The 72,089-nt window shown below is 45.9% G+C and overlaps 2 protein-coding genes across 2 annotated transcripts; both read right to left on the bottom strand.

Annotated features, from left to right (window-relative positions):
• Nucleotides 1-426: 426 nt before the first annotated feature.
• On the bottom strand, nt 427-2,891 carry LOC141021456 (protein RAFTIN 1B-like). Its single transcript, XM_073497321.1, has 3 exons — nt 2,747-2,891; nt 1,992-2,097; nt 427-1,856 (listed from the first exon to the last, which is right to left on the bottom strand). The coding sequence occupies exons 1-3, from the start codon at nt 2,795-2,797 to the stop codon at nt 919-921; spliced, it is 1,095 nt and encodes a 364-aa protein (XP_073353422.1). The 5' UTR covers nt 2,798-2,891; the 3' UTR covers nt 427-918.
• Nucleotides 2,892-48,806: 45,915 nt separating this feature from the next.
• Nucleotides 48,807-51,074, bottom strand: LOC109768340 (protein RAFTIN 1B). The gene is made up of 3 exons (XM_020327069.4): nt 50,854-51,074; nt 50,100-50,205; nt 48,807-49,964 (listed from the first exon to the last, which is right to left on the bottom strand). Exons 1-3 carry the CDS (start codon nt 50,902-50,904, stop codon nt 49,027-49,029), a joined length of 1,095 nt encoding a protein of 364 aa, XP_020182658.1. The 5' UTR covers nt 50,905-51,074; the 3' UTR covers nt 48,807-49,026.
• Nucleotides 51,075-72,089: the final 21,015 nt, after the last annotated feature.

Below are 72,089 nucleotides of genomic sequence, written 5' to 3'. Positions count from 1 at the left end.
GATGAGACCACTATGAATTGGCGAAAAAACACCACGACTACCACTTCCACTGCTTACTCTGCTCACTTGCGAGGATGACGCTACAAGTGGAAATTGCATGAGCAGATCGGCTAGATTGTACTTATCAGCGTCTAATTTCACAGTGTACATGGAGGCACGTAGGATTATACTTATAGTTAACTACTTCGGTGTAATTTAGAAACACATATTGCATACATTATGGTTGTCATTGAATTGATATAAGAGTTTATATTAGTATGTATAAGCATACTCAGATTCAGGGATATTTTGCTTTGTTTTATATAATGATAAAGGTGGTTAATCTAGATACAACTTGGAGTATTCGTTAGTGACTAGGGTTCACATGCTAATTTAGAGATTACATTTGCATTACCTTTCGTAATGACATGTGTGGGCAAATTAGATAGAAATTTATGGATTAATTTAAATAATCCAACAAAACAATCCTAAAAATTTATGGAATTTCTCGTAGCAGAATCCTTAACAGTATAAGCATTTATGGACCTGCTCCCAACTCCCCTGTTGGTTCCCTTTACGAACTCTACTCCAGATATCAGTGTCCTAACTGATGATAGCGTGTTCTTGATAATGAAAATGGGTACAAGTAACATCAATTATATGGTTAAATGAAAACAAGCACAAGCTGCCCTTATTACATATGGACCGTACTCTGATATGATGGCAAGGCCTTGCAGGAAGTATATAGGAGTACAATCTACATCAGTGGGCCGGTATATATGAAAAGCAACATGGCATGTGGATGCAAATTAAAGATGACTGGTAGATAGGCTCACACACAACATAGAACAATCTACGTATCACACGGATGTGAAGATTGCAACATAGACGCACACACAACATAGACCAATCTTGGTACGGACGGCAGAGCGCAGTTTCTTAGGACGATGACGAGCGATTTGCCTCCTTCTTGACCCACACGTTGTGCCCATACGGCAGATAGTGGCAGATTGGTCCGTCACCAGGCTTGGTGCCGAGGACCTTGAAGGAGAAATGCTCCGCGTCCCAGTGGGACGTGTCAGTGTGGCAAATAGCGGCGACAGTGACGGCAAGGCCACTATGGGCACCCTCCATCTCCACCATGTACGCCCTCGTTGCGGGTGTGTTATGGCACATGTAGACAGTGTAGGGATAGTTATGGTCGTGGCATGACACGAAGCTCGATCCGTCCACCGGGTGCACAGCTCGGACGGCGTACGGTTGCTTAGGTGCCCCTGAGCGGGGTAGGTCGGAGGCCATCGGCCGGACGTTGCGGGTGCCGAGCGCCGCCATGGTTCCCTCGACCAGGGCTTCCAGTGACGTAGCGCAGAATTTGGCCTCGCCTGCTTTTGGCGGCAGGTCACACATGTATAGCGTCTCCTCCATGTTGGCTGCCTGCACGGAGTTATTAGCGACGCCAAGCCGCGCGAGGGCGGTCGGCAGCGAGGACGCCGAGAATGGAATTGAGTCCGCCACATGACGCGGCAACAGCCCTAGCGGTGCACTGGCTGCCAAAGGGAAGTATAAGGTCATGGTCTTGCCTACTTGGACTGCCTCCTCATGGAAGAAGAGCCCTCGGGCCAGATACTCGTCGGCGCTGTGGTCACGGTCGTGAGATGGCCCGGGAGACGAGTGCTTCTTCGGTCCGGAGAGAGAGCGGAGCCCCCACATTAACCATGTCAGGGAGTACGCTTCAGCAACCGTTTCATCCTTTGATGATGGCCTGGGAGACGAGTGCTTGGTCGGCCCAGAGCGCGAGCGAAGCCCCCACATTAACCATGTCAGGGAGTACGCTTCAGCAACCGTATCATCCTTTGGTTTCTTCACAGAGCTGGTCTCTGCACCGTAAAGTATGTAGACCAGCCGTGAGCATTAGCCATATGTAATCATGATTTTTCCTACGACCTTCTTTCGTATTATAATAATCATAATTATGAGATATTAATAATTAATAAAGCGAGTAATGGACTGACCAGGATGGAGGAGCTTGAGGATGGGGTCCGGGAGCGGAGAATCGGGCAGGACGGTGCGCCAGTACACTTCAGCCTCCGTCGGGACTGCATTGCTACACTGTCCAACCTGGACGTAACACGACAGATTAAAATTGGTGGCTTTATCTATATACCTATACCTAATACTAAAGATCAAAATTCTATCCATTGTTTTTCGTCCACCTCGTCGTCCGAACAACTCCTAGGGTGCATTTTTTCTCTAGATAGATTTATGATGTATACATATGAGACAACGTGGTGTATGTAGACGGAGCATATGATCATATTGGACCATCTAGGATAGTATATATAAAAAGTATGCAAGTATATATACAATATATGATTATACTTATTTTATACACAATTATAATAGTATTATAATAATGTATTACAAAATATGGGCTCTTCTGAAAAAAAAATCAGATACTAAGATTTGAAGTATATTAAAATGAGTATACAAACATAATCAAAACTGATAAATGATTATACACACAATCCACAATATGGTTTATTAAAGATGGGATTAGCTACTCCCGAGAATAGGAAAAATGCACCCTAACATATATATACAATATCAAATAAATGTATTGTCAAAACATATACTCTTTATAGTTCATGCCACAGACAGTTATTTATGGATATTTCTATAAACTTAACCAAAGCTTTATAAGGAAGTTAGATTTAGCACGAAACTGTAAAGACATAATTATTTTGGAATGTCACGAGTAAACGATTACCGCAAGCAGAACGAAGGTGGCGATTATAGCAGAGTGGAGGCGTCGCGCCATGGAAAGCAACTGAGATATTCTGATGAATCAGTCAAGCCCCAGATGTTCCGACTAAGCCGGCCAGGGTATGCTGATACTTATAGTAGAACTTTAGAAGGTGTCAAGCTGGTACCGCATGTGATAGTCTAATTACCTATCATGTTCTCTCCTAGAAGATGTAATATACAAAGGCTGCCAATAAGGGAATCATATATTAATGAATGGCTCCTAATCTTAATGACTTATGGATGCTAAGGACTACTTAATAAATGGCTGCTAAGCCAATCTTAATGGTGCATGGCTGCTAAGCCAATCTTAATATAGAATGGCTTGCAGGGGCGCCACATCTTCCGGGAAACTGTGGCCATCGTAGATAGGCAATGTAGGAAGCACTTCCTTGAGCTCTACTCTAGCAAGGCAAAGTAACTACCAAAATAGTGGAGTTCACCTAGTGTTTCTAATGTTTTTAAGTAGTAATAAAACACTACCTCTGGTCATACCACTAGGAGGCATTTGGTAGACAAATTTTATACTAAATTTTGAATACTAAAGTATTAGGAGAACCCCACATCACTACAAGAAATGGGAAATTCTGGTTGTGACAAACTCTGAAGCCAAACACACCCAACAATAAGCAGAAAGCTGGCCCGCGCTTTCAAGCTGGATACAACCACGACGATCTGACTCAGTGTGTGTGCACGGCTGACTTTGGCAAATGCATAGGATGTGTTGAGTCACGTTCCACATGGCATTGCCTTCCACACGAAGAATCCAAGGAAACTCCATGTAGTAAATGATGTCAACTACCTAAAATAATGACAAATTGCTGCTAAGGACTTCTTAATGAATGGCTGCTAAGCCAATCATAGTGGTGCATGGCTGCTAAGGCAATATTAATATAGAATGGCTTGCAGGGGCACCGCACCTTTTGGGAAACTGTGGCCATCGTAGATAGGTACTACAGGAAGCAATGTGTTGAGCTCTACTCTAGCAAGGCCAAGTAACTATCAAAATAGTGGAGTTCACCTAGTGTTTTTTAAAGTTTTTAAGTAGTAATAAAACACTACCTCTAGTCATACCACTAGGAGGCATTTGGTAGAGAAATTTATACTAAATTTTGAATACTAAAGTATTAGGAGAACCCCACATCACTACAAGAAATGGGAAATTCTAGTTGTGACAAACTCTGAAGCCAAATACACCCAACAATAAGCAAAAAGCCAGCCTGCGCTTTTAACCTGGACACATCCACGACGATCCGACTCAGTGTGTGTGCACAGTTGACTTTGGGAAATGCATATGATATGTTGAGTCACGTGCAACATGGCCTTGCCTTCCACACGAAGAATCAGGAAACTCCATGTAGTAAATGATATCGACTGCCTAAAGTAATGATGAATGGCTGCTAAGGACTTCTTAATGAATGGCTCCTAAGCCAATTTTAATGGCGCATGGCTGCTAAGGCAATCCTAATATAGAATGGCTTGCAGGGGCGCTGACGGAGAAGATTTCCGTCAGACCCTCGGCGGGGTTCATGACAAGACTGGAAGTACCAGAACGGAGTCTGCACGCACAATTTACCTAGGTTTGGGCCTCCGAAGAGTAATACCCTACATCATGCTTCGTCTTGGTATTCATAGTGAGGGGATACCTCGTGCGGAGAATTACCATGGTGTTTGAGATGCCTACCGAGAGTTGAGTTTTCTAGATTAGATCACTAACTAAGCCCTAGGCCTCCCTTTATATAGGCATGAGAAGTCTAGGGTTTTCCCTCCCGGGGAGATCGAATCTATTTGGCCACCGCCCTGCACCTTGGGGAACACGCTCGTCGCCTTTTGCCTCCTTAGGGTTCCTTGACTCCCGTGGGCTTTGGCAGGCCCATGATGAGGTTGAGGTTGGGCCCCCTCGCATTAGGCACCCTGGGATTGGGACTCCGTCAGTAGCCCCCGAGCGAGGGCGTTCGGGCTCGAGGTCTCCGTTGGGCTCTTCTCTTCATGCGTCCGGCCTCTTGAGTCATCATAGGGGGGGTTCTTCTCCTCCCGCTTGCCAGTGAAGTTGTCGATTCTTCCGGGTCACAAGACCTTTAAGCTTCATGGGCCGGCCCAATCAGTCGCACTGGTACCGTCTTGATAAAGTCTAGCTTGCCTCTGTTTATTAAAAAAAATAGGGGAGCTATATCGCGAGCTATTGATCTACAACATAGTTATGCAAAAACTTTTAAGACTAAGTTCATGATAAATTTACGTTCAATAATCAAATTACTAATAGACATCCCTCAAGTCATCTAAGTGATATGTGATCCAAATCAACTAACCCATGTCCGATCATTACGTGAGATGGGGTAGTCATCAATGGTGAACATCTCTATGTTGATCATATCTACTATATGGCTCACGTTCGACCTTTCGGTCTCCAGTGTTCCGAGACCATGTCTATACATGCTAGGCTCGTCAAGTTTAACCCAAGTATTCTGCATGTGCAAAACTATCTTACACCTGTTGTATGTGAACTGTAGCAACGGTGCATACTCAGAGAGAACACTTTTATCTTGAAATTAAGTGAAGGGATCATCCTATAATGCTACCGCCATTCTAAGCAAAATAAGATGCATAAAAGATAAACATCACATGCAATCAAAATATGTGACATGATATGGTCATCATCATTTTGTGCTTTTGATCTCCATCTCCAAAGCAACATAATGATCTCCATCGTCACCGGCTTGACACCTTGATCTCCATCGTAGCGTCGTTGCGATGCGTTTGTCACGCCAACTATTGCTTCTACAGCTATCGCTAACGCATAGTGATAAAGTAAAGCAATTACATGGTGCTTGCACTTCATACAATAAAGAGACAACCCTAAGGCTCCTGCCGGTTGTCGATATTACAAAACATGATCATCTCATACATCAACATATATCACATCATATCTTGACCATATCACATCACAACATGCCCTGCAAAAACAAGTTAGACGTCCTCTGCTTTGTTGTTGCAAGTTTTACGTGGCTGCTACGGGCTTCTAGCAAGAACTGTTCTTACCTACGCATAAAACCATAACGGAGATTCATCAAGTTTGTTGTTTTAACCTTCTTCAAGGACTGGCCATAGTCAAATTCGATTCAACTAAAGTAGGAGAAACAGACACCCGCCAGCCACCTTTTATGCAAAACTAGTTGCATGTCAGTCGATGGAATCGGTCTCATGTGCGTGGACATGTAAGTTTGGTCTGGGCCGCTTCATCCCACGATACCGCCGAATCAAAATAAGACATTGGTGGTAAGCAGTATGAACATCACCGCCCACAACTCTTTGTGTTCTACTCGTGCATATCATCTACGCATAGACCTGGCTCTGATGCAAATGTTGGGAATCGTTGCGTGGAAAAAAATTCTACGCACACACAATGATCTATCCATGGAGATGCACAGCAACGAGAGGGGAGAGTGTGTCTACGTACCCTCGTAGACCATAAGCGGAAGCGTTTAACAATGCGGTTGATGTAGTCGAACTTCTTCACGCTCCAACCGATCAAGTACCGAACGTACGGCACCTCCGCGTTCTGCACACGTTCAGCTCGGTGACGTCCTCCGCCTTCTTGATCCAGCAAGACGGCGAGGTAGTTGATGAGTTTCGGCAACACGACGGAGTGGTGATGGTGATGGTGAAGTAATCTCCACAAGGCTTCTCCTAAGCACTACGAAAATATGACCGGGGGTGTAAACGGTGGAGGGGGGCGCCGCACACGGCTAGGCAATTGTCTGTTGTGTGCTAGGCGCCCCCCTCCCACATATATATAGGTGGGAGGGAGGGAGGAGCAGCCAAAGTAGGCGCCCAAGTAGGAGGAATCCTACTTGGGGTCCCTCCCAAGCCGCCCCCTTTCCTTATTTGGAGTGCGGGGAAAGGCAGGAGAGGCGCCCCCCCCTTCCTTTCGCCCATGAGAGGAAAAGGCAGGAGGGGCTAGCCCTCCCCCTTTTCCTTCCCTAGGGCTAGCCAAACAAGGGAGGGGGCGCACCAGCCGCCTTGTGGGCTGGTCTGTCCCCTCCTTTGGCCCGTAAGGCCCATAACTTGCCGGGGGGGTGCCTGGAACACCTTCCAGTGACCCGATTCCTCCCCGGTACGTCCCGAAACACTTCCGGTGTCCAAATACCATCGTCCTATATATCAATCTTTACCTCTCGACCATTTCGAGACTCCTTTTCATGTCCGTGATCTCATCCGGGACTCCGAACAACATTCGGTCACCAAAACATATAACTCATATAACATTATATTGTCAATGAACGTTAAGTGTGCGGACCCTATGGGTTCGAGAACTATGTAGACATGACCGAGACACCTCTCCGGTCAATAACCAATAGAGGAACCTGGATGCCCATATTGGCTCCTACATTCTACGAAGATCTTTATCGGTCGAACCGTTATGACAACATACGTAATTCCCTTTGTCCATCGGTATGTTACTTGCCCGAGATTCGATCATCGGTATCTTCATACCTGGTTCAATCTTGTTACCGGCAAGTCTATTTACTCGTTCCATAATACATCACCTTGTGACTAACTTCCTTAGTCATTTGCTTGCAAGCTTATGATGTGTATTACCGAAAGGGCCCAGAGATACCTCTCCGATACTTGGAGTGACAAATCCTAATCTCAATCTATGCGAACTCAACAAACACCTCCAGAGATACCCGTAGAGCATCTTTATGATCACCCGGTTACGTTGTGACGTTTGATAGCACACAAGGTATTCCTCCGGTATCCAGGAGTTGCATAATCTCATAGTCGAAGGAATATGTATTTGACATGAAGAAAGCAATAGCAATAAACTGAACGATCATTATGCTAAGCTAACGGATGGGTCTTGTCCATCACATCATTCTCCTAATGATGTGATCCCGTTATCAAATGGCAACACATGTCTATGGTTGGGAAACCTTAACCATCTTTGATCAACGAGCTAGTCTAGTAAAGGCTTACTAGGGACACGATATTTGTTTATGTATTCGCACATGTATTTCAGTTTCCGATCAATACAATTCTAGCATGAATAATAAACCTTTATCATGAATAAGGAAATATAATTTAAAATAACAACTTTATTATTGCCTCTAGGGCATATTTCTTCAGAAACCATATCTTCTGTGGAAGCATGCATGTAAAGAGTTAGTAGCGTGAGAAAAGGTGTCGCCATAATCTATGCTCATAGTAAGGCCTAAACATAAGTCACTCCAAGCATTATGTACCTTCAATCCTATAATCCGTTTAGAGCATGTCTACTTAAACCATTGATGGAAAAGAAATTTAGTTGTTGTCCATTGTTGTACTAACAACTTGTTTCCCTTTTGAGTGGACTGCACCAATTGCCATATGTGTGACTGGTTGTTTTAAGATGCATAAATGAACCAATATATGGTGCATTTTATAGATCCCCACAAGTTTTGCTAAGAGCAACACCATAACCTTGCAGAATGGTCATATATACAATTTATTTAGTAATGGTCCAGCATTAACTGAATTGTGGTAATGTGTTGCAAGTCAAATTATGTTTTATTTTCTTGATTTTGTAAGCATAGTTGTATTTTTGGTGAGTGAGAATTGTTCTGAACCTGCAATGATGGGCGTGAAGGTTTTGCAATTAAAGCGTTGAAAGAAGTTAAGAACCTATGGTCGTCCAAGTTGCATGTCATAAACTCGTATATTATGGTTTTGCTTCCCAGGAGTTAAATTGCAATCTCTCCATGCATTTCCAGGCCTATATGCCATACTTCTAGCTTCACCAAGATCGTGAAGAAGATTTCGGCCTGCCATTTGTTCTTGCGGATAAATGAGCTCGTCTAACCCTACCAAAAATCTTTATTCTGAGATAAGACTATCAATGAAAATTGTGGTTACGTCAGAATTTTTTTAGGGGTGTTCCCATAGTCCAAAGCACCGACGCTCATGGTAAAGTTGGACATTGAGATGGACGGTCAATATCGTTTCTTGGGAGATGCTACTGGAGGTCCTTGAGGCCAAGGGCTTTTGGCACTAGATGGAGGGACTAGATTTTGTCTTTGCCAGCAACCTTGACCACACAATTTTTGTTAGATGGTGAGCTAAAGGATTCTTTCCAGTGCCAACGAGGTTTGTGCTAGGGCGACTCCCTATAGCCAATGTTCTTCATCATCATCCTCAACTGACTGGTGGTCGTCCTCTCCTCCTTGGTGCCTGTAGACAACTAGTTTATGCCTTATAGGACATCGCTCTAAGCCAATGATGTGATCCTCTTCATAAACCCTGTGTAGTCAGTGTATCACCTCGTCTAGTGAATCCTCTCTTTCTATATGTCTTGCATTAGTAACATGCTATATTAAGTAGACATATTGAAACTTGATCACGCGGTTCAGTTATCATCCTCGCCTCGAACCATGACCCCAAAAGCTTGGGTGCCCGTTTCCCTCGGCATAGTCATGGCATTTGTTTTTTACTTGGTCTTCTGTGTGATGTTTGGTGAACTTGGTTATCGGATCATGGTTGACAACGGTTTCCCGATAAAATGTGACATGTGTTCATTTTTTAAAGAAACGTAATATAGAAATAGATGATTACATGCATGCATGCACACAAGTGTTGGGTATGCCCCTAGCTTTGCATCTAAAGAACAACATTGTCCATTTGGGCACACAACAGTTGTAGAATTAACGACACATCCAGCCGCGATTGTCGGTGTCAAAACCGGCGGATCTCGGGTAGGGGGTCCCGAACTGTGCGTCTAAGGTCGATGGTTGCAGGAGACGGGGGACACGATGTTTACCCAGGTTCGAGCCCTCTCTATGGAGGTAATACCCTACTTCCTGCTTGATTGATCTTGATGAATATGAGTGTTACAAGAGTTGATCTACCACGAGATCGTGATGGCTAAACCCTAGAAGTCTAACCTGTATGACTATAGTATTGAGTCTATCCTTTCCGGACTACGCCCTCTGGTTTATATAGACACCGGAGGGATCTAGGGTTACACAGAGTCGGTTACATAAGAAGGAATCTTCATAGTTTGGTCGCCAAGCTTGCCTTCCACGCCAAGGAGAGTCCAATCCGAACACGGGTATAGTCTTCGGCCTTCATGTCTTCACAGCCCACCAGTCCGGCCCATGGACAATAGGCCGGACGCCCGAGGACCCCTTAGTCCAGGACTCCCTCAGTAGCCCCTGAACCTGGCTTCAATGACGAGGAGTCCGGCGCACAGATTGTCTTCGGCATTGCAAGGCGGGTTCCCCTTTTTTCTGAACTCCAAGATAGTCTTCGGATGCGACGATAGTATCCGAACCTGTAACACGTACCACTCACAACCACAGAGAGAATATAATACTTGCACGAGTCCCATCCGCTGACAGCTTTTTACAACATGACATTACGTCAGCCCGGTCATAAGTTTGGACCGTTTTGTGTTCACCGCTCCACGTTTCGAGACGCGGTTGCCATTGGCACATCTTGTCAAAGCAGAGATCGTGTCTCTTTATTGCGGGATTCTCATCAATGCGGGTATGGGTAACCCAACCGTGCCGTTTATACAGCGCTTGGGAATAGGCGAATTCCAAGGCGAGTGGGGAGGTGTCTGATATTGACCGCCTTTATAAAGGGATAAGGGTTCTTCTCCCACGCCTTCCCTCTATCTCCGCCCTTCCAATCTCGAGCTCCAGCGCCCAAGTTCTCATCTCCTTTCCACTCGAGCTAGCACCCAACCATGTCAGGATCCGGAGGTCAGGGCAAGTGGATGGTCTCCTCCGTCAAGGAGGAGGACATTACCGAGCTTCGGGCGGCCGGATACTTGGCGAAGGAAATCGTCCACCGCCTGCCCGACGAGCGAGAGGCCGTCCCCACGCCGAAGCCCAACGAGAGGGTGGTATTCCTCCCTCATTTCTTCCGCGGACTAGGGTTCCCACTCCATCCTTTTGTTCGCGGGCAGATGTATTATTACGGGATAGATTTCCACGATCTGTCCCCAAACTCCTTCCTCAACATCTCGGCCTTTATCGTCGTGTGTGAGGCCTTCCTCCGCATCCAACCCCACTTCGGGCTATGACTGAAAGTCTTCAACGTGAAGCTGAAGGTGGTGGATGGCCAGCACGCGGAGTGCGGGGGAGCCATGGTGAGTAAGTTGTCCAACGTCTCCTGGCCGAAAGGCACTTTCGTGGAGACAGTAAAGGAGTGGCAAAAACATTGGTTCTACATCACAGAACCCCGCGACACCACTTGGGCCGCAGCCACCGAATTCCACTCCGGTGCTCCGATGCGACTCACGTCCTGGGTTGAGAAGAGTCTGAACTGGTGTTCCTCTGATGAGCTGATAGCGTTGCAGACGCGCGTCCAAACCATGATAGCCAAGGTCGTCAAGCTTGTTGATGTAATTCAGGTGATGCTAGTTCGCCGGATCCTCCCGTGCCAGCGCAGAAGTCACCCTCTATGGGAGTTTAATCCGAAGAAGCACCAAACCCTGGAGAGGCTCTTCGAAACTACTCACGAAGGTGCCTGGAAGTTGCTCTTTAAGGGCAACGAGAAACCACCGGCCACGGATTCAGACCGTGGTCACGATTGTAAACACCTCGCCAGCGAGGTATGTTATTTTTGACGTATCCCCAACTTAATTGTTTCGAGGATGGTGTCTGAGTTTTATCATTGCTTTTTCAGGACTGGATGGAGAGGGCTAAGCGGATCCAGTGTCCGGCTCCGCTGCTTGAAGAACCAGTCATCCCGTGTCTGGCGAAGATGCTGGTGCCGGCGCCATATAAGGCGCCGGAGAAGAAGTCCAAGGGGGCCAAAAGTGGCCCCCGTCGCAAGGGCACTTCAGACGTGACGTCCGAAGACGAGGAGGCCCATTCCTCCGTCCCTGAGGACAACGACGAGGAAGAGGAGGAGGAGAAGAAACCTCCCCCTAAGGAGAAGAAGAGGGGGGCCTCCACGAATCTGGAGGCGGGAACGCCTAAGAAGGGGAAGGGCGCCCCTGCGGTTGACACCGCGTGGGACGTCGACAGCAGTCCGGAGCGACGCCCCACACTAAACCCCAGACCGCATCGTAAGTACTACGACTCACATCTACCATATATCCGGCCTCTCCTCTTTATCGTCTTGACATGGTTAATTGTGCTATTGTAGTCCGGCCCGCGACAGCGTCCAGCGAACCTCATCTGGAGTTTCGTTGGATCCGGCGGAAATGGCCAGCGCGTCATGGCCAACCGCTCACTCCCTCGAGGCCCAGGATGACACCGAAGTGTTGTGCCGGAGGACCGCTCCGAGCCGGGGAGGAGCCCAGGATGCTGTCCGGGAGGCGCCGCAAGGCGAGACCTCCGCTGCCGGACACATGGGGGAGCAGATCCCCATGGAGACTGGCGAAGAGGGATGTATTCAATTCGGCCCTCAGCCGAATACGATCCCGGGGACCGATACGGCCCCGGAATCTGGCGCACGCCTTCCTTCAAAGGAGGGGGGTGCGCCAATTCCACCGATGGCCCCCGTCCAACCAGGGGCGCCAGATCACCTGATGGAGGCACTACGAGGCGCCTCCATCGTGGACTAGCATCGTATCCTTATGGGTACGGTGATCGAGAAAGTTCAGTCCGCCAAGAGCGGACTAAACGAGGATTGCCACAACTTGTTGACAGGTTTCGAGGTAAGTCATGTAAAAAAAGAGAACACCCCGTGCTGACAGTAGCCCCTGAGACACTGTCCGGTGTTCGGAAAGAAAGGCCAGACAGGGGATCAACCCTTGGTAGGAGACTAACTGGATATATATGAATGAGCAGGCATCGCTGTTGGTCGCGACCTCGCATGCTGCCGAAGTCTCTGAACTGAAGCAGAGGTTGGGGCGGGCCGAGAACGAGCTCGGCGAGGTGAAGATTCAGCTCCACAAGAAGCAAGGTGAGTAACGACTTGCTGTGTATTTGGAAAGAATAAGTGGTGAGTATTGACTGGAGTGTCATAATGTGTGTAGGGGCGGCGACCGAGGTCGAGGCCTTGAAAAATGCCCTGACCGAAGCCGAGGGGAAGGCTGTCCAGCAGCAAGCCGCCCGTAAGAAGCTCAAGGCCCGGGTCGACGAGATCCAGCAGGAGCTCCAGGACGCGGTGAAAAAGTGTGAGGCCTTGGAGCGCGAAGCGTCGGTTCGAGAAACCGAACTTACCAAGGCTCTCCAGAGCGCGGAGGCCGCACAGAATGAGGCCCGGGGCGCTCTCCAGGAGGTCCAGGAGGCCAAGAAGATCGCCGCGGGTAAGGCATTTAACATGCAAAGCAAGTATGCGGAGAGGAAGTACCTTTTACTAACCCAGATTCGAAGTTGCCCAGGGGCTTTTGCGGATCTAACACGCAGCATGTCCGATGCGGCGGAGTTCTTCCGAGCCAATGAAGGGAGCTCCACGGAGAAGCTGTTCTGGACGCAGTACGCTGTGCCAGAACATCCGGTGGCCTTTACCGATCAGCTGAAACAGCTGGTCGAGCTGCACAGGGTGGCCGAACTGGCCATGAAGGACTTAATAATCCGGCTGTGGCCAGCCGAGGCGATACCCAGCAGTTATTTTGGCCTCGTGAAGCGGGTGATGGAGGTGTGTCCGCGGCTAGACATCGTCAAGCGATCAATCTACATCGAAGGTGCCCGTATGGCCTTCGCTCGTTGCAAGACGTGGTGGGCGAAGATGGACGCTGTCGAGGTGGCCAGGGGGGCGCCGGAGGGCAAGGAGCACCGCACACCCGAGCGATATTTTGCGGATGTCCTGGAGGGATCTCGACTTGCAGCCGCGCAGTGCGGGCAGGACCTTATTTTCGAATGAAGACATTCATTTTTTTTGTCTTTGCCTTGTATGATGAAAACAAATCTGGTTTGTAATATAATGTTTGTTATGTTTTGATTGTTTCCTCCTGTGCGGTCGTGTTATATTAAATCTGAGGGTTAGCCAGTCGTCGGCTTCTGCCCTCACGTAGGTAGTACGGAGGTGTTCGGGATGGAATCTAAACAATCTTGATCCAATTATATGGTCCTTGAAGGAGTTGTTTAGCGCAACGAACCAGGCAATCAGACTATGCGGCTTAAACGCCCTCACTTAGCTATAGGAGTCTTATAATAAAACATAGGCGCAGCCCCTGGTATACAAATCAGGGTGCTGTCGGCGCCTGATCGGGCAATACCGATCCTTCGCGAAATGCGGAAAAAATCTCCAACGATTTGTGACCTCCGAACAGCTGACCGGCTCTCGCCGCATCATGACAGTCAGTTTTCGGCTTTCTCTACTTAGGTGCTCATCCAGTTTAGACCAGGGCACAATCGCAGTAGTTCTCCCTTTACTACCCTAGCCGATGTAGCGGAACGTAGGGTAGCAAGCACAGGAGCCGGGCGACACAACTATTGACCAAAGACATGATTCGGAGCCAATGCATATAATGCTAAATTCGGGGTGCCAAACTTATCTATAAGAAGTGTTCGGACTTTGTTGCCGTATTATGGGTCAATATGGAGCCCCTGGCGAATATGAAACGTACCAAAGTGCACGGGTGCGAGGATATAAGTAATTAATAGCAACAGGAAACAGAAAAAGAGCAGAGGTAGTATCTGGGGCCCCTTGACTTGGGCCGTAAACTGTTTCCATTATAGTTGGGTTAATGCGTCAAAGCGCATTTATACAAATAATGCGATAAGCAACCGGCTATTTAACATGCCAGAACCAGAGGAGAGCTGCATTTGGGTACTTGCAAAACAACTAGAGTAGTCGTTGGATCGTCCTCTAGGGCTTTCCCTGTATGCCTGTGCTCTGCGCCAATCTGGTGTACTTGTCCTTTGACAGGACCGGTAATCAGGCCCTCGAAGGAGGCCTGTGTAAAACCTGAAAAGGGGGAGGAAAATAGTGAAGGTATATGTGAATTCGGGATCGGTCTAGCCGAACTGTGGATCACAAGCTAGTTGTACCTCCATCGTGCCCATGGAATTTTGAGTGTGTAATTATGTACGCGTGGTATGAATGCCACTTCCTCATCGGGACGGGGACGAAGGCCAAATTGCTACTCGAGCTCCTGACGAGCCGAGCTGTCCTGTTGCAGTGTGGTCCGGACCCTCTTAATGATGTCCAGGGTCTTGGCAGCCGAATTATGGTTCTGCTTGAGAAGGTCGCTCTGTACCTCTGTTGCCAGGGCGGCAGTGTGATCTTCTGTATGGAGAGAGCGTTCCATGTTTCCATTTACTATTATGACGCCGCGTGACCGGGCATCTAGAGCTTTAGATAAGCATAATGGGGCACCGCGTTGAATCTAGCGAATGTAGTTCGTCCGAGCAGTGCGTGGTAGCCGCTGCGGAAGGGGACAATATCGAAGATTAAATCTTCGCTTCGGAAGTTGTCTGGAGAACCGAAGACCACCTCCAGCGTGATTGAGCTCGTACAACGGGCCTCGACGCCTGGTATGATTCCTTTAAAGGTAGTCTTTGTGGGTTTGATTCGTGAGGAATTAATGTCCATCTTCCGAACTATATCCTGGCAGAGCAGGTTGAGGCTGCTACCACCGTCCATTAGGACTCGTATTAGGTGGAATCCATCGATGATTGGGTCGAGGACCAGTGCGGCCGAACCGCCATGGCGGATACTAGTTGGGTGATCTCGACGATCGAAGGTGATCGGGAATGACGACCACGGATTAAATTTTGGGGCGACTGGCTCTACCGCGTAGACGTCCCTGAGTGCTCGCTTACGCTCCCTTTTGGGGATATGTGTAGCGTATATCATGTTCACCGTTTTGACTTGAGGGGGAAATTTCTTCTGCCCCCCAGTGTTCGGCTGCCGGGGCTCTTCGTCCTCGTCCTCACTTTGTGATCCCTTTTCTTTGCTCTCGGCATTTAACTTCCCGGCCTGTTTGAAAACCCAACAATATCTATTGGTATGATTGGCTTGTTTGTCTGGGGTGCCATATATCTGGCACGAACGGTCGACTATGCGGTCCAAGCTGGATGGTACCTCATTGTTCCTTTTGTAGGGTTTCTTCGGCTGGCCAGACATGGAGCCGCTGAATCTGGCGTTAACTGCAGTGTCATCGGTGTTATTGCCATTACTTCCCCGTTTGTGTTTATTGCGCCGAAGCTTGCCGGTGCTATTGTTGGCCTCAGAGGGGCCTGCCTCGTTGGCCGTGTTTGTACTACGAGCCAGCCAACTGTCCTCACCCTGCGCAAAAGCTGGTCATAAGCGCCATGAGGGCTGCCATGGATTTCGGCTTTTCTTGGCCGAGGTGGCGGGCGAGCCATTCATCGCGGATGCTGTGTTTGAAGGCTGCTAGGGCTTCGACATCCGGACAGTCAACGATCTCGTTCTTTTTGGTTAGGAACCTAGTCCAGAATTTTCTGGCTGATTCTCCAGGTTGTTGAACTATATGACTTAAGTCATCGGCGTCTAGTGGCCGGACATAAGTACCTTGGAAGTTGTCAAGAAAAGCTTCTTCCAAGTCCTCCTAGCTGTCGATAGAATTTTCAGGCAGGCTATTTAGCCAATGTCTAGCTGGCCCTTTTAATTTTAGTGGAAGGTATTTGATGGCGTGGAGGTCGTCTCCTCGGGCCATATGGATGTGGAGAATAAAATCTTCGATCCATACTGCGGGATCGGTTGTTCCGTCGTACGATTCAATATTAAAGGGCTTGAACCCCTCGGGGAATTCGTGATCCAGTACTTCATCCGTGAAGCAAATGTTGGGGAACGTAGAAATTTCGAAAAAATTCCTACGCACACACAAGATCATGGTGATGCATAGCAACGAGAGGGGAGAGTGTTGTCCACGTACCCTCGTAGACCGAAAGCGGAAGCATTAGCACAACGCGGTTGATGTAGTCGTACGTCTTCACGATCCGACCGATCAAGTACCGAACGCACGACACCTCTGAGTTCAGCACAAGTTCATCCCGATGACGTCCCTCGAACTCCGATCCAGCCAAGTGTTGAGGGAGAGTTTTGTCAGCACGATGGCGTGGTGACGATGATGATGTTCTACTAACGGAGGGCTTCGCCTAAGCACCGCTACAGTATTATCGAGGTGGACTGTTGATACGTCTCCGTCGTATCTACTTTTCCAAACACTTTTGCCCTTGTTTTGGACTCTAACTTGCATGATTTGAATGGAACTAACCCGGACTGACGCTGTTTTCAGCAGAGTTTCCATGGTGTTATTTATGTGCAGAAACAAAAGTTCTCGGAATGACCTGAAACACCACGGAACATCTATTTGGAAAATAAGAAAAATACTGGAAGAAAAATCCACGTCAGGGGGCCCACACCATGTCCACGAGGGTGGGGTGCGTCTGCCCCCCTGGGCACGCCCCCTACCTCGTCGGCCCCCTGACGCTCCACCGACCTCAACTCCAACTCCATATATTCACTTTCGGGGAGAAAATAATCAGAGAGAAGGATTCATCGCGTTTTACGATACGGAGCCGCCGCCAAGCCCTAAAACCTCTCGGGATGGCTGATCTGGAGTCCGTTCGGGGCTCCGGAGAGGGGGATTCGTCGCCATCGTCATCATCAACCATCCTCCATCACCAATTTCATCATGCTCACCGCCGTGCGTGGGTAATTCCATCGTAGGGTTGCTGGACGGTGATGGGTTGGATGAGATCTATCATGTAATCGAGTTAGTTTTGTTAGGGTTTGATCCCTAGTATCCACTATGTTCTGAGATTGATGTTGCTATGACTTTGCTATGCTTAATGCTTGTCACTTGGGCCTGAGTGCCATGATTTCAGATCTGAACCTATTATGTTTTCATGAATATATGTGAGTTCTTGATCCTATCTTGCAAGTCTATAGTCACCTACTATGTGTTATGATCCGGCAACCCTGAAGTGACAATAATCGGGACCACTCCCGGTGATGACCGTAGTTTGAGGAGTTCATGTATTCACTATGTGTTAATGCTTTGGTCCGATACTCTATTAAAAGGAGGCCTTAATATCCCTTAGTTTCCATTAGGACCCCGCTGCCACGGGAGGGTAGGACAAAAGATGTCATGCAAGTTCTTTTCCATAAGCACGTATGACTATATTCGGAATACATGCCTACATTACATTGATGAATTGGAGCTAGTTCTATGTCACCCTATGTTATGATTGTTACATGATGAACCACATCCGGCATAATTCTCCATCACCGATCCAATGCCTATGAGCTTTTCACATATTGTTCTTCGCTTATTTACTTTTCCGTTGCTACTGTTACAATCACTACAAAACACCAAAAATATTACTTCCGCTACCGTTACTCTTGTTACCGTTACCACTACTATCATATTACTTTGCTACTAAATACTTTGCTGCAGATACTAAGTTATCCAGGTGTGGTTGAATTGACAACTCAACTGCTAATACTTGAGAATATTCTTTGGCTCCCCTTGTGTCGAATCAATAAATTTGGGTTGAATACTCTACCCTCGAAAACTGTTGCGATCCCCTATACTTGTGGGTTATCAAGACTATTTTCTGGCGCCGTTGCTGGGGAGCATAGCTCTATTATTTGAGTCACTTGGGATTTATATCTGCTGGTCACTCTGAAGAACTTGAAAGACGCTAAGACAACAATTTATCCCTCAACTACGAGGGGAGGTAAGGAACTGCCATCTAGCTCTGCACTTGATTCACCTTCTGTTTTGAGTAAGTTTGCGACACCTAAACCAGCTTCTGCTATTCATTCTGATAAGTCGCATGTTATTGATGATGCCACTTCTGCTATGCATGATACTTATGATGAAACTACTTCTATGCTTGATACTACTCTGCCACTTGGTGAATTTCTTGATGAACAACTTGCTAGGTTAGAGAGAATGAAATTATTGATAATATTGATGAAAGTGATGATGAAGACTCTTGACCTAATAAATATGAATTGCCTGTTGTGCCTGAGGGCTATGTTATGGATGAAGCAATTGCTAAAGAAATTTTTGCTTGCAAAGATAGATATGATGTTAAGAAATTATTAGCTAAATGGAAGCAGCAATCTCTTAATGCTAGAATGAAACCTGACCATGCTTTTGCTACTTCACCTATCTGTGTTACTGATAAGGATTATGAATTCTCTGTTGATCCTGATATAATTACTTTGGTTGAATCTGATCCTTTTTATGGCTATGAATCTGAAACTGTTGTGGCACATCTTACTAAATTAAATAATATAGCCACCCTGTTCACTAATGATGAGAGAACTCGCTACAGTTATATCCTTAAAATATTTCCGTTCTCATTAAAGGGTGATGCTAAGATATGGTTCAATTCTCTTGATCCTGGTTGTGTGCGTAGTCCCCAGGATATGATTTATTACTTCCCCGCTAAATATTTCCCCACTCATAAGAAACAAGCTGCTTTAAGGGATATATACAACTTTGTGCAAATTGAAGAAGAGAGTCTCCCACAAGCTTGGGGGAGGCTTCTCCAATTACTTAATGCTTTTCCTGATCATCCTCTCAAGAAAAATGAAATACTTGATATCTTTTATAATGGACTAACCGATACTTCCAGAGATTACCTGGATAGTTGTGCTGGTTCTGTTTTCAGGGTAAGAACACCGGATGAAGCTGAAATTCTATTGAATAATATGTTGACAAATGAAAATAATTGGACACTTCCTGAGCCAGCTCCTGAGCCAATTCCTAAACCAACTCCGAAGAAGAGAGGTGTTCTATTTCTCAGTCCTGAAGATATGCAAGAGGCAAAGAAATCCATGAAAGAAAAGGGTATAAAAGCTGAAGATGTTAAGAATTTACCTCCTATTGAAGAAACATATGATCTTAATCCATCACCTATTGAAGAAGCTCATGGTCTTGATAACCTGACACAAGTAGTAAAGGTAAATTCTCTCTATAGATTTGATAAAGCTGAAATCCTCCTACTAAAATTGCTATCCAATGCTTGGATGAGTTTGATAAATTTATGGGTAAGCAAGAAGATTTCAATGCTTATTTTGGTAGACAATTAAAACAAAATGCTTATATGATTGAACACTTGGGTGTTTACATGTCTAGAGTTAAAGGTGAACTTAAACTCATTACTAAACATGCTTCTATGGTCTCCACTCAAGTAGAACAAGTACTTAAGCCTCAAAATGATTTGCTCAATGAATTGAATAGTAAGAATAATGATTATGATGTTAGAGTGGCTACTAGAACTGGTAAAATGACTCAGGAACCTTTGTATCCTAAAGGCCACCCTAAGAGAATTGAGCAAGATTCTCAGATAAATAATATTGATGCACCTAGTCCTTCTAAAAAGAAGAAAAAGAAAAATGATAGGACTTTGCATGCTTCTAGTGAACCTATTGTTGAACCACCTGAGAATCCAAATGATATATCTATTTCCGATGCTGAAACAAAATCTGGTAATGAACATGAAACTAGTGAAAATGTTAATGATGTTCATGATGATGCTCAACCTAGTAATGATAATGAGGTAGAAACTGAACCTGCTGTTGATCTTGATAACCCACAATCAAAGAATCAACGTTATGATAAGAGAGACTTTGTTGCTAGGAAACACGGTAAAGAAAGAGAACCATGGGTTCAGAAACCCATGCCTTTTCCTCCCAAACCATACAAGAAAAAGGATGATGAGGATTTTGAGCGCTTTGCTGAAATGATTAGACCTATCTTTTTGCGTATGCGATTAACTGATATGCTCAAAATGAATCCTTATGCTAAGTACATGAAAGATATTGTTACTAATAAAAGAAAGATACCGGAAGCTGAAATTTCCACCATGCTTGCTAATTACACTTTCAAGGGTGGAATACCAAAGAAACTTGGAGATCCAAGAGAACCTACTATACCATGCTCCATTAAAAGAAACTATGTTAAAACTGCTTTATGTGATCTTGGAGCCGGTGTTAGTGTTATGCCTCTCTCTTTATATCGTAGACTTGATTTGAATAAGTTGACACCTACTAAAATATCTTTGCAAATGGCTGATAAATCAACTGCTATACCTGTCGGTATTTGTGAGAATATGCCTGTTGTGGTTGCAAACGTTACTATTTTAACAGACTTTGTTATTCTTGATATTCCCGAGGACCATAGTATGTCTATTATTCTGGGAAGACCCTTTTTGAATACTGCAGGGGCTGTTATTGATTGCAACAAAGGCAATGTCACTTTTCATGTTAATGGTAATGAGCATACGGTACACTTTCCGAGGAAACAACCTCAAGTTCATAGTATCAACTCTATTGGAAAAATTCCATCGATTATATTTGGAGGTTTTGAATTTCCTCTACCTACTGTCAAGAAGAAATATGATATTCTTATTATAGGGGATGTGCATATCCCCGTTGAGGTAACATAGTGTTATTCGAAATTTCTCTGGTTCCATGTTATTCGGAATGAGTTTGTTAACAAGACTTGATCAACCTTGTTAGTGGATTCCTTTTGATGAGCATGAGATGGATGAAACTAGAAGGCACAACCTTCTGTACCCTCCTTCTACTTTCTGTTATTTAGTTGAAATAAAGTAAAAATGGTATTTTTCTATCTGTTTTCTGATTTATCCGTGCAATATAAAAATACCCTGAAAATAAAAGTTCTCCAAATGCCCTGAAATTAAAATATGATTTTTTCTGGAATATTTGAGAATATCTGGCACTCAGAACACAGCAGGAGGGGCAAGCACCTGGCCATGAGGGTGGAGGGCGCGCCCCCCTGCCTCGTGGGCCCATGGTGCCCCCCTCCACTTATTCCTGCACCCACACACTTCTTCTTCCTCCCAAAAAAAAATCACCATCCAGCTCAAGCACGAGTTCTAGCTCATTTTGCTGCGATTTTCGATCTCCTTGCTCAAAGCACATCTCACAAAACTGCTTGGGGGGATTGTTCCATGGTATGTGAATCCTCCATTGGTCCAATTATTTTTTGTTCTAGTGCTCTATTCATTGCAAATTTGTACTGCCTAGGTGACCATGTTCTTGAGCTTGCATGTCAAATTTATATGGTTCCAAGTAGTTCTAATGCATGATATAGTCTCTAGGCACTTGTAGGAGTAGTTGCTATCAATTTTGTTGAGCTTGGTTCACTTTTATTTTGAAGTTACTAAAAAATTCAGAATTTTTCAGAAAATAATGAAGAGATTTTTGAGGGGTTCATCGAGCCGAAGCTCGAAGGAAAAGCAAAATGAAGAAGCGCAGAGGCCCAAATATAATCTGCCTCGCACCGCGGAGGTTCGGCCGTGTGAATGGCCTTCCGATGATTTCTTGAGAGAAGCCGGGATTTATGATGATTTCTATTCATTGGCTAAGAATGCAGGCCTCACCGACTTCCTCCGCGACTAACGTCACCAGTATCTCTTACTCACCAATACTTTTGTGCAAAACTTCTACTATTACCCTAAGGAAACACCTCCTACAGTAGGGTTTCATTTATATGATGTTGTTAAGAAGATGCCACTAGATGAATTTTGCAAGGTTTGCAAAATACCTTTCGAGGGTAGTTTAGATGAACCACATCGTAAAGATGTGGACGGGTTTATTGACACTATTACTGTGGGGGAAACTAGGAAGGTTTCCGATGCAATCACTAGCATACATTTTCCTGTTTTACACTACTTTTCTTTATTTGCTAGTCGTTGCTTAATTGGTCGCGGAAACTGTGGAAACCTTAGTGTTCCTGATATTATCATTTTGTTCCATGGTTTATTTTCCGATAACACTGTTAGTATGGGCGGTATTATTGCTAAATGGTTAAGTTTGAACCGTACAAAGGTTCCCATCTTTGGAGGTATTTATGCTTCACGCCTTGCTGCACATTATAACATACCTATTAGGCACTATGAAAAAGAAGAAAAATTGCTGCCCAACGCTTATTTAGATTACAAGAGTATGGTAGCGCATGATTTCATTGTTAAAAATAAGGAAGGGGCGCTTAAAAACAAATTGTTCTTTGATAAGCATCACCCTGAGACTATTATCTTGCCTGCTCCTTCCTTGTTTAATTTATCTGTAGGCCTGTATCTCTTTCCGTGGGCGGCCATTTACGCTTACCGGAACCCTACACCAGCCACGGAGCCGGAACAACAATTTGATCCTCCACGACAGTATAGTTACTATTGGGATCCGGATATGACTGCCAGCCAGTGGCAGTCAGAGTCTTCTTCATCGCAGTACGACCCCAGCTACAACTATGGATATCCGCCAGGCCACCCGTGGCAATAAACCAACTTAGGCCAAAAGCCTAAGTTTGGGGGAGTACGTATTTCCCACCGACATTACATTTATGTCCACACACTCATTGCTAGATGTTGGTGCTCATACTCTTTCACTGTAATATCCATGCTAGTTTATTTTCTTTTTCTTGCTTTCTTCTTGTGTGTTTGTTAAACCTTAAGAAAAACCCAAAAAAATAGTAGTAGCTTTTAGTTAGTTTACCTTTCTTGCTGTAGTAGTAGTAATTAAAAGGAAAACCCAAAAAGATTTCCTGTTCTTCTTTTGCTTGTTGGGAGCTTTCCCGTGTAAATAGTTTTATTTCTTTTCTTTTCTTTGGGGGTCGATAGGAGAAGACCATGATTAAATTGTTGAAGTGGCTCTTATATGCATTATTGTTGATTTAATCGAGAGCCCATATTGCCTTGTCTTCTCCTGTTTATTGAATGCTCGCAGATTCCAGCTTAGTCCAATGCACGTGCACTCTTATTATTATTCACATCGTTCGGTTGTGCAAGTGAAAGGCAATTATGACGATATATGATGGACTGACTGAGATGAGAAAAGCTGGTATGAACTCGACCTCTCTTGTTTTTGTAAATATGATTAGTTCATCGTTCCTGATTCAGCCTATTATGAATAAACATGTTTGCAATGACAATTAGAGATCATAGTTGCTTATGCCATGCTTGATTAGCTATGAGTTATAATGGTTTACCTTGCGTGCCAACATGCTATTAAAATGGTTGTGATGTGGTATAGTGGGGTGGTATCCTCCTTTGAATGATTTAAGTGACTCAACTTGGCACATGTTCACACATGTAGTTGAAACAAATCAACATAGCCTTCACGATATTTATGTTCATGGTGGATTATATCCTACTCATGCTCGTACTCAATGTATATTAATTTTAATGCATGTTCATGACTGTTGTCGCTCTCTAGTTGGTCGCTTCCCAGTCTTTCGCTAGCCTTCACTTGTACTAAGCGGGAATACTGCTTGTGCATCCAATCCCTTAAACCCCAAAGTTATTCCATATGAGTCCACTATACCTTCCTATATGCGGTATCTACCTGCCGTTCCAAGTAAATTTGTATGTGCCAAACTCTAAACCTTCAAATAAACATTCTATTTTGTATGCTCGAATAGCTCATGTATCAACTAGGGATGTCTGTATCTTCCATGCTAGGCGGGTTATTCTCAAGAGGAGTGGACTCCGCCCCTCACTCACGAGAAAATGGCTGGTCACCGGGATGCCCTGTCCCATGCTTTATGCAAACTAAATCAAAATTAACTGCAAACAAAACTCCCTCTGGGACTGTTGCTAGTTGGAGGCACTCGTTGTTTCGAGCAAGCCATGGATTGATGCTTGTTGGTGGAGGGGGAGTATAAACTTTACCATTCTGTTTGGGAACCGCCTATAATGTGTGTAGCATGGAAGATATCGCCATCTCTTGGTTGTTATGTTGACAATGAAAGTATGCCGCTCAAAATATTATTTATCTCTATTTCAAAATCGAGCTCTGGCACCTCTACAAATCTCTGCTTCCCTCTGTGAAGGGCCTATCTATTTACATTTATGTTGAGTCATCACCCTCTTATTAAAAAGCACTAGCTGGAGAGCGCTGCTGTCATTTGCATCCATTACTGTTAATTTATATTGGGTATGACTGGATCTCTTTTACCATGAATTACAATGTCTAGTCAGTCCTTGATCTTTAAAGGTGCTCTGCATTTATGTTTTGCGGTCTCAGAAAGGGCTAGTGAGATACCATCTTGTTATATCATATTATGATTGTTTTGAGAAAGTCTTGTCATCCGAGATTTATTATTATGGCTCGCTAGTTGATTATGCCATTGATATGAGTAAACATGAGACCTAAGAGTTATTGTGAATGTGGTTTGTCATAATCTTTGCTGAAAACTTGAATGCTGACTTTACATATTTACAACAACAAGAGCAAACAGAGTTTGTAAAAGTTTTTCTTTATCACTTTCAGTTTATCAACTGAATTGCTTGAGGACAAGCAAAGGTTTAAGCTTGGGGGAGTTGATACGTCTCCGTCGTATCTACTTTTCCAAACACTTTTGCCCTTGTTTTGGACTCTAACTTGCATGATTTGAATGGAACTAACCCGGACTGATGATGTTTTCAGCAGACTTTCCATGGTGTTATTTATGTGCAGAAACAAAAGTTCTCGGAATGACCTGAAACTCCATGGAACATCTTTTTGGAAAATAAGAAAAATACTGGAAGAATAATCCACGTCAGGGGGCCCACACCATGTCCACGAGGGTGGGGTGCGTCTGCCCCCCTGGGCACGCCCCCTACCTCGTCTGCCCCCCTGGGAATGACGACCACGGATTAAATTTTGGGGCGACTGGCTCTACCGCGTAGACGTCCCTGAGTGCTCGCTTACGCTCCCTTTTGGGGATATGTGTAGCGTATATCATGTTCACCGTTTTGACTTGAGGGGGAAATTTCTTCTGCCCCCCAGTGTTCGGCTGCCGGGGCTCTTCGTCCTCGTCCTCACTTTGTGATCCCTTTTCTTTGCTCTCGGCATTTAACTTCCCGGCCTGTTTGAAAACCCAACAATATCTATTGGTATGATTGGCTTGTTTGTCTGGGGTGCCATATATCTGGCACGAACGGTCGACTATGCGGTCCAAGCTGGATGGTACCTCATTGTTCCTTTTGTAGGGTTTCTTCGGCTGGCCAGACATGGAGCCGCTGAATCTGGCGTTAACTGCAGTGTCATCGGTGTTATTGCCATTACTTCCCCGTTTGTGTTTATTGCGCCGAAGCTTGCCGGTGCTATTGTTGGCCTCAGAGGGGCCTGCCTCGTTGGCCGTGTTTGTACTACGAGCCAGCCAACTGTCCTCACCCTGCGCAAAAGCTGGTCATAAGCGCCATGAGGGCTGCCATGGATTTCGGCTTTTCTTGGCCGAGGTGGCGGGCGAGCCATTCATCGCGGATGCTGTGTTTGAAGGCTGCTAGGGCTTCGACATCCGGACAGTCAACGATCTCGTTCTTTTTGGTTAGGAACCTAGTCCAGAATTTTCTGGCTGATTCTCCAGGTTGTTGAACTATATGACTTAAGTCATCGGCGTCTAGTGGCCGGACATAAGTACCTTGGAAGTTGTCAAGAAAAGCTTCTTCCAAGTCCTCCTAGCTGTCGATAGAATTTTCAGGCAGGCTATTTAGCCAATGTCTAGCTGGCCCTTTTAATTTTAGTGGAAGGTATTTGATGGCGTGGAGGTCGTCTCCTCGGGCCATATGGATGTGGAGAATAAAATCTTCGATCCATACTGCGGGATCGGTTGTTCCGTCGTACGATTCAATATTAAAGGGCTTGAACCCCTCGGGGAATTCGTGATCCAGTACTTCATCCGTGAAGCAAATGTTGGGGAACGTAGAAATTTCGAAAAAATTCCTACGCACACACAAGATCATGGTGATGCATAGCAACGAGAGGGGAGAGTGTTGTCCACGTACCCTCGTAGACCGAAAGCGGAAGCATTAGCACAACGCGGTTGATGTAGTCGTACGTCTTCACGATCCGACCGATCAAGTACCGAACGCACGACACCTCTGAGTTCAGCACAAGTTCATCCCGATGACGTCCCTCGAACTCCGATCCAGCCAAGTGTTGAGGGAGAGTTTTGTCAGCACGATGGCGTGGTGACGATGATGATGTTCTACTAACGGAGGGCTTCGCCTAAGCACCGCTACAGTATTATCGAGGTGGACTGTTGATACGTCTCCGTCGTATCTACTTTTCCAAACACTTTTGCCCTTGTTTTGGACTCTAACTTGCATGATTTGAATGGAACTAACCCGGACTGACGCTGTTTTCAGCAGAGTTTCCATGGTGTTATTTATGTGCAGAAACAAAAGTTCTCGGAATGACCTGAAACACCACGGAACATCTATTTGGAAAATAAGAAAAATACTGGAAGAAAAATCCACGTCAGGGGGCCCACACCATGTCCACGAGGGTGGGGTGCGTCTGCCCCCCTGGGCACGCCCCCTACCTCGTCGGCCCCCTGACGCTCCACCGACCTCAACTCCAACTCCATATATTCACTTTCGGGGAGAAAATAATCAGAGAGAAGGATTCATCGCGTTTTACGATACGGAGCCGCCGCCAAGCCCTAAAACCTCTCGGGATGGCTGATCTGGAGTCCGTTCGGGGCTCCGGAGAGGGGGATTCGTCGCCATCGTCATCATCAACCATCCTCCATCACCAATTTCATCATGCTCACCGCCGTGCGTGGGTAATTCCATCGTAGGGTTGCTGGACGGTGATGGGTTGGATGAGATCTATCATGTAATCGAGTTAGTTTTGTTAGGGTTTGATCCCTAGTATCCACTATGTTCTGAGATTGATGTTGCTATGACTTTGCTATGCTTAATGCTTGTCACTTGGGCCTGAGTGCCATGATTTCAGATCTGAACCTATTATGTTTTCATGAATATATGTGAGTTCTTGATCCTATCTTGCAAGTCTATAGTCACCTACTATGTGTTATGATCCGGCAACCCTGAAGTGACAATAATCGGGACCACTCCCGGTGATGACCGTAGTTTGAGGAGTTCATGTATTCACTATGTGTTAATGCTTTGGTCCGATACTCTATTAAAAGGAGGCCTTAATATCCCTTAGTTTCCATTAGGACCCCGCTGCCACGGGAGGGTAGGACAAAAGATGTCATGCAAGTTCTTTTCCATAAGCACGTATGACTATATTCGGAATACATGCCTACATTACATTGATGAATTGGAGCTAGTTCTGTGTCACCCTATGTCATGATTGTTACATGATGAACCACATCCGGCATAATTTCTCCATCACCGATCCAATGCCTACGAGCTTTTAACATATTGTTCTTCGCTTATTTACTTTTCCGTTGCTACTCGTACAATCACTACAAAACACCAAAAATATTACTTTCGCTACCGTTACTCTTGTTACCGTTACCACTACTATCATATTACTTTGCTACTAAATACTTTGCTGCAGATACTAAGTTATCCAGGTGTGGTTGAATTGACAACTCAACTGCTAATACTTGAGAATATTCTTTGGCTCCCCTTGTGTCGAATCAATAAATTTGGGTTGAATACTCTACCCTCGAAAATTGTTGCGATCCCCTATACTTGTGGGTTATCAACTATGGTGGAGGGGGGCACCGCACACGGCTAAAAGATCAACATATCAATTGTTGTGTCTCTAGGGTGCCCCCCTTCCCCGTATATAAAGGAGCAAGGGGGGAGAGGCGGCCGGCCAGGAGGGGCGCGCCAGGAGGAGTCCTACTCCCACCGGGAGTAGGACTCCCTCCCTTTTCCTTGTTGGATTCGGAGAGGAGAGGGGAGGAGAGAGAGGGGGGAAGGAAAGGGGGCGCCCCCCCCCTCCTTGTCCAATTCGGACTTGGGGGGAGGGGCATGCGGCTGCCCCTTGGCCGCCTCTCCTCTTCCACCAATTGGGCCCATGAGGCCCAATAACCTCCGGGGGGTTCCGGTAACCCCCCGGTACTCCGGTATATATCCGATAACCCCCGGAACCATTCCGGTGTCTGAATATAGTCGTCAAATATATCAATCTTCATGTCTCGGCCATTTCGAGACTCCTCGTCATGTCTGTGATCACATCCGGGACTCCAAACAACCTTCGGTACATCAAAACATATAAACTCATAATATAACTGTCATCGAAACTTTAAGCGTGCGGACCCTACGGGTTCGAGAACTATGTAGACATGACCGAGACACGTCTCCGGTCAATAACCAATAGCGGAACCTGGATGCTCATATTGGCTCCCACATATTCTACGAAGATCTTTATCGGTCAGACCGCATAACAACATACGTTGCTCCCTTTGTCATCGGTATGTTACTTGCCCGAGATTCGATCGTCGGTATCTCAATACCTAGTTCAATCTCGTTACCGGCAAGTCTCTTTACTCGTTCCATAATACATCATCCCGCAAGTAACTCATTAGTTGCAATGCTTGCAAGGCTTAAGTGATGTGCATTACCGAGTGGGCCCAGAGATACCTCTCTGACAATCGGAGTGACAAATCCTAATCTGGAAATACGCCAACCCAACAAGTACCTTCGGAGACACCTGTAGAGCACCTTTATAATCACCCAGTTACGTTGTGACATTTGGTAGCACACAAAGTGTTCCTCCGGTAAACGGGAGTTGCATAATCTCATAGTCATAGGAACATGTATAAGTCATGAAGGAAGCAATAGCAGTATACTAAACGATCGTGTGCCAAGCTAACGGAACGGGTCAAGTCAATCACATCATTCTCCTAATGATGTGATCCCGTTAATCAAATGACAACTCATGTCAATGGCTAGGAAACATAACCATCTTTGATCAACGAGCTAGTCAAGTAGAGGCATACTAGTGACACTCTATTTGTCTATGTATTCACACAAGTATTATGTTTCCGGTTAATACAATTCTAGCATGAATAATAAACATTTATCATGATATAAGGAAATAAATAATAACTTTATTATTGCCTCTAGGGCATATTTCCTTCAGTCTCCCACTTGCACTAGAGTCAATAATCTAGATTACACAGTAATGATTCTAACACCCATGGAGCCTTGGTGCTGATCATGTTTTGCTCGTGGAAGAGGCTTAGTCAACAGGTCTGCAACATTCAGATCCGTATGTATCTTGCAAATTTGTATGTCTCCCACGTGGACTAGATCCCGGATGGAATTGAAGCGTCTCTTGATGTGCTTGGTTCTTTTGTGAAATCTGGATTCCTTCGCCAAGGCAATTGCACTAGTATTGTCACAAAAGATTTTCATTGGACCCGATGCATTAGGTATGACACCTAGATCGGATATGAACTCCTTCATCCAGACTCCTTCATTTGCTGCTTCCGAAGCAGCTATGTACTCCGCTTCACACGTAGATCCCACCACGACGCTTTGTTTAGAACTGCACCAACTGACAGCTCCACCGTTTAATGTAAACACATATCCGGTTTGCGATTTTGAATTGTCTGGATCAGTGTCAAAGCTTGCATCAACGTAACCATTTACGATGAGCTCTTTGTCACCTCCATAAACGAGAAACATATCCTTAGTCCTTTTCAGGTATTTCAGGACGTTCTTGACCGCTGTCCAGTGATCCACTCCTGGATTACATTGGTACCTCCCTGCTAAACTTATAGCAAGGCACACATCAGGTCTGGTACACAGCATTGCAGACATGATAGAGCCTATGGCTGAAGCATAGGGAACATCTTTCATCTTCTCTCTATCTTCTGCAGTGATCGGACATTGAGTCTTACTCAACTTCACACCTTGTAACACAGGCAAGAACCCTTTCTTTGCTTGATCCATTTTGAACTTCTTTAAAACTTTGTCAAGGTATGTGCTTCGTGAAAGTCCAATTAAGCGTCTTGATCTATCTCTATAGATCTTGATGCCCAATATATAAGCAGCTTCACCGAGGTCCTTCATTGAAAAACTCTTACTCAAGTATCCCTTTATGCTATCTAGAAATTCTATATCATTTTCAATCAGCAATATGTCATCCACATATAATATCAGAAATGCTACAAAGCTCCCACTCACTTTCTTGTAAATACAGGCTTCTCCAAAACTCTGTATAAAACCAAATGCTTTGATCACACTATCAAAACGCTTATTCCAACTCCGAGAGGCTTGCACCAGTCCATAAATGGATCGCTGGAGCTTGCACACTTTGTTAGCTCCTTTTGGATCGACAAAACCTTCCGGTTGCATCATATACAACTCTTCTTCCAGAAATCCATTCAGGAATGCAGTTTTGACATCCATTTGCCAAATTTCATAATCATAAAATGCGGCAATTGCTAACATGATTCGGACAGACTTAAGCATCGCTACGGGTGAGAAGGTCTCATCGTAGTCAACCCCTTGAACTTGTCAAAAACCTTTTGCAACAAGTCGAGCTTTATAGACAGTAACATTATCGTCAGCGTCAGTCTTCTTCTTGAAGATCCATTTATTCTCAATGGCTTGCCGATCATCAGGCAAGTCAACCAAAGTCCACACTTTGTTCTCATACATGGATCCCATCTCAGATTTCATGGCCTCAAGCCATTTTGCGGAATCTGGGCTCACCATCGCTTCTTCATAGTTCGTAGGTTCATCATGGTCTAGTAACATGACTTCCAGAACAGGATTACCGTACCACTCTTGTGCGGATCTTACTCTGGTTGATCTACGAGGTTCAGTAACAACTTGATCTGAAGTTTCATGATCATCATCATCAGCTTCCTCACTAATTGGTGTAGGCGTCACAGGAACCGGTTTCTGTGATGAACTATTTTCCAATAAGGGAGCAGGTACAGTTACCTCATCAAGTTCTACTTTCCTCCCACTCACTTCTTTCGAGAGAAACTCCTTCTCTAGAAAGATTCCAAATTTAGCGACAAAAGTCTTGCCTTTGGATCTGTGATAGAAGGTGTACCCAATAGTCTCTTTTGGGTATCCTATGAAGACACATTTTTCCGACTTGGGTTCGAGCTTATTAGGTTGAAGCTTTTTCACCTAAGCATTGCAGCCCCAAACTTTAAGAAACGACAACTTTGGTTTCTTGCGAAACCACAGTTCATAAGGCGTCGTCTCAACGGATTTCGATGGTGTCCTATTTAACGTGAATGCAGCCGTCTCTAAAGCATAACCCCAAAACGATAGCGGTAAATCAGTAAGAGACATCATAGATCGCACCATATCAAGTAAAGTACGATTACGACGTTCAGACACACCATTACGCTGAGGTGTTCCGGGGGGCGTGAGTTGCTTTCCGCATTGTTTCAAATGAAGACCAAACTCGTAACTCAAATATTCTCCTCCGCGATCATATCGTAGAAACTTTATTTTCTTGTTACGATGATTTTCAACTTCACTCTGAAATTCTTTGAACTTTTCAAATGTTTCAGACTTATGTTTCATTAAGTAGATATACCCATATCTACTTAAATCATCTGTGAAGGTGAGAAAATAACGATACCCGCCGCGAGCCTCGATATTCATCGGACCACATACATCTGTATGTATGATTTCCAACAAATCTGTTGCTCACTCCATAGTTCCGGAGAACGGCGTTTTAGTCATCTTGCCCATGAGGCACGGTTCGCAAGTACCAAGTGATTCATAATCAAGTGGTTCCAAAAGTCCATCAGTATGTAGTTTCTTCATGCGATTTACACCGATATGACCTAAACGGCAGTGCCACAAATAGGTTGCACTATCATTATCAACTCTGCATCTTTTGGCTTCAATATTATGAATATGTGTATCACTACTATCGAGATTCAACAAAAATAGACCACTCTTCAAGGGTGCATGACCATAAAAGATATTACTCATATAAATAGAACAACCATTATTCTCTGATTTAAATGAATAACCGTCTAGCATCAAACAAGATCCAGATATAATGTTCATGCTCAACGCTGGCACCAAATAACAATTATTCAGGTCTAAAACTAATCCCGAAGGTAGATGTAGAGGTAGCGTGCCGACCACGATCACATCGACTTTGGAACCATTTCCCACGTGCATCGTCACCTCGTCCTTAGCCAATCTTCGCTTAATCCGTAGTCCCTATTTCGAGTTGCAAATATTAGCAACAGAACCAGTATCAAATACCCATGTGCTACTGCGAGCATTAGTAAGGTACACATCAATAACATGTATATCACATATACCTTTGTTCACCTTGCCATCCTTCTTATCCGCCAAATACTTGGGGCAGTTCCGCTTCCATTGACCAGTCTGCTTGCAGTAGAAGCACTCAGTCTCAGGCTTAGGTCCAGACTTGGGTTTCTTCTCCTGAGCAGCAACTTGCTTGCTGTTCTTCTTGAATTTCCCCTCCTTCTTCCATTTGCCCTTTTTCTTGAAACTGCTGGTCTTATTGACCATCAACACTTGATGCTCCTTCTTGATTTCTACCTCCGCAGCCTTTAGCATTGCGAAGAGCTCGGGAATTATCTTATCCATCCCTTGCATGTTATAGTTCATCATGAAGCTCTTGTAGCCTGGTGGCAGTGATTGAAGAATTCTGTCAATGACGCTATCATCAGAAAGATTAACTCCTAGTTGAATCAAGTGATTGTTATACCCAGACATTTTGAGTATATGCTCACTGACAGAACTATTCTCCTCCATCTTGCAGCCGTAGAACTTATTGGAGACTTCATATCTCTCAATCCGGGCATTTGCTTGAAATATTAACTTCAACTCCTGGAACATCTCATATGCTCCATGACGTTCAAAACGTCGTTGAAGACCCGGTTCTAAGCCGTAAAGCATGGCACACTGAACTATCGAGTAGTCATCAGCTTTGCTCTGCCAGACGTTCATAACATCTGGTGTTGCTCCTGCAGCAGGTCTGGCACCCAGCGGTGCTTCCAGGACGTAATTCTTCTGTGCAGCAATGAGGATAATCCTCAAGTTACGGACCCAGTCCGTGTAATTGCTACCATCATCTTTCAACTTTGCTTTCTCAAGGAACGCATTAAAATTCAACGGAACAACAGCACGGGCCATCTATCTACAATCAACATAGACAACCAAAATACTATCAGGTACTAAGTTCATGATAAATTTAAGTTCAATTAATCATATTACTAAAGCACTCCCACTTAGATGGACATCCCTCTAATCCTCTAAGTGATCACGTGATCCAAATCAACTAAACCATGTCCGATCATCACGTGAGATGGAGTAGTTTCAATGGTGAACATCACTATGTTGATCATATCTTCTATATGATTCAGGCTCGACCTTTCGGTCTCCGTGTTCTGAGGCCATATCTGTTATATGCTAGGCTCGTCAAGTTTAACCTGAGTATTCCGCGTGTGCAACTATTTTGCACCCGTTGTATTTGAACGTAGAGCCTATCACACCCGATCATCACGTGGTGTCTCAGCACGAAGAACTTTCGCAACGGTGCATACTCAGGGAGAACACTTATACTTTGATAATTTAGTGAGGGATCATCTTATAATGCTACCGTCAATCAAAGCAAGATAAGATGCATAAAAGATAAACATCACATGCAATCAATATAAGTGATATGATATGGCCATCATCATCTTGTGCTTGTGATCTCCATCTCCGAAGCACCGTCATGATCACCATCGTCACCGGCGCGACACCTTGATCTCCATCGTAGCATCGTTGTCGTCTCGCCAATCTTATGCTTCTACGACTATCGCTACCGCTTCGTGATAAAGTAAAGCATTACAGGGCGATTGCATTGTATACAATAAAGCGACAACCATATGGCTCCAGCCAGTTGCCGATAACTCGGTTACAAAACATGATCATCTCATACAATAAAATTTAGCATCATGTCTTGACCATATCACATCACAACATGCCCTGCAAAAACAAGTTAGACCTCCTCTACTTTGTTGTTGCAAATTTTACGTGGCTGCTATGGGCTTAGCAAGAACCGTTCTTACCTACGCATCAAAAACCACAACGCTAGTTTGTCAAGTTGGTGCTATTTTAACCTTTGCAAGGACCGGGCGTAGCCACACTCGGTTCAACTAAAGTTGGAGAAACTGACACCCGCCAGCCACCTGTGTGCAAAGCACGTCGGTAGAACCAGTCTCGCGTAAGCGTACGCGTAATGTCGGTCCGGGCCGCTTCATCCAACAATACCGCCGAACTAAAGTATATGACATGCTGGTAAGCAGTATGACTTATATCACCCACAACTCACTTGTGTTCTACTCATGCATATGACATCTACGCATAAAACCAGGCTCGGATGCCACTGTTGGGGAATGTAGTAATTTCAAAAAAAAATCCTACGCACACGCAAGATCATGGTGATGCATAGCAACGAGAGGGGAGAGTGTTGTCCACGTACCCTCGTAGACCGAAAGTGGAAGCGTTAGCACAACGCGGTTGATGTAGTCATACGTCTTCACGATCCGACCGATCAAGTACCGCACGCACGACACCTCCGAGTTTAGCACACGTTCAGCCCGATGACATCCCTCGAACTCCGATCCAGCCAAGTGTTGAGGGAGAGTTTTGTCAGCACGACGGCGTGGTGACGATGATGATGTTCTACCGACGCAGTGCTTCGCCTAAGCACCGCTACAGTATTATCGAGGTGGACTATGGTGGAGGGGGGCACCGCACACGGCTAAAAGATCAACAGATCAATTGTTGTGTCTCTAGGGAGCCCCCTGCCCCGTATATAAAGGAGCAAGGGGGGAGAGGCGGCCGGCCAGGAGGGGCGCGCCAGGAGGAGTCCTACTCCCACCGGGAGTAGGACTCCCTCCATTTTCCTTGTTGGATTAGGAGAGGAGAGGGAAGGAGAGAGAGGGGGAAAGGAAAGGGGGGTGCCGCCCCCCCTCCTTGTCCAATTCGGACTTGGGGGAGAGGGGCGCGCGGCTGCCCCTTGGCCGCCTCTCTTCTTCCACCAATTGGGCCCATGAGGCCCAATAACATCCGGGGGGTTCCGGTAACCCCCCGGTACTCCGGTATATATCCGATAACCCCCGGAACCATTCCGGTGTCCGAATACAGTCGTCCAATATATCAATCTTCATGTCTCAACCATTTCGAGACTCCTCGTCATGTCCGTGATCACATCCAGGACTCTGAACAACCTTCGGTACATCAAAACATATAAACTCATAATATAACTGTCATCGAAACTTTAAGTGTGCGGACCCTACGGGTTCGAGAACTATGTAGACATGACCGAGACACGTCTCCGGTCAATAACCAATAGCGGAACCTGGATGCTCATATTGGCTCCCACATATTCTATGAAGATCTTTATCGGCCAGACCGCATAACAACATACATTGTTCCCTTTGTCATCGGTATGTTACTTGCCCGAGATTCGATCGTCGGTATCTCAATACCTAGTTCAATCTCGTTACCGGCAAGTCTCTTTACTCGTTCCGTAATACATCATCCCGCAACTAACTCATTAGTTGCAATGCTTGCAAGGCTTAAGTGATGTGCATTACTGAGTGGGCCTAGAGATACCTCTCCGACAATCGGAGTGACAAATCCTAATCTCGAAATACGCCAACCCAACAAGTACCTTCGGAGACACCTGTAGAGCACCTTTATAATCACCCAGTTACGTTGTGATGTTTGGTAGCACACAAAGTGTTCCTCTGGTAAACGGGAGTTGCATAATCTCATAGTCATAGGAACATGTATAAGTCATGAAGAAAGCAATAGCAGTATACTAAACGATTGTGTGCTAAGCTAACGCAATGGTTCAAGTCAATCACATCATTCTCCTAATGATGTGATCCCGTTAATCAAATGACAACTCATGTCAATGGCTAGGAAACATAACCATCTTTGATCAACGAGCTAGTCAAGTAGAGGCATACTAGTGACACTCTGTTTGTCTATGTATTCACACAAGTATTATGTTTCCGGTTAATACAATTCTAGCATGAATAATAAACATTTATCATGATATAAGGAAATAAATAATAACTTTATTATTGCCTCTAGGGCATATTTCCTTCAGCAAAGAGGGTGTGCGGCGCCTCTATATCGGGCCGCATCACGGCGCACCTCCCATGAAGTCCGTCTGCGGTTATCGGTCCGGGCGTGACTAGGTTTGTCACGTCCGAATAGGTAGTCGTCATCCCGAGTCGGGAAGCGTCGTCGCGATCCGTAGATTGATCTGGTGTGTCCTGCTCTACTGTCCAGGTCCTATCGAAGGTCGTATGTATGGTCCCTAGCTGTTATGTCCCTGTTTTTGTGAGGCGGTGGGGCGGGCTGTTGTTCGGCCTGAGTTGCCGTTTTATCCCGACCGCGGGGTGGTCGGTACGCTGCACTATCCTGACCACGTGGTGGTCGTTCCGCATTACGCGAGGGAGGTATGGGATCTGGTGCCTCCTCATCGAACTGAGGTAGCAGTCTGCGCTTTGGGTAACTCTTGGCTGGGCGCTTGAGGCCATATTCTTCGGCTGCCAGGACATCGGTCCATCTGTCAATTAGTAGGTCTTGATCGGTTTGGAGCTGCTGCTGCTTTTTCTTCAGGCTTCTTGCAGTAGCTATTAGCTGGTGCTTGAAGCGCTCCTGCTCGAGGGGTGTGAGGGAGTCCTGGATTAGGGGGTCCTCGGACAGCCGGACTATATCCTTTGGCCGGACTGTTGGACTATGAAGATACAAGATTGAAGACTTCGACCCGTGTCCGGATGGGACTCTCCTTGGCGTGGAAGGAAAGCTTGGCAATACGGATATGTAGATCTCCTCCCTTGTAACCGACTCTGTGTAACCCTAGCCCCTCCGGTGTCTATATAAACCGGAGGGTTTAGTCCGTAGGACAACAACAATCATACCATATGCTAGCTTCTAGGGTTTAGCCTCTACGATCTCGTGGTAGATCAACTCTTGTAATACTCATATCATCAAGATCAATCAAGCAGGAAGTAGGGTATTACATCCATCGAGAGGGCCCGAACCTGGGTAAACATCGTGTCCCCCGCCTCTTGTTACCATCCGCCTTAGACGCACAGTTCGGGACCCCCTACCCGAGATCCGCCGAATTTGACACCGACATTGGTGCTTTCATTGAGAGTTCCACTGTGCCATCACCATAAGGCTTGATGGCTCCTTCAATCATGGGCAACGATTCGATCCAGGGTGAGGTTTTCCTCCCCGGACAGATCTTCGTATTCGGCGGCTTCGTACTGCGGGCCAATTCGCTTGGCCATCTGGAGCAGATCGAAAGCTACGCCCCTGGCCATCAGGTCAGATATGGAAACTTCAACTACACTGCCGACATCCACGAAGATTTGATCTTCGGTGGATTCGAGCCCATGTCAGGTGCGCCGCGCAATCACAACGAGCATGATTTAACTCTGCCGTCGGACAGTGTTCGGGAGATCACACCTGCAACTACTCCGGCCCTCAATCCGGAGCAAATCGCGCCATCTGAGGACGGGTGGATAGACCCCGCCATGGAGGCCGCACTCTCAGTGGCAATAAAGTCGAATACTGACTTCACCTCCTACGAGAGCCGTGTTGCCGAACCATTGGATTCGTCCCCGGCCACGGGCTCCGAGCCGCCCGCGTCCGTGCCTATCAAATCCGATTGGGCGCCGATCATGGAGTTTACCTCCACGGATATCTTTCAACACTCGCCTTTTGGCGATGTGCTAAATTCATTAAGGTCTCTCTCCCTGTCAGGAGACCTTTGGCCGAACTATGTCCGGCTAGAACGGGATGTGGACGACGAAGAAATTCGCTCCCCACCCACCACCCACTTAGTAGCCACTGTCGACGATTTAACCGACATGCTCGATTTCGACTCCGAAGACATCGACGGTATGGACGACGATGCAGGAGACGATCAGGAACCACCGCTTACAGGGCGCTGGACAGCCACCTCATCACACAATATATATATATATGGTGGATACACCCAAAGAAAACAGTGACGAGGAACGGAAGGATGCAGCAAAAGATAGCTCCCTTGAGAAGCAACCAAAGTGTCGGCGTAGGCGCCGCTCCAAATCCCGCCTCGGCAAAAACAACGATAACAGCGCAAGAGACAATACAACCCCAGTCGACTCCAGAGGAAACGACGACCACATTGACCCAGCGATAGAGCAGGATGAACCATCAAACGGCGAACATAGTACGAACCCGCTGGCCGAACACAGCGACGCCCAGGATAAAGCTCATCAACATCCCTCCGGAGAGGAAAACAGTCCGGACGAGGATGCACACATCATCCAGGAAAGGCACTTGGAACAATAGAACCTCTGCAGAAGGCTTATTGCCACTGCCAGGAGTCTGAAGAAGCAGAAGCAAAGGCTTAAGGCCGCGCAGAATACGCTGAACAGTATATGGAACAAAGTGCTCGACAATGAAGAAAAGTATGGTGGTAGTTACCACACAAAGAGCTATCCAAAGCGCAAGTTGTTGCCGGAATTTGATGATGAGGCCTTAGAGCCCACACAGCCTAAAATAAAACGGCCGACCGGTCGGATCAACCACCTTGTGGCTGTGATAGAGCGGCTAACAAGGCCGCACATAAGTCAGCACACGCTTCACGTGAGGACTTGCATCAGAAGACCGGCGCGACCAGATCCATCTACAGATCAAGGAAACACGCTCCAGCACACAACCAAAACCGAACACTACAACCGTCAGAACGCCACGATACATTGAAATACAGGGGTGCTGCACACCCCCTATGCTTCACCGATGAGGTACTGGATCATGAATTTCCAGAGGGATTAAAACCCGTGAACATAGAGGCGTACGACGGAACGACAGACCCTGGGGTCTGGATCGAGGACTTCATCCTCCATATCCATATGGCTCGCGGAGACGATCTCCACGCCATCAAGTACTTTCCCCTCAAGCTGAAAGGACCAGCTCGGCACTGGCTGAAGAGCCTCCCCGAAAACTCAATTGGTAGTAGGGAGGAGCTTGAGGATGCTTTTCGGGCTAATTTTCAAGGGACCTATGTCCGACGTCCGGATGCAGACGATTTAAGTCATATAATTCAATAGCCCGGAGAGTCAGCCCTAAAGCTTTGGAACAGATTTCTCACTAAGAAGAACCAAATCGTCGACTGCCCGGACGCCGAAGCCTTAGCAGCTTTCAAACACAGCGTCCGAGACGAATGGCTCGCCAGACACCTCGGCCAAGAAAAATCGAGAACAATGGCAGCCTTGAAAAGCCTCATGACCCGCTTTTGCGCGGGCGAAGATAGTTGGCTAGCCTGTAGTAGCACCAGCGACCCAGGCACATCCGAAGTAAGGGATGGCAATGGAAAAGCACGACGCAGTAAAAGCAAGCGTCGAAATAAAGAAGACAACCCAGATAACACGGCGGTAAACGCCGGATTCAGGGGCTCTCGACCGGGTCAGCGGAAAAAGCCTTTCAAAGGCAGCAGAGATGGACCGTCCAGCCTAAACAAGATTCTAGACAAACTATGTCAGATACATGGCACCCCCGATAAACCTGCAAATCACACCCACAGAGAATGCTGGATCTTCAAGAAGGCCGGTAAGCTAAACGCCGAATACAAGGGGAGGGAGACACCAAGTGAAGACGAGGACAAGCCTCACCAGCAAAGCACTGGGGGACAGAAAAAATTCCCACCAGAGGTCAAAACAGTGAACATGATCCACGTGACGAAGAGGAGAAGCAAACATGCACTCCGAGACACACGCGCCGTAGAGCCCGTCACCCCTAAGTTCAACCTCTGGTTGGCCTGCCCGATCACTTTTGATCTCAGGGATCACCTGACAAGTATCTGGCATGGAGGATTCGCTGCCTTGGTTCTAGACCCAATTATCGACGGATACCATCTCACCCAAGTCCTCATGGACGGCGGCAGTAGCCTGAATCTGATTTATCAGGACACAGTCCGCAAAATGGGGATAGACCCGACAAAAATCAGCCACAGTAATACTACCTTCAAGGGAGTAATACCAGGCCCAGAGGCCCGCTGCACGGGCTCTCTAATACTAGAGGTTGTATTCGGTTCTCCCGACAACTTCCGAAGCGAAAAGTTAACCTTCGACATCGCTCCATTCCGAAGTGGCTATCAAGCACTACTTGGAAGAGCAGCTTTTGCTCGTTTTAATGCAGTACCGCATTACGCTTCTCTCAAGCTTAAGATGCCCGGTCCACGTGGCATCATTACAATTAGCCGGAATATTGAACGTTCCTTACGCGCGGAAGAATGTGCGACGGCTTTAACAGCCGAACACTAAACGGCCCCTCCAACCAGAATAAATGATCGGTCATCAAGACCGCGGACATGGCTAGACGAGTCCGGCGCATTACTAGCTATAACAGCTTAGATAAACCCGAGATTGGTTTGATGGTTATACCCCCATAGACGGTACCAGGGGCTTCCCGCGTGTAAACAGGGCTAGTTCGGCTCAACTTTACTTATCTTGAATTTTAATGGTTTATTGAGAATAACCAATTTTTTGCACGAAAACTTTCACCTAAGTTCTTCTCTTTTATAGACGATAATCGTGCTACACCCTTCCAGGATACGGCACAATGGAGACACAGGCGCAGATGTGCAGCAGGGACCCGCTCAAAGGTTTCTTTTTAGATTAAGACCCTGTGTAAACCTTTTTTACTGTCTCTTGTTGTTCACATCCTCCGGATACTAAATACAACCGAGAGCGATGCTGATGTTATTGGCATTTTGCCACGTCAGAACGATGCACGTACCTGGACACTCAGGGATCATCATCAAGGGCGTTATTCAGCCCGGCATATGTTGTAAAGACCGAATACCATAGGGAGTGTTCGGCGTCGCGAGTTTGGCCTTATATGCATCAGCTCCGAATCATGTCTTTGGTCAAATGTTGGGTTTGCCCGGCTCCCGTGTTTTGCTACCTTACATTCCGCTATATCGGCTAAGGTGGCACCGGGAGAACTACTGCGATTGTGCCCTGGTTCATCTGGATGAGCACCTCAGTAGAGAAAGCCGAAAACTGACTGTCATGATAAAGCGCGAGACTGGTCAACCACTCGATGACTTAGCGGAATCTTCAGGATTCCTCCGCATTAACGAAGGGCCGTTTCCCCGTCATGTATGTATGCGCCCCGTATTCGGATGAGCGCGGAGGTACCAGGGGCTATGTAGTAGTCCCACCGTCAAACTCCTATGGCTAAGTGAAAGTGTTAAAGCAATATAGTCCGATTGCCTCGTTCGCTGCGCTATCACCTCCTTAATGGACCAAGACGTTGGATCAAGTGTGAATACGCATTTTTTTTGAACACCCCCGCATTATATGCGTGGGGGCTGAAGCCGACGACTGCAAACTTTCAGGTTATATACATATATACATAAACGGCTGCACATGAGGCATCATAATACTTTCAGGCAAAAGTATAAACACAGCCTTTATAATTTAATAAACATTGTTCTTACAATAGGAATACATGTCACTAGAACATAATATTCTTCGAGCACTGAGCCTCTTAAACGAGCGCCTCCAAGGACTTCTTCAAAGTAGTGCTCGGCCGATACTCGGCTCGCGGCCGAACTCTGGGTTGCAATAGCGGTGGCCTCCATCTCTGCCCAGTATGTCTTGACACGGGCAAGAGCCATCCGCGCACCCTCTATGCACGCCGACCTCTTCATAGCGTCGACGCGCGGCACAGCACCAAGGAACTGTTGCACTAAACTAAAATAACTATTCGGCCTTGGCCCTTCTGGCCACAGATGATCCACAACAGACCTCATGGCAAGCCCGGACAACCTATGGAGCTCGGCCCACTTAGCCATCCGCTCATTCAACAGCAGCGGATGCACTGGAACATTGAACTGTGACCAGAACAACTTTTCCACTTCACGATCTTTTGATCTTTGAAATACTCGGTCGCATCAGCAGCACTCGCTGCCAAATCCACGTATACGTCTGCAGAACTCCATAGTTGATCAAGAGGGGCATACTTAGGATCTCCGAACTTAGTCCGCAACAAAAAGGGCTTCCCAGCCGCAATATCCCCGGCTTGATGCAGCTCCTCCTTCGCCGCTCTGATTTTAGAGTGGGTGTCCTTGGCCGCTACCATGGCCTTCTCCAGGTCCGTCATCTTCGTTCGATTTTCCTTTTCAAGAAGCTCGTAACGGTCGGTGGCATCCTTCAATTCAACTGCCATCTTGGCTATTTTTATCCTTGCTTTCGCAATGCGCAGCCTGTTCGGCTCTCAGCTCTTCGACCGCCTTTAGAGCGGCCGCATCACTCTTCCTGGCTTGTTCCTTGGCACGGGCAAGTTCCGCCCGAAGGGTCTCCACGGCGGCAGCCCCATCTGCAGTCACAACATATTAAAGATACTAGCATCATGCTCCTCTTACTATGTGTTGATCACCGGAGAAATCACATACCCTGTGCCTCGTTGAGCTGCTTGTTTACAAGCACGATGTCGGCATCCGCCGCATCAAGTTGCCGCATCAGTTCGGCAAATTCACCAGTCCAGCTAGCCACCGGACCCTCGGCCGCCTGCACGTAAAGGCAGCACGGTTATTACCTGGGACTATGATCCTCCAGTTGCCGTCTTGTTCGATAGCAACCAGAGTCTCAGGGGCTACTATCTGCATAGGGCACACCTAGCATGTGCGGTACCATCAAAATATATATTACTTTGCGTACCTCAAAGCCTCTCAGCAGGCTCATAAAAGCTTCATGCAACCCGCTTTCGGCGGATGAGATCCTCTCAACCACCGTACCCATTAGCGTACGATGCGCTTCTGAGATAGCTGCTCGCTCCAGAAGATTCATCAGTGCGTCTGGTCGCGCACCGGACGGTCCCGGACTCTTTTTGTTGCTCTCCTTAGGAACCGGATACTCCGGACTTCGGGTGGCCGAGGGGTTACCTTCTGGCCTTGGCGGATCAGGAGAAACCCTCCGTGACGACACCTCAGGGTTGTCCGCTTCATGAGGCGGGGAGGCATGGGGAGGCGTTTCGCTCTCCATCATCTCCGGAAGAAGATCCCCCGAAGACGAACTCTGTCGAGAAGGGCTACGATCCGGACTGCAAGACATATGTCTCGGTTATCATTCTCAGAGATGAAGCAGGATATATTTATCGAAAGTACTTTTGTTTACTCACATGTCGGTGGAGGGCTGGTCCCCTTGCGGGTACTGTACGGTAAGGATGCCCTCCGGGGTAGGACCCTCTGACAAAGGTTTCTTCCCTCGCTTGGAGACCATTACTTCCAAGTCCTCAGAGGCGGTCCTCTTCCTTCTCTGGGGAGAGGGAATTTTAGACTCTTCCCCCCGGTTATCCTCCTTCGCGGAGGCACTAATTCCCCCGGTTTGGATGAATAGTGAGTGACGCTCGCTTTCGGCTTCTTTGTTCCTCCCTTTATCTTCCCCTGATGGCGCTTGATAAGGCGCAAGCTCAAGCATCCTGGCTAGTACAGGATCCGGTGAGCCCTCGGGAAGGGGGGCCGGACACCTGATCATCTTCGCCTTTTTTATCCAGTCCTGGTCAAAAGGCGAGTTTTCAGGATGATGTTGTGATAAATTAAAAGACAACATGTTCGGCCACGGGACTACTTACTTGGGTATCTGGACGATTGCAGCTCAGACCCGCATCCTCGGTGGTGTCCGGAAACCTTATTTCTGGTCCGAAGAAAAATTTGTACATCTCTTCAAGCATCATGCCGAGGAAGTGCTGAATAACTCGCGGTCCTTCCGGGTTGAACTCCCACATACGGAGGGGTCGACGTTTGCAAGGTGGGACTCAACGAACTAGCATGACTTGCATTACCGTGACCAGGCTGACATCTCTCTTGAGGAGATCTCGGATGCGACTCTGCAATATCGGTACATCATTTACTGGCCCCCAGTCCAGCACCTTGTTGTTCCATGACGTCAGTTGTGGGGGGGCGAGCGAAAGGCAGGGGCGGCTACCCACTTGGTACCCCGGGGAGCTGTGATATAAAACCACTCCCGTTGCCATAAACTGGACACCTCCGGGAAGGAACCCTTTGGCCATGGAACATCGGCGCCTTTGCTTATTACGGCACCTCTGCACTCTGCATGTCGTCCCTCAATCATCTTCGGCTTCACATTGAAGGTCTTGAGCCATAAGCCAAAGTGTGGGGTAATGCGAAGGAAGGCTTCACACACGACGATGAACGACGAGATGTGAAGGATGGAATCCGGGGCCAGGTCATGGAAATCCAGCCTGTAATAGAACATGAGCCCCCTAACAAAGGGATCTACAACAAGGCCTAGCCCTCGGAGGAGGTGAGAGATGAATACGACGCTCTCGCCGGGTACGGGAGTGGGAATGACCTGCCCTCGAGCAGGTAGCCTGTGCGAGATTTCGGCGGTCAAATTCCTAGCCTCTCTTAGCTTCTTGATGTCTTCCTCTGTGATAGAGGAGGGCATCCACCGACCTTGAAGGTTGGATCCGGACATGGTTGAAGGTCCGAAGCGCCTGACCTGAGCCTTGGGTGTTGAAACTCGAGGCGGGGGAAGGATTCGATCGAGTACGAGAAGAAAAAGGACATGCCTTGGCCTCTTTATAAAGAGGGTGAATATCAAGCGTCCTCCTAGTGGCCGTTTGGGACTTGCCTAAAATCGAGGAGTCATACCAACGGGCACGATTGGGTTACCCACATCCGTATTGATGAGAATCTTGTAATAAGGGGGACACGATCTCTGCTTCGACAAGACGTGCCAATAAAATCGCCTTGCGAAACATGCAGTGGCAGGCTGATTGAGAAAAACGGTTCAAATAATGATCAGGCCGTGGTGTGATGTCACGTTATGAAAAGTCCTCAGCATATTAGATTTGTGGAAATGTTATTCTCTCTACGGTGGTATGTGGAACTTGTTTTGCATAGCCGGACACTATCCTTGTGTTCAAGATCTTCTATGGGGTATTCGGAGGAAGAACCCGCCTTGCAATGTCGAAGACAAATCTGCGCGCCGGACTCATCGTCATTGAAGCCTGGTTCAGGGGCTACTGAGGGAGTCCTGGATTAGGGGGTCCTCGGACAGCCGGACTATATCCTTTGGCCGGACTTTTGGACTATGAAGATACAAGATTGAAGACTTTGACCCGTGTCCGGATGGGACTCTCCTTGGCGTGGAAGGCAAGCATGGCAATACGAATATGTAGATCTCCTCCCTTGTAACCGACTCTGTGTAACCCTAGCCCCCTCCGCTGTCTATATAAACCGGTGGGTTTAGTCCGTAGGTCAACAACAATCATACCATAGGCTAGCTTCTAGGGTTTAGCCTCTACGATCTCGTGGTAGATCAACTCTTGTAATACTCATATCATCAAGATCAATCAAGCAGGAAGTAGGGTATTACCTCCATCGAGAGGGCACGAACCTGGGTAAACATCGTGTCCCCCGCCTCCTGTTACCATCCGCCTTAGACGCACAGTTCGGGACCCCCTACCCGAGATCCGCCGGTTTTGACACCGACAGGGTGCCTCAGGCACGATGAAATCCTCGCTGCCGGGGCTCTCTTCATCCTCGGAGACTGGACGATAACTATCGTCATCCGGGTCATTGGGCATGGCCTATTTATCAGGGTTAACTTGCCCGTTGTCTTGTTCCTCTTGTTCGGATGCTGCTCCAACAGGGTTTTCATTGTTTTCGGCGTCGCCCGGTGTACTATTTTCTCCGGTGCCAGTGTTGCTATCTTTTGAGCAACGAGGCTTAGAACGGCGTTTAGGGCGCCGGCGCTTGGACTGTGTCTCAGAAGGTTTATCCGCAACTGGATCGTCGCTCGCTTTTTTAGGTGTGTCCACCATGTACACATTGTACGAAGAGGTGGCCATCCAACGTCCAGTGAATGGCGGGTCTTGGCCTTGCTCCTTGTCGGCATCGTCGTCCATACCGTCGATGTCTTCGGAGCCATAATCAAGCACGTCGGTTAAGTCATCAACAGTGGCTATGAAGTGGGTGGTGGGTGGGAGGCAAAATTCCCCGTCATCCGCCTCTAGCTCGAACCGGACATAGTTCAGGTGTGAGTCCTTCTCTAAGGACAAATTCTTTAAAGAGTTTAGCACATCACCCAAAGGTGAGTGCTGAAAGACGTCTGCAGCGCTGAATTCGAAAATCGATAACCGATCCAGCTCGGTGTCCGCAGGCGTACATGGTCCGAAACTTGTAGCCGGAGGCGAGTCCGGAGTTCCGTTGACGCGAGTATTGCAGGGTGTCGAGTCTGTGTGCGGCTCCAACGCTGCGGACTCTGTGGCCTCGGATGGCACGATCTGCTCTGGCTCTAAGGCCGTTGCAGCAACAGGAACCATCTCCTAGATGTGACCCGGTGACAAATTTAAGTCATGTTCATCGGAGCGAGGGGAGCGATCGTCGGGGTCTCAAATCCGTCGAAGATCAAGTCTCCGCGGACGTCCGCGACGTAGTTCGAGCTTCCGAATCTGACCTGATGGCCAGGGGCGTAACTATCGATCTGCTCCAGATGGCCAAGCGAATTAGCCCGCAGTAAGAAGCCGCCGAATACAAAAATCTGTCCGGGGAGGAAGGTTTCTCCCTGGACAGCGTCACTATGGACGATTGAAGAGGCCATCGAACATTTCGTCGACGACACAGTGGAACTCTCAATGAAAGCACCAATGTCGGTGTCAAAACCGGCGGATCTCGGGTAGGGGGTCCCGAACTGTGCGTCTAAGGTCGATGGTTGCAGGAGACGGGGGACACGATGTTTACCCAGGTTCGGGCCATCTCTATGGAGGTAATACCCTACTTCCTGCTTGATTGATCTTGATGAATATGAGTGTTACAAGAGTTGATCTACCACGAGATCGTGATGGCTAAACCCTAGAAGTCTAACCTATATGACTATGGTATTGAGTCTATCCTTTCCGGACTACGCCCTCCGGTTTATATAGACACTGGAGGGATCTAGGGTTACACAGAGTCGGTTACATAAGAAGGAATCTTCATAGTTTGGTCGCCAAGCTTGCCTTCCATGCCAAGGAGAGTCCAATCCGGACACGGGTACAGTCTTCGGCCTTCATGTCTTCACAGCCCACCAGTCCGGCCCATGGGCAACAGGTCGGCCGCCCGAGGACCCCTTAGTCCAGGACTCCCTCAGCGACACACCGTCCCTCCCACCACCCCAGTCCGCAAATCCCCAATGGAGAGAATGGCGAGCGTGAGTTCCTACTCCATGAGTCACCGTTTGAGGGGCACCGATGGCCGACCTGGACTACCCGACGCCGCTTCCGCCGGAGATGCTTGACAACATCCTTGCCCAGCACCCCTTTGGGAAGTTGGATTGTGTTAAAAAAATGTTTGTGCAACTTATAATTTTTTTGTGACGATTAAAAAATGTTTCCGCATTTCAAAAAATAGATGTGTCTTTTATGTGCATACAATGTAAGAAAAAGTTTGTGCATTGCAAAAACATATGTTTCATACCAATCAAAAAATGTACATGACATTTTTGAAAAAAAATCACATATTCCAAATATGTACGACACATTTTTAGAAAATATTTATACAATTTTTAAAATGTTTATGTAGTACAAAAAATTGTTTCTTACCATTCAAGAAAAATTTACGTGACATTTTAAAGAAATATTCTCACGTTTTTCACAAGATGTTCATGACATTTTTCTAAAAAATGTTTATACTATGTAAAAAATGTTTGAGTGGTTTAACAAAAAAGTTTCGTGGCACTTAAAAAAACAATGTGTATTTGAAAAATGGTAACCTATGTCGAACAAATGTTCGAAGCATGAACGGAGCAGCAACTCTGGGCCAAAACTTAGAATCTGCGTAAGAAATATACACTCGAGTTTTTTTATAGTCAAATAGCATAAATATTGTGTCAACCATATATGGAAAATTTTAAGAATATCCAAGAACTTCAACATATTATGTGGTTTACAACCTTGTGTCCTAGCTAACAATGGCAAAATGTAACTTGGGAGCGGTCTTTCTGGGTTGCTTGATGCATAACTTATGTAGTTATCTACTAATCAACACGTGATTTGTGTCGCCACTCTACTTAGAGAGAGAAAAGGAGTGTAAATCGCGTGAAATCAAAAAAAAACGCACGAGCATAAATCGCATGAAATCAGGAAAGTAAGAGTGTAAACCGTATGAAAATATAAAACATATCTTGCGGCCAGGCTTATCTGGTTTCGTGCTACCTATAGCGTAGGGAGGAGCTAGGTTTGCACTAGGCGGTGTGGTTCACTACAATATCGTACACATGTGTGCAGGGACGTCACACCCCAGCCGCCACTAGGAGGGTGGGCCAGCTCCGCCCCAGGCTATGATCTAACCATAATCCAACAAAACAATCCTAAAAATTTATGGAATTTCTCGTAGCAGAATCCTTAACAGTATATGATGGCAAGGCCTTGCAGGAAGTATATAGGAGTACAATCTACATCAGTGGGCCGGTATATATGAAAAGCAACATGGCATGTGGATGCAAATTAAAGATGACTGGTAGATAGGCTCACACACAACATAGAACAATCTACGTATCACACGGATGTGAAGATTGCAACATAGACGCACACACAACATAGACCAATCTTGGTACGGACGGCAGAGCGCAGTTTCTTAGGACGATGACGAGCGATTTGCCTCCTTCTTGACCCACACGTTGTGCCCATACGGCAGATAGTGGCAGATTGGTCCGTCACCAGGCTTGGTGCCGAGGACCTTGAAGGAGAAATGCTCCGCGTCCCAGTGGGACGTGTCAGTGTGGCAAATAGCGGCGACAGTGACGGCAAGGCCACTATGGGCACCCTCCATCTCCACCATGTACGCCCTCGTTGCGGGTGTGTTATGGCACATGTAGACAGTGTAGGGATAGTTATGGTCGTGGCATGACACGAAGCTCGATCCGTCCACCGGGTGCACAGCTCGGACGGCGTACGGTTGCTTAGGTGCCCCTGAGCGGGGTAGGTCGGAGGCCATCGGCCGGACGTTGCGGGTGCCGAGCGCCGCCATGGTTCCCTCGACCAGGGCTTCCAGTGACGTAGCGCAGAATTTGGCCTCGCCTGCTTTTGGCGGCAGGTCACACATGTATAGCGTCTCCTCCATGTTGGCTGCCTGCACGGAGTTATTAGCGACGCCAAGCCGCGCGAGGGCGGTCGGCAGCGAGGACGCCGAGAATGGAATTGAGTCCGCCACATGACGCGGCAACAGCCCTAGCGGTGCACTGGCTGCCAAAGGGAAGTATAAGGTCATGGTCTTGCCTACTTGGACTGCCTCCTCATGGAAGAAGAGCCCTCGGGCCAGATACTCGTCGGCGCTGTGGTCACGGTCGTGAGATGGCCCGGGAGACGAGTGCTTCTTCGGTCCGGAGAGAGAGCGGAGCCCCCACATTAACCATGTCAGGGAGTACGCTTCAGCAACCGTTTCATCCTTTGATGATGGCCTGGGAGACGAGTGCTTGGTCGGCCCAGAGCGCGAGCGAAGCCCCCACATTAACCATGTCAGGGAGTACGCTTCAGCAACCGTATCATCCTTTGGTTTCTTCACAGAGCTGGTCTCTGCACCGTAAAGTATGTAGACCAGCCGTGAGCATTAGCCATATGTAATCATGATTTTTCCTACGACCTTCTTTCGTATTATAATAATCATAATTATGAGATATTAATAATTAATAAAGCGAGTAATGGACTGACCAGGATGGAGGAGCTTGAGGATGGGGTCCGGGAGCGGAGAATCGGGCAGGACGGTGCGCCAGTACACTTCAGCCTCCGTCGGGACTGCATTGCTACACTGTCCAACCTGGACGTAACACGACAGATTAAAATTGGTGGCTTTATCTATATACCTATACCTAATACTAAAGATCAAAATTCTATCCATTGTTTTTCGTCCACCTCGTCGTCCGAACAACTCCTAGGGTGCATTTTTTCTCTAGATAGATTTATGATGTATACATATGAGACAACGTGGTGTATGTAGACGGAGCATATGATCATATTGGACCATCTAGGATAGTATATATAAAAAGTATGCAAGTATATATACAATATATGATTATACTTATTTTATACACAATTATAATAGTATTATAATAATGTATTACAAAATATGGGCTCTTCTGAAAAAAAAATCAGATACTAAGATTTGAAGTATATTAAAATGAGTATACAAACATAATCAAAACTGATAAATGATTATACACACAATCCACAATATGGTTTATTAAAGATGGGATTAGCTACTCCCGAGAATAGGAAAAATGCACCCTAACATATATATACAATATCAATAAATGTATTGTCAAAACATATACTCTTTATAGTTCATGCCACAGACAGTTATTTATGGATATTTCTATAAACTTAACCAAAGCTTTATAAGGAAGTTAGATTTAGCACGAAACTGTAAAGACATAATTATTTTGGAATGTCACGAGTAAACGATTACCGCAAGCAGAACGAAGGTGGCGATTATAGCAGAGTGGAGGCGTCGCGCCATGGAAAGCAACTGAGATATTCTGATGAATCAGTCAAGCCCCAGATGTTCCGACTAAGCCGGCCAGGGTATGCTGATACTTATAGTAGAACTTTAGAAGGTGTCAAGCTGGTACCGCATGTGATAGTCTAATTACCTATCATGTTCTCTCCTAGAAGATGTAATATACAAAGGCTGCCAATAAGGGAATCATATATTAATGAATGGCTCCTAATCTTAATGACTTATGGATGCTAAGGACTCCTTAATAAATGGCTGCTAAGCCAATCTTAATGGTGCATGGCTGCTAAGCCAATCTTAATATAGAATGGCTTGCAGGGGCGCCACATCTTCCGGGAAACTGTGGCCATCGTAGATAGGCAATGTAGGAAGCACTTCCTTGAGCTCTACTCTAGCAAGGCAAAGTAACTACCAAAATAGTGGAGTTCACCTAGTGTTTCTAATGTTTTTAAGTAGTAATAAAACACTACCTCTGGTCATACCACTAGGAGGCATTTGGTAGACAAATTTTATACTAAATTTTGAATACTAAAGTATTAGGAGAACCCCACACCACTACAAGAAATGGGAAATTCTGGTTGTGACAAACTCTGAAACCAAACACACCCAACAATAAGCAGAAAGCTGGCCCGCGCTTTCAAGCTGGATACAACCACGACGATCTGACTCAGTGTGTGTGCACGGCTGACTTTGGAAAATGCATAGGATGTGTTGAGTCACGTGCCACATGGCATTGCCTTCCACATGAAGAATCCAAGGAAACTCCATGTAATAAATGATGTCAACTGCCTAAAATAATGACAAATTGCTGCTAAGCCAAATCTTAGTGGTGCATGGCTGCTAAGGCAATATTAATATAGAATGGCTTGCAAGGGCACCGCACCTTTTGGGAAACTGTGGCCATCTTAGATAGGTACTGCAGGAAGCAGTGTGTTGAGCTCTACTCTAGCAAGGCCAAGTAACTACCAAAATAGTGGAGTTGACCTAGTGTTTTTTAAAGTTTTTAAGTAGTAATAAAACACTACCTCTAGTCATAGCACTAGGAGGCATTTGGTAGAGAAATTTATACTAAATTTTGAATACTAAAGTATTAGGAGAACCCCACATCACTACAAGAAATGGGAAATTCTAGTTGTGACAAACTCTGAAGCCAAATACACCCAACAATAAGCAAAAAGCCAGCCTGCGCTTTTAACCTGGACACAGCCACGACGATCCGACTCAGTGTGTGTGCACGGTTGACTTTGGGAAATGCATAGGATATGTTGAGTCACGTGCAACATGGCCTTGCCTTCCACACGAAGAATCAGGAAACTCCATGTAGTAAATGATATCGACTACCTAAAATAATGATGAATGGCTGCTAAGGACTTCTTAATGAATGGCTGCTAAGCCAATCTTAGTGGTGCATGGCTGCTAAGGCAATATTAATATAGAATGGCTTGCAGGGGCACCGCACCTTTTGGGAAACTGTGGCCATCTTAGATAGGTACTGCAGGAAGCACTGTGTTGAGCTCTACTCTAGCAAGGCCAAGTAACTACCAAAATAGTGGAGTTCACCTAATGTTTTTTAAAGTTTTTAAGTAGTAATAAAACACTACCTCTTGTCATAGCACTAGGAGGCATTTGGTAGAGAAAATTATACTAAATTTTGAATACTAAAGTATTAGGAGAACCCCACATCACTACAAGAAATGGGAAATTCTAGTTGTGACAAACTCTGAAGCCAAATACACCCAACAATAAGCAAAAAGCCAGCCTGCGCTTTTAACCTGGACACAGCCACGACGATCTGACTCAGTGTGTGTGCACGGTTGACTTTGGGAAATGCATAGGATATGTTGAGTCACGTGCAACATGGCCTTGCCTTCCACACGAAGAATCGGGAAACTCCATGTAGTAAATGATATCGACTGCCTAAAATAATGATGAACGGCTGCTAAGGACTTCTTAATGAATGGCTGCTAAGCCAATCTTAGTGGTGCATGGCTGCTAAGGCAATATTAATATAGAATGGCTTGCAGGGGCACCGCACCTTTTGGGAAACTGTGGCCATCTTAGATAGGTACTGCAGGAAGCAGTGTGTTGAGCTCTACTCTAGCAAGGCCAAGTAACTACCAAAATAGTGGAGTTGACCTAGTGTTTTTTAAAGTTTTTAAGTAGTAATAAAACACTACCTCTAGTCATAGCACTAGGAGGCATTTGGTAGAGAAATTTATACTAAATTTTGAATACTAAAGTATTAGGAGAACCCCACATCACTACAAGAAATGGGAAATTCTAGTTGTGACAAACTCTGAAGCCAAATACACCCAACAATAAGCAAAAAGCCAGCCTGCGCTTTTAACCTGGACACAGCCACGACGATCCGACTCAGTGTGTGTGCACGGTTGACTTTGGGAAATGCATAGGATATGTTGAGTCACGTGCAACATGGCCTTGCCTTCCACACGAAGAATCAGGAAACTCCATGTAGTAAATGATATCGACTGCCTAAAATAATGATGAATGGCTGCTAAGGACTTCTTAATGAATGGCTGCTAAGCCAATCTTAGTGGTGCATGGCTGCTAAGGCAATATTAATATAGAATGGCTTGCAGGGGCACCGCACCTTTTGGGAAACTGTGGCCATCTTAGATAGGTACTGCAGGAAGCAGTGTGTTGAGCTCTACTCTAGCAAGGCCAAGTAACTACCAAAATAGTGGAGTTGACCTAGTGTTTTTTAAAGTTTTTAAGTAGTAATAAAACACTACCTCTAGTCATAGCACTAGGAGGCATTTGGTAGAGAAATTTATACTAAATTTTGAATACTAAAGTATTAGGAGAACCCCACATCACTACAAGAAATGGGAAATTCTAGTTGTGACAAACTCTGAAGCCAAATACACCCAACAATAAGCAAGAAGCCAGCCTGCGCTTTTAACCTGGACACAGCCACGACGATCCGACTCAGTGTGTGTGCACGGTTGACTTTGGAAAATGCATAGGATATGTTGAGTCACGTGCAACATGGCCTTTCCTTCCACACGAAGAATAAGGAAACTCCATGTAGTAAATGATATCGACTGCCTAAAATAATGATGAATGGCTGCTAAGGACTTCTTAATGAATGGATCCTAAGCCAATATTAATGGCGCATGGCTGCTAAGGCAATCCTAATATAGATTGGCTTGCAGGGGCGCTGACGGAGCAGATTTCCGTCAGATCCCTCGGCAGGGTTCATGACAAGACTAGAAGTACCGGAACGGACTCTGCACGCACAATTTACCTAGGTTTGGGCCTCCGAAGAGTGATACCCTACATCATGCTTCGTCTTGGTATTCATAGTGAAGGGATACCTCGTGCGGAGAATTACCATGGTGTTTGAGATGTCTACCGAGAGTTGAGTTTTCTAGATTAGATCACTAACTAAGCCCTAGGCCTCCCTTTATATAGGCATGAGAAGTCTAGAGTTTCCCTCCTGGGGAGATCGAATCTATTTGGCCACCGCCCTGCACCTTGGGGAACATGCTCGTCGCCTTTTGCCTCCTTAGGGTTCCTTGACTCCCGTGGGCTTTGGCAGGCCCATGATGAGGTTGAGGTTGGGCCCCCTCGCATTAGGCACCCTGGGATTGGGACTCCGTCAGTAGCCCCCGAGCGAGGGTGTTCGGGCTCGAGGTCTCCGTTGGGCTCTTCTCTTCATGCGTCCGGCCTCTTGAGTCATCATAGGGGGGGTTCTTCTCCTCCCGCTTGCCAGTGAAGTTGTCGATTCTTCCGGGTCACAAGACCTTTAAGCTTCATGGGCCGGCCCAATCAGTCGCACTGGTACCGTCTTGATAAAGTCTAGCTTGCCTCTGTTTATTAAAAAAATAGGGGAGCTATATCGCGAGCTATTGATCTACAACATAGATATGCAAAAACTTTTAAGACTAAGTTCATGATAAATTTACGTTCAATTAATCAAATTAATAATAGACATCCCTCAAGTCATCTAAGTGATATGTTATCCAAATCAACTAACCCATGTCCGATCATTACGTGAGATGGGGTAGTCATCAATGGTGAACATCTCTATGTTGATCATATCTACTATATGGCTCACGTTCGACCTTTCGGTCTCCAGTGTTCCGAGACCATGTCTATACATGCTAGGCTCGTCAAGTTTAACCCAAGTATTTTTCATGTGCAAAACTATCTTACACCTGTTGTATGTGAACTGTAGCAACGGTGCATACTCAGGGAGAACACTTTTATCTTGAAATTAAGTGAAGGGTGTTGGGGATCGTAGCAGAAATTTAAAATTTTCTACGCATCACCAAGATCAATCTATGGAGTCATCTAGCAACGAGGGAGAGGAGTGCATCTACATACCCTTGTAGATCACGAGCGGAAGCGTTCAAGTGAACGGGGTTGATGGAGTCGTACTCGTCGTGATCCAAATCACCGATGACCGAGCGTCGAACGGACGGCACCTCCGCGTTCAACACACGTACGGTTGGGGAAGACGTCTCCTCCTTCTTGATCCAGCAAGGGGGAAGGAGAGGTTGATGGAGATCCAGCAGCACGACGGCGTGGTGGTGGAAGTAGCGGGGATCTCGGCAGGGCTTCGCCAAGCACAGCGAGAGGGAGAGGTGTCACGGGAGGGAGAGGGAGGCGCCAGGGGCTGTGGTGCCGCTGCCCTCCCTCTCCCCCACTATATATAGGGCCCCTGGGGGGCGCCGGCCCTGGGAGATGCAATCTCCAAGGGGGGCGGCGGCCAAGGGGTGGCTTCCCCCCAAGCCAAGTGGGGGCGCCCCCACCCCTAGGGTTTCTAACCCTAGGCGCAGGGGGAGGCCCAAGGGGGGCGCACCAGCCCACCAGGGGCTGGTTCCCCTCCCACTTCAGCCCATGGGGCCCTCCGGGATAGGTGGCCCCACCCGGTGGACCCCCGGGACCCTTCCGGTGGTCCCGGTACAATACCGGTAACCCCCGAAACTTTCCCGGTGGCCGAAACTGGACTTCCTATATATAATTCTTCACCTCCGGACCATTCCGAAACTCCTCGTGACGTCCGAGATCTCATCCGGGACTCCAAACAACTTTTGGGTTACCGCATACTAATATCTCTACAACCCTAGCGTCACCGAACCTTAAGTGTGTAGACCCTACGGGTTCGGGAGACATGCAGACATGACCGAGACGACTCTCCGGTCAATAACCAACAGCGGGATCTGGATACCCATGTTGGCTCCCACATGTTCCTCAATGATCTCATCGGATGAACCACGATGTCGAGGATTCAATCAATGCCGTATACAATTCCCTTTGTCAATCGGTACGTTACTTGCCCGAGATTCGATCGTCGGTATCCCAATACCTCGTTCAATCTCGTTACTGGCAAGTCACTTTACTCGTACCGTAATGCATGATCCCGTGACCAAACACTTGGTCACATTGAGCTCATTATGATGATGCATTACCGAGTGGGCCCAGAGATACCTCTCCGTCATACGGAGTGACAAATCCCAGTCTCGATCCATGTCAACCCAACAGACACTTTCAGAGATACCTATAGTGTACCTTTATAGTCACCCAGTTACGTTGTGACGTTTGGTACACCCAAAGCACTCCTACGGCATCCGGGAGTTACACGATCTCATGGTCTAAGGAAATGATACTTGACATTGGAAAAGCTCTAGCAAACGAACTACACGATCTTTGTGCTATGCTTAGGATTGTGTCCTGTCCATCACATCATTCTCCTAATGATGTGATCCCGTTATCATTGACATCCAATGTCCATAGTCAGGAAACCATGACTATCTGTTGATCAACGAGCTAGTCAACTAGAGGCTTACTAGGGACACGTTGTGGTCTATGTATTCACACATGTATTATGATTTCCGGATAACACAATTATAGCATGAACAATAGACAATTATCATGAACAAGGAAATATAATAATAACCATTTTATTATTGCCTTTAGGGCATATTTCCAACAGTCTCCCACTTGCACTAGAGTCAATAATCTAGTTACATTGTGATGAATCGAACACCCATAGAGTTCTGGTGTTGATCATGTTTTGCTCTAGGGAGAGGTTTAGTCAACGGATCTGCTACATTCAGGTCCGTATGTACTTTACAAATATCTATGTCTCCATTTTGAACACTTTCACGAATGGAGTTGAAGCGACGCTTGATATGCCTGGTCTTCATGTGAAACCTGGGCTCCTTGGCAAGGGCAATAGCTCCAGTGTTGTCACAGAAGAGAGTCATCGGGCCCGACGCATTGGGAATCACCCCTAGGTCGGTAATGAACTCCTTCATCCAGATTGCTTCTTGCTCTGCCTCTGAGGCCGCCATGTACTCCGCTTCACATGTAGATCCTGCCACGACGCTTTGCTTGCAACTGCACCAGCTTACTGCCCCTCCATTCAAAATATACACGTATCCGGTTTGTGACTTAGAGTCATCCAGATCTATGTCGAAGCTAGCATCAACGTAACCCTTTACGACGAGCTCTTCGTCACCTCCATAGACGAGAAACATATCCTTAGTCCTCTTCAGGTACTTCAGGATATTCTTGACCGCTGTCCAGTGTTCCATGCCGGGATTACTTTGGTACCTTCCTACCAAACTTACGGCAAGGTTTACATCAGGTCTGGTACACAGCATGGCATACATAATAGACCCTATGGCCGAGGCATAGGGGATGACACTCATCTTTTCTCTATCTTCTGTTGTGGTCGGGCATTGAGCCGTGCTGAATTGCACACCTTGCAATACAGGCAAGAACCCCTTCTTGGACTGATCCATATTGAACTTCTTCAATATCTTGTCAAGGTACGTACTCTGTGAAAGACCAATGAGGCGTCTTGATCTATCTCTATAGATCTTGATGCCTAATATATAAGCAGCTTCTCCAAGGTCCTTCATTGAAAAACACTTATTCAAATAGGCCTTTATACTTTCCAAGAATTCTATATCATTTCCCATCAATAGTATGTCATCCACATATAATAAGAGAAATGCTACAGATCTCCCACTCACTTTCTTGTAAACACAGGCTTCTCCATAAGTCTGTGTAAACCCAAACGCTTTGATCATCTCATCAAATCGAATGTTCCAACTCCGAGATGCTTGCACCAGCCCATAGATGGAGCGCTGGAGCTTGCATACCTTGTTAGCATTCTTAGGATCGACAAAACCTTCCGGCTGCATCATATACAATTCTTCCTTAAGAAAGCCGTTAAGGAATGCCGTTCTGACGTCCATTTGCCATATCTCATAATCATAGAATGCGGCAATTGCTAACGTGATTCGGACGGACTTCAGCTTCGCTACGGGTGAGAAAGTCTCATCGTAGTCAACCCCTTGAACTTGTCGATAACCCTTAGAGACAAGTCGAGCCTTATAGATGGTCACATTACCATCGGCGTCTGTCTTCTTCTTAAAGATCCATTTATTTTCTATGGCTCGCCGATCATCGGGCAAGTCAGTCAAAGTCCATACTTCATTTTCATACAAGGATCCTATCTCGGATTGCATGGCTTCAAGCCATTTGTTGGAATCCGGGCCCGCCATCGCTTCTTCATAGTTCGAAGGTTCACCGTTGTCTAACAACATGATTTCCATGACAGGGGCCGTACCACTCTGGTGCGGAACGTGTCCTTGTGGACCTACGAAGTTCAGCAGTAACTTGATCTGAAGCTTCATGATCATCATCATTAACTTCCTCCCCAGTCGGTGCAGGCACCACAGGAACATCTTCCCGCGCTGCGCTACTTCCCGGTTCGGAAGGGGTGACTATCACCTCATCAAGTTCCACTTTCCTCCCACTCACTTCTTTCGAGAGAAACTCTTTCTCCAGAAAGGACCCGTTCTTGGCAACAAAGATCTTGCCTTCGGATCTGAGGTAGAAGGTATACCCAATGGTTTCCTTAGGGTATCCTATGAAGACGCATTTTTCCGACTTGGGTTCGAGCTTTTCAGGTTGAAGTTTCTTGACATAAGCATCGCATCCCCAAACTTTTAGAAACGACAGCTTAGGTTTCTTCCCAAACCATAATTCATACGGTGTCGTCTCAACGGATTTCGACGGAGCCCTATTTAAAGTGAATGCAGCAGTCTCTAAAGCATAGCCCCAAAATGAGAGTGGTAGATCGGTAAGAGACATCATAGATCGCACCATATCCAATAGAGTGCGATTACGACGTTCGGACACACCATTTCGCTAAGGTGTTCCAGGCGGCATGAGTTGTGAAACAATTCCACATTTCCTTAAGTGTGTGCCAAATTCGTGACTCAAATATTCCCCTCCACAATCTAATCGTAGGAACTTTATTTTCTTGTCACGTTGATTCTCAACCTCACTCTGAAATTCCTTGAACTTTTCAAAGGTCTCAGACTTGTGTTTCATTAGGTAGACATACCCATATCTACTCAAGTCATCAGTGAGAGTGAGAACATAACGATAGCCTCCGCGAGCCTCAACACTCATTGGACCGCACACATCAGCATGTATGATTTTTAATAAGTTGGTTGCTCGCTCCATTGTTTCGGAGAACGGAGTCTTGGTCATTTTTCCCATGAGGCATGGTTCGCATGTGTCAAATGATTCACAATCGAGAGACTCTAAAAGTCCATCAGCATGGAGCTTCTTCATGCGCTTGACACCAATGTGACCAAGGCGGCAGTGCCACAAGTATGTGGGACTATCGTTATCAACTTTACATCTTTTGGTATTCACACTATGAATATGTGTAACATCACGTTCGAGATTCATTAAGAATAAACCATTAACCAGCGGGGCATGACCATAAAACATATCTCTCATATAAATAGAACAACCATTATTCTCGGATTTAAATGAGTAGCCATCTCGAATTAAACGAGATCCTGATACAATGTTCATGCTCAAAGCTGGCACTAAATAACAATTATTGAGGTTTAAAACTAATCCCGTAGGTAAATGTAGAGGTAGCGTGCCGACGGCGATCACATCGACCTTGGAACCATTCCTGACGCGCATCGTCACCTCTTCCTTCGCCAGTCTCCGCTTATTCCGCAGCTCCTGTTTTAAGTTACAAATATGAGCAACATCAAATACCCAGGAGCTACTACGAGTACTGGTAAGGTACACATCAATTACATGTATATCACATATACCTTTGGTGTTGCCGGCCTTCTTGTCCGCTAAGTATTTGGGGCAATTCCGCTTCCAGTGACCACTTCCCTTGCAATAAAAGCACTCAGTTTCAGGCTTGGGTCCATTCTTTGGCTTCTTCCCGGCAACTGGCTTACCGGGCGCGGCAACTCCCTTGCCGTCCTTCTTGAAGTTCTTCTTACCCTTGCCTTTCTTGAACTTAGTGGTTTTATTCACCATCAACACTTGATGTTCCTTTTTGATCTCTACCTCCGCTGATTTCAGCATTGAATATACCTCAGGAATGGTCTTTTCCATCCCCTGCATATTGAAGTTCATCACAAAGCTCTTGTAGCTCGGTGGAAGCGACTGAAGGATTCTGTCAATGACCGCGTCATCCGGGAGATTAACTCCCAGCTGAGTCAAGCGGTTGTGCAACCCAGACATTTTGAGTATGTGCTCACTGACAGAACTGTTTTCCTCCATCTTACAACTGAAGAACTTGTCGGAGACTTCATATCTCTCGACCCGGGCATGAGCTTGGAAAACCATTTTCAGCTCTTCGAACATCTCATATGCTCCGTGTTGCTCAAAACGCTTTTGGAGCCCCGGTTCTAAGCTGTAAAGCATGCCGCACTGAACGAGGGAGTAATCATCAGCACGTGACTGCCAAGCGTTCATAACGTCTTGGTTCTCTGGGATGGGTGCTTCACCTAGCGGTGCTTCTACGACATAATCTTTCTTGGCAGCTATGAGGATGATCCTCACATTCCGGACCCAGTCCGTATAGTTGCTGCCATCATCTTTCAGCTTGGTTTTCTCTAGGAACGCGTTGAAGTTGAGGGCAACGTGGGCCATTTGATCTACAAGACATATTGTAAAGATTTTAGACTAAGTTCATGATAATTAAGTTCATCTAATCAAATTATTCAATGAACTCCCACTCAGATAGACATCCCTCTAGTCATCTAAGTGAAACATGATCCGAGTCAACTAGGCCGTGTCCGATCATCACGTGAGACGGACTAGTCAACATCGGTGAACATCTTCATGTTGATCGTATCTTCTATACGACTCATGCTCGACCTTTCGGTCTTCCGTGTTCCGAGGCCATGTCTGTACATGCTAGGCTCGTCAAGTCAACCTAAGTGTATTGTGTGTGTAAATCTGGCTTACACCCGTTGTATTCGAACATTAGAATCTATCACACCCGATCATCACGTGGTGCTTCGAAACAACGAACCTTCGCAACGGTGCACAGTTAGGGGGAACACTTTCTTGAAATTATTGCGAGGAATCATCTTATTTAAGCTACCGTCGTTCTAAGCAAATAAGATGTAAAACATGATAAACATCACATGCAATCAAATAGTGACATGATATGGCCAATATCATTTTGCTCCTTTGATCTCCATCTTCGGGGCGCCATGATCATCTTCGTCACCGGCATGACACCATGATCTCCATCATCGTGTCTTCATGAAGTTGTCACGCCAACGATTACTTCTACTTCTATGGCTAACGTGTTTAGCAATAAAGTAAAGTAATTTACATGGCGTTATTCAATGACTCGCAGGTCATACAAAAAATAAAGACAACTCCTATGGCTCCTGCCGGTTGTCATACTCATTGACATGCAAGTCGTGATTCCTATTACAAGAACATGATCAATCTCATACATCACATATATCTCATTCATCACATCCTTTTGGCCATATCACATCACAAGGCATATGCTGCAAAAACAAGTTAGACGTCCTCTAATTGTTGTTGCATGTTTTTACGTGGCTTCTATAGGTTTCTAGCAAGAACGTTTCTTACCTACGTAAAACCACAACGTGATATGCCAATTTCTATTTACCCTTCATAAGGACCCTTTTCATCGAATCCGTTCCGACTAAAGTGGGAGAGACAGACACCCACTAGCCACCTTATGCAACTAGTGCATGTCAGTCGGTGGAACCTGTCTCACGTAAGCGACGTGTAAGGTCGGTCCGGGCCGCTTCATCCCACAATGCCGCCGAAACAAGATAAGACTAGTAGTGGCAAGAAAAATTGACAACATCTACGCCCACAACAAGTTTGTGTTCTACTCGTGCATAGAAACTATGCATAAACCTGGCTCTGATACCACTGTTGGGGATCGTAGCAGAAATTTAAAATTTTCTACGCATCACCAAGATCAATCTATGGAGTCATCTAGCAACGAGGGAGAGGAGTGCATCTACATACCCTTGTAGATCGCGAGCGGAAGCGTTCAAGTGAACGGGGTTGATGGAGTCGTACTCGTCGTGATCCAAATCACCGATGACCGAGCGCCGAACGGACGGCACCTCCGCATTCAACACACGTACGGTTGGGGAAGACGTCTCCTCCTTCTTGATCCAGCAAGGGGGAAGGAGAGGTTGATGGAGATCCAGCAGCACGACGGCATGGTGGTGGAAGTAGCGGGGATCTCGGCAGGGCTTCGCCAAGCATAGCGAGAGGGAGAGGTGTCACGGGAGGGAGAGGGAGGCGCCAGGGGCTGTGGTGCCGCTGCCCTCCCTCCCCCCCACTATATATAGGGCCCCTGGGGGCGGCGGCGGCCCTGGGAGATGCAATCTCCAAGGGGGGCGGCGGCCAAGGGGTGGCTTCCCCCCCAAGCCAAGTGGGGGGCGCCCCCACCCCTAGGAATTCGAACCCTAGGCGCAGGGGGAGGCCCAAGGGGGGTGCACCAGCCCACCAGGGGCTGGTTCCCCTCCCACTTCAGCCCATGGGGCCCTCCGCGATAGGTGGCCCCACCCGGTGGACCCCCAGGACCCTTCCGGTGGTCCTGGTACAATACTGGTAACCCCCGAAACTTTCCCGATGGCCGAAACTGGACTTCCTATATATAATTCTTCACCTCCGGACCATTCCGGAACTCCTCGTGACGTCCGGGATCTCATCCGGGACTCCGAACAACTTTTGGGTTACCGCATACTAATATCTCTACAACCCTAGCGTCACCGAACCTTAAGTGTGTAGACCCTACGGGTTCGGGAGACATGCAGACATGACCGAGACGACTCTCCGGTCAATAACCAACAGCGGGATCTGGATACCCATGTTGGCTCCCACATGTTCCTCGATGATCTCATCGGATGAACCACGATGTCGAGGATTCAATCAATCCCGTATACAATTCCCTTTGTCAATCGGTACGTTACTTGCCCGAGATTCGATCGTCGGTATCCCAATACCTCATTCAATCTCGTTACCGGCAAGTCACTTTACTCGTACCGTAATGCATGATCCCGTGACCAAACACTTGGTCACATTGAGCTCATTATGATGATGCATTACCGAGTGGGCCCAGAGATACCTCTCCATCATACGGAGTGACAAATCCCAGTCTCGATCCGTGTCAACCCAACAGACACTTTCAGAGATACCTGTAGTGTACCTTTATAGTCACCCGGTTACGTTGTGACGTTTGGTACACCCAAAGCACTCCTACGGCATCCAGGAGTTACACGATCTCATGGTCTAAGGAAATTATACTTGACATTGGAAAAGCTCTAGCAAACGAACTACACGATCTTTGTGCTATGCTTAGGATTGGGTCTTGTCCATCACATCATTCTCCTAATGATGTGATCCCGTTATCATTGACATCCAATGTCCATAGTCAGGAAACCATGACTATCTGTTGATCAACGAGCTAGTCAACTAGAGGCTTACTAGGGACACGTTGTGGTCTATAATGCTACGGCCGTTCTAAGCAAAATAAGATGCATAAAAGATAAACATCACATGCAATCAAAATATGTGACATGGTATGGTCATCATCATTTTGTGCTTTTGATCTCCATCTCCAAAGCAACATCATGATCTCCATCGTCACCGGCTTGACACCTTGATCTCCATGGTAGCGTCGTTGCGTCGAGGTCGTCGCACCAACTGTTGCTTCTACAGCTATCGCTAACGCATAGCGATAAAGTAAAGCAATTACATGGCGCTTGCACTTCATACAATAAAGAGACAACCCTAAGGCTCCTGCCGGTTGTCGATATTACAAAACATGATCATCTCATACATCAACATATATCACATCATATCTTGACCATATCACATCACAACATGCCCTGCAAAACCAAGTTAGACGTCCTCTACTTTGTTGTTGCAAGTTTTACGTGGCTGCTACAGGCTTCTGGCAAGAACCGTTCTTACCTACGCATATAACCATATTGGAGATTCATCAAGTTTGTTGTTTTAACCTTCTTCAAGGACCAGCCATAGTCAAATTCGATTCAACTAAAGTAGGAGAAACAGACACCCGCCAGCCACCTTTTATGCAAAACTAGTTGCATGTCAGTCGATGGAATCGGTCTCATGTGCGTGGACATGTAAGGTTGGTCCGGGTCGCTTCATCCCACAATACCGCTGAATCAAAATAATACGTTGGTGAAGGAAATATGCCCTAGAGGCAATAATAAAGTTATTATTTATTTCCTTATTTCATGATAAATGTTTATTATTCATGCTAGAATTGTATTAACCGGAAACTTGATACATGTGTGAATACATAGACAAAACAGAGTGTCCCTAGTATGCCTCTACTTGACTAGCTTGTTTATCAAAGATGGTTATGTTTCCTGACCATAGACATGTGTTGTCATTTGATGAACGGGGTCACATCATTAGAAGAATGATGTGATGGACAAGACCCATTCCTTAGCTTAGCACTATGATCGTTTAGTTTATTGCTATTGCTTTCTTCATGACTTATACATGTTCCTATGACTATGAGATTATGCAACTCTCGAATACCGGAAGAACACTTTGTGTGCTACCAAACGTCACAACGTTACTAGGTGATTATAAAGGTGCTCTACAGGTGTCTCCGATGGTGTTTGTTGAGTTGGCATAGATCGAGATTAAGATTTGTCACTCCGATTGTCGGAGAGGTGTCTCTGGGCCCTCTCGGTAATGCACATCACTATAAGCCTTGCAAGCATTGTGACTAATGAGTTAGTTGCGGGATGATGCATTAAAGAATGAGTAAAGAGACTTGTCGGTAACGAGATTGAACTAGGTATTGAGATACCGATAATCGAATCTCGGGCAAGTAACATACCGATGACAAAGGGAACAACGTATGTTGTTATGCGGTTTGACCGATAAAGATCTTCGTAGAATATGTAGGAACCAATATGAGCATCCAGGTTCCGCTATTGGTTATTGACCGGAGATGAGTCTCGGTCATGTCTACATAGTTCTCAAACCCGTAGGGTCCGCACGCTTAACGTTCTGTGACGATTTGTATTATGAGTTATGTGATTTTATGACCGAAGTTTGTTCGGAGTCCCGGATGAGATCGGGGACATGACGAGGAGTCTCTAAACGGTTGTGACGTAAAGATCGATATATTGGAAGGCTATATTCGGACATCGGAAATGTTCCGAGTGATTCGGGTATTTTTCGGAGTACCGGAGAGTTACGGGAATTCGTATTGGGCCTTAATGGGCCATACGGGAAAGGAGAGAAAGGCCTCAAGGGTGGTCGCGCCCCTTCCCCATGGACTGGTCCGAATTGGACTGGGGAAAGGGGGCGCCCCCTTCCTTCCTTCTCCTTCTCCCTTCCCTTTTTCCTATTCCATGTGGGAGGTGGAATCCTACTAGGACTAGGGAGTCCTAGTAGGACTCCACACTTTGGGCGCGCCCTATGAGGGCCGGCCTCCTCCTCCCTCCATCCTTTATATACGTGGCCAGGGGGCACCCCATAGACACACAAGTTGATTGTTTCCAGCTGTGTGCGGTGCCCCCCTCCACCATAATCCACCTCGGTCATATCGTCATAGTGGTTAGGCGAAGCCCTGCGCCGGTAGCTTCATCATCACCGTCATCACGTCGTCGTGCTGACGAAGCTCTCCCTCGACACTCTGCTGGATCTTGAGTTCGTGGGACATCACCGAGATGAACGTGTGCAGATCGCGGAGGTGTCGTACGTTCGGTACTAGGATCGGTCGATCGTGAAGACGTACGACTACATCAACCGCGTTGTAATAACGCTTCCGCTTACGGTCTATGAGGGTACGTGGACAACACTCTCCCCTCTCGTTGCTATGTATCACCATGATCTTGCGTGTGCGTAGGAATTTTTTTGAAATTACAACGTTCCCTAACAGTGGCATCTGACCCAGGTTTATGCGTAGATGTTATATGCACGAGTAGAACACAAGTGAGTTGTGGGCGATAATATTCATACTGCTTACCAGCATGTCATACTTTGATTTGGCGGTATTGTTGGATGAAGCGGCCCGGACCGACATTACGCGTACGCTTACGCGAGACTGTTTCTACCGACGTGCTTTGCACACAGGTGGCTGGCGGGTGTCAGTTTCTCCAACTTTAGCTGAATCGAGTGTGACTACGCCAGGTCCTTGTTGAAGGTTAAAACATCACATACTTGACGAAAAATCATTGTGGTTTTGATGCGTAGGTAAGAACGGTTCTTGCTCAGCCCGTAGCAGCCACGCAAAACTTGCAACAACAAAGTAGAGGACATCTAACTTGTTTTTGCAGGGCTTGTTGTGATGTGATATGGTCAAGACGTGATGAGATATAAGTTGTTGTATGAGATGATCATGTTTTGTTGAAGTTATCGGCAACTGGCAGAAGCCTTATGGTTGTCTCTTTATTGCATAAGATGCAAGCGCCAAATAATTGCTTTACTTTATCGCTATGCGATAGCAATAGTTGCAAGAGCAATAGTTGGCGAGACGACCATGTGACGACACGTTGATAGAGATCAAGATGATGGAGATCATGGTGTCATGCCGGTGACGATAGATATCATGACGGTACTTTGGAGATGGAGATCAAAGGCGCAAGATGATCATGGCCATATCATGTCACATATTTTGATTGCATGTGATGTTTATCCTTTATGCATCTTATTTTGCTTAGTTCGGCGGTAGCATTATAAGATGATCTCTCACTAAATTTCAAGGTATAAGTGTTCTCCCTAAGTATGCACCGTTGCGACAGTCCGTCGTGCCGAGACACCACGTGATGATCGGGTGTGATAAGCTCTACGTTCACATACAATGGGTGCAAGCCAATTTTGCACACGCGGAATACTCGGGTTAAACTTGACGAGCCTAGCATATGCAGATATGGCCTCGGAACACTGGAGACCGAAAGGTCAAGCCTTAATCATATAGTAGATATGATCAACATAGTGATGTTCACCATTGAAAACTACTCCATCTCACGTGATGATCGGACATGTTTTAGTTGATTTGGATCACGTGATCATTTAGATGACTAGAGGGATGTCTATCTAAGTGGGAGTTCTTAAGTAATATGATTAATTGAACTTTAATTTATCATGAACGTAGTCCTGATAGTATTTGCATAACTATGTTGTAGATCAATAGCTTGCGATGTAGCTCCCCGTTTATTCTTGATATGTTCCTAGAGAAAAATAAGTTGTAAGATATTAGTAGCAATGATGCGGACTAGCTCCGTGATCTGAGGATTATCCTCAATGCTGCACAGAAGTATTATGTCCTTGATGCACCACTAAGTGACAGAACTGTTGCAGGAGCAGATGCAGACGTTATGAACATTTGACAAGCTCGGTATGATGACTACTTGATAGTTTAGTGCACCATGCTTTACGCCTTAGAACCGGGACTTCAAAAATGTTTTGAACGACATGGAGCATATGAGATGTTCCAAGAGTTGAAATTGGTATTTCATGCTCATGCCCATGTCGAGAGGTATGAGACCTCTGACAGTACTTTGCCTACAAAATGGAGGAGAATGGCTCAACCAGTGAGCATGTGCTCAGATTGTCTGGGTACTACAATTGCTTGAATCAAGTGGGAGTTAATCTTCCAGATAAGATAGTAATTGACAAAGTTCTATAGTCACTATCACCAAGTTACTAGAACTTCGTGATGAACTATAATATGCAAGGGATGACGAAAGTAATTCCCGAGCTCTTCGCGATGTTAAAATTGGCGAAGGTAGAAATCAAGAAAGAGCATCAAGTGTTGATGGTTTACAAGACCACTAGTTTCAAGAAAAAAGGCAAAAGAATAGAAAGGGAACTTCAAGAAGAATGACAAACAAGTTGTCACTCCCCTGAAGAAAGCCAAAGCTAGACTCAAGCCTGAAACTGAGTGCTTCTACTGCAAAGGAAATGGTCACTGGAAGTGGAACTGCCCCTAGATACTTGGCGGATAAGAAGGATGGCAAAATGAACAAAGGTATATTTGATATACATGTTATTGATGTGTACTTTACTAGTGTTTATAGCACCCCCTTGGTATTTGATACTAGTTCAGTTGCTAAGAGTAGTAACTTGAAACGGGAGTTGCAGAATGAACAGAGACTAGTTAAGGGTGAAGTGACGATGTGTGTTGGAAGTGGTTCCAAGAATGATATTATCATCATCGCACACTCCCTATACTTTCGGGATTAGTGTTGAACCTAAATAAATGTTATTTGGTGTTTGCATTGAGCATGAATATGATTTGATCATGTTTATTACAATACGGTTATTCATTTAAGTTAGAGAATAATTGTTGTTCTGTTTACATGAATAAAACCTTCTATGGTTATACACCCAATGAAAATGGTTTGTTGGATCTCGATCGAAGTGATACACATATTCATAATATTGAAGCCAAAAGATGCAAAGTTAATAATGATAGTGCAACTTATTTGTGGCACTGCCGTTTAGGTCATATTGGTGTAAAGCGCATGAAGAAACTCCATGCTGATGGAACTTTGGAATCACTTGATTATGAATCATTTGATGCTTGCGAACCATGCCTCATGGGCAAGATGACTAAGACTCTGTTCTCCGGAACAATGGAGCGAGCCACTGACTTATTGGAAATAATACATACCGATGTATGCGGTCAATGAGTGTTGAGGCTCACAGCGGGTATCATTGTTTTCTGACCTTCACAGATGATTTGAGCAGATATGTGTATATCTACTTAATGAAACACAAGTCTGAAACACTTGAAAAGTTCAAAGACTTTCAGAGTGAAGTAGAGAATCATCGTAACAAGAAAATAAAGTTTCTACGATATGATCGTAGAGGCAAATATTTGAGTTATGAGTTTGGCCTTCAATTAGAACAATGTGGAATAGTTTCACAAACTCATGCCACCTGGAACACCATAGCATTATGATGTGTCCGAACGTCATAACTGTACTTTATTGGATATAGTGCAATCTATGATGTCTCTTACCGACTTACCACTATTGTTTTGGGGTTATGCATTAGAGACAGCTGCATTCACGTTAAATAGGGCACCATCTAAATCCGTTGAGATGACACCTTATGAACTGTGGTTTGGCAAGAAACCCAAGTTGTCGTTTCTTAAAGTTTGGGGTTGCGATGCTTATGTGAAAAAGTTTCAGCCTGATAAGCTCAAACCCAAATCGGAGAAGTGCATCTTCATAGGATACCCAAAAGAAACTGTTGGGTACACCTTCTATCATAGATCCGAAGGCAAGATCTTTGTTGCTAAGAGTGGATCCTTTCTAGAGAAGGAGTTTCTCTCGAAAGAAGTGAGTAGGAGGAAAGTAGAACTTGATGAGGTAATTGTACCTTCTCTTGAATTGGAAAGTAGCTCATCACTGAAATCAGTTCCAGTGATGCCTATACCAATTAGTGAGGAAGTTAATGATGCTGATCATGAAACTTCAGATCAAGTTACTACCGAACCTCGTAGGTCAACCAGAGTACGATCCGCACCAGAGTGGTACGGTAATCCTGTTCTGGAAGTCATGTTACTAGACCATGATGAACCTACGAACTATGAGGAAGCGATGATGAGCCCAGATTCCGAAAGATGGCTTGAGGCCACGAAATCTGAGATAGAATCCATGTATGAGAACAAAGTGTGGACTTTGGCGGACTTGCCCAATGATTGGCAAGCCATTGAGAATAAATGGATCTCCAAGAGGAAGACGGATGCTGATAGTAGTGTTACTATCTACAAAGCTCGACTTGTCAAAAAGGGTTTTTTACAAGTTCAAGATGTTGACTATGATGAGATTTTCTCACTCGTAGCGATGCTTAAGTCTGTCTGAATCATGTTAGCAAATTGCCACATTTTATGAAATCTGGCAAATGGATGTCAAAACTACATTCCTTAATGGATTTCTTAAAGAAGAGTTGTATATGATGCAACCAGAAGGTTTTGTCGATCCTAAAGGTGCTAAGAAAGTGTGCAAAGCTCCAGCGATCCATCTTTGGACTGGTGCAAGCATCTCGGAGTTGGAATATACGATTTGATGAGTTGATCAAAGCATATAGTTTTATATAGACTTGCGGTGAAGCGTGTATTTGCAATAAAGTGAGTGGGAGCACTACAGCCTTTCTGATAAGTATATGTGAATGACATATTGTTGATCGGAAATGATGTAGAAATTTCTGGAAAGCATAAAGGAGTGTTTGAAAAGAGTTTTTCAAAGAAAGACCTCGGTGAAGCTGCTTACATATTGAGCATCAAGATCTATAGAGATAGATCAAGACACTTGATAAGTTTTTCAATGAGTACATACCTTGACAAGTTTTTGAAGTAGTTCAAAATGGAACAGTCAAAGAAAGAGTTCTTGCCTGTGTTGCAAGGTGTGAAGTTGAGTAAGACTCAAAGCCCGACCACGGCAGAAGATAGAGAGAGAATGAAAGTCATTCCCTATGCCTCAGCCATAGGTTCTATAAACTATGCCATGCTGTGTACCATACCTATTGTATACCCTGCCCTGAGTTTGGCAAGGGAGTACATTTTGATCTAGGAGTAGATCACTGGACAATGGTCAAAATTATCCTTAGAGGACTAAGGAAATATTTCTCGATTATGGAGGTGATAAAGAGTTCGTCGTAAAGACTTACGTCGATGCAAGCTTTGACACCGATCTGGATGACTCTAAGTCACAATCCGGATACATATTGAAAGTGGGAGCAATTAGCTAAAGTAGCTCCGTGCAGAGCATTGTAGACATAGAAATTTGCAAAATACATACATATCTGAATTTGGCAGACCCGTTGACTAAACTTCTCTCACAAGCAAAACATGATCACACCTTAGTAATCTTTGGGTGTTAATCATATGGTGATGTGAACTAGATTACTGACTCTAGTAAACCCTTTGAGTATTGGTCACATGGCGATTTGAACTATGGGTATTAATCACATGGTGATGTGAACTATTGGTGTTAAATCACATGGCGATGTGAACTAGATTATTGACTCTAGTGCAATTGGGAGACTGAAGGAAATATGCCCTAGAGGCAATAATAAAGTTATTATTTATTTCCTTATTTCATGATAAATGTTTATTATTCATGCTAGAATTGTATTAACCGGAAACTTGATACATGTGTGAATACATAGACAAAACAGAGTGTCCCTAGTATGCCTCTACTTGACTAGCTTATTTATCAAAGATGGTTATGTTTCCTGACCATAGACATGTGTTGTCATTTGATGAACAGGGTCACATCATTAGGAGAATGATGTGATGGACAAGACCCATTCCTTAGCTTAGCACTATGATCGTTTAGTTTATTGCTATTGCTTTCTTCATGACTTATACATGTTCCTATGACTATGAGAATATGCAACTCCCGAATACTGGAAGAACACTTTGTGTGCTACAGAACGTCACAACGTTACTGGGTGATTATAAAGGTGCTCTACAGGTGTCTCCGATGGTGTTTGTTGAGTTGGCAAAGATCGAGATTAGGATTTGTCACTCCGATTGTCGGAGAGGTATCTCTGGGCCCTCTCGGTAACGCACATCACTATAAGCCTTGCAATCATTGTGATTAATAAGTTAGTTGCGGGGTGATGCATTACGGAACGAGTAAAGAGACTTGCCGGTAACAATATTGAACTATGTATTGAGATACCGACGATCGACTCTCGGGCAAGTAACATACCGATGACAAAGGGAACAACGTATGTTGTTATGCGGTTTGACTGATAAAGATCTTCATAGAATATGTAGGAACCAATATGAGCATCTAGGTTCCGCTATTGGTTATTGACCGGAGATGAGTCTCGATCATGTCTACATAGTTCTCGAA

The sequence above is a fragment of the Aegilops tauschii genome, chromosome 4 (genome assembly GCF_002575655.3).
Source record: "Aegilops tauschii subsp. strangulata cultivar AL8/78 chromosome 4, Aet v6.0, whole genome shotgun sequence".
Classification (NCBI taxonomy): Eukaryota; Viridiplantae; Streptophyta; class Magnoliopsida; order Poales; family Poaceae; genus Aegilops; species Aegilops tauschii.
The sequence above is the reverse complement of the archived record's forward strand: the minus strand, read 5'-3'. Positions and strand labels throughout refer to the sequence as shown.

Excerpts from the sequence above, each read along its gene's own strand:
- LOC141021456 (XM_073497321.1), bottom strand. The coding sequence starts at position 2,797 with ATGGCGCGACGCCTCCACTCTGCTATAATCGCCACCTTCGTTCTGCTT. Across the intron at positions 2,098-2,746 it reads CCACCTTCGTTCTGCTTGCG|GTTGGACAGTGTAGCAATGC; the intron begins GTAATCGTTTAC and ends TGTTACGTCCAG. Across the intron at positions 1,857-1,991 it reads CCTCAAGCTCCTCCATCCTG|AGACCAGCTCTGTGAAGAAA; the intron begins GTCAGTCCATTA and ends TTTACGGTGCAG.
- LOC109768340 (XM_020327069.4), bottom strand. The coding sequence starts at position 50,904 with ATGGCGCGACGCCTCCACTCTGCTATAATCGCCACCTTCGTTCTGCTT. Across the intron at positions 50,206-50,853 it reads CCACCTTCGTTCTGCTTGCG|GTTGGACAGTGTAGCAATGC; the intron begins GTAATCGTTTAC and ends TGTTACGTCCAG. Across the intron at positions 49,965-50,099 it reads CCTCAAGCTCCTCCATCCTG|AGACCAGCTCTGTGAAGAAA; the intron begins GTCAGTCCATTA and ends TTTACGGTGCAG.